Below are 68421 nucleotides of genomic sequence, written 5' to 3'. Positions count from 1 at the left end.
ACTGTCCTACTATATCAATACACTGGCTGGAGACAATATACTGTCCTACTGATCTACACTGACTGGAGACAATATATACTGTCCTACTGATCATACACGGCTGGAGACAATAATATACTGTCCTACTGATCAATACACTGACTGGAGACAATAATATCTGTCTACTGATCAACACTGGCTGAGACAATAATCACTCCTACTGATCAATACACTGGCTGGAGACAATATATACTGTCCTACTGATCAACACACTGGCTGGAGACAATAATATACTGTCCTACTGATCAATACACTGGCTGGAGACATAATATACTGTCCTACTGATCAATACACTGACTGGAGACATAATTATGTCCTCTCAATACACTGGCTGGAGACAATAAAACTGTCCCTGATCAATACACTGACTTGAGACAATAATAACTGTCCTACTGATCAATACACTGACTGGAGACAATATATACTTTCACTGATCAATACACTGCTGGAGACAATAATATACTGTCCTACTGATCAAACACTGGCTGGAGACAATAATATACTGTCCTACTGATCAATACACTGGCCGAGACAATAATATACGTCCTACTGATCATACACTGACCGGAGACAATACTATACTGTCCTACTGATCAATACACTGGCTGGAGACAATATATACTGTCCTAACTGATCAATACACTGCTGGAGACATAATATACTGTCCTACTGATCAATACACTGGCTGGAGACAGTATATACTGTCCTACTGATCAATACACTGGCTGGAGACAATAATATACTGTCCTACTGATCAATACACTGACTGGAGACAATAATATATGTCCTACTGATCAATACACTGACTGGAGACAATAATATACTGTCCTACTGATCAAGACTGACTGGAGCAATAATATACTGTCCTACTGATCAATACACTGGCTGGAGACATAATATACTGTCCTCATCATACACTGACTGGAGACAATATATCTGTCTACTGATCAATACACTGACTGGAGACAATAATATACTGTCCTACTGATCAATACACTGGCTGGAGACAATAATATACTGTCCTACTGATCAATACACTGATGTAGACAATAATATACTGTCCTACTGATCAATACACTGACTGAGACAATAATATACTGTCCTACTGATCAATACACTGGCTGGAGACAATAATATACTGTCCTACTGATCAATACACACTGGCTGGAGACAATAATATACTTCCTACTGATCAATACACTGGCTGGAGACAATAATATACTGTCTACTGATCAATACACTGGCTGGAGACAATAATATACTGTCCTACTGATCAAACACACTGACTGGAGACAATAATATACTGTCCTACTGATCAATACACTGTCTGGAGACAATAATATACTGTCCTCATCAATACACTGCTGGAGACAATAATATACTGTCCTCATCAATACACTGGCTGGAGACAATAATATATTGTCCTACTGATCAACACTGGCTGGAGACAATATACTGTCCTACTGATCAATACACTGACTGGAGACAATAATATACTGTCCTACTGATCAATACACTGGCTGGAGACAATAATATACTGTCTACTGATCAATACACTGGCTGGAGACAATACATATACTGTCCTACTGATCAATACACTGGCCGGAGACATAATATACTGTCCTACTGATCAATACACTGGCCGGAGAAATAATATACCGTCCTACTGATCAATACACTGGCCGGAGAAATAAAATACTGTCCTACTGATCAATACACTGACTGGAGACAATAAATATACTGTCCTACTGATCATACACTGGCCGGAGACAATATAATACTGTCCTAACTGATCAATACATACGCGGAGACAATAATATACTGTCCTACTGATCAGATACACTGCTGGAGACAATAATATACTGTCCTACTGATCAATACACTGGCTGGAGACAATAATTACTGTCCTACTGATCAATCACTGGCTGGAGACAATATTATACTGTCCTACTGATCAATACACTGGTGTAGACAATAATATACTGTCCTACTGATCAATACACTGACTGGAGACAATAATATACTGTCCTATTGATCAATACACTGACTGGAGCAATAATATACTGTCCTACTGATCAATACACTGACTGGAGACAATAATATACTGTCCCCTACTGATCAATACACTGGCTGGAGACAATATCATTAAACTGCCTACTGATCAATAACCTGGCTGGAGACATAATATACTGGTCCTACTGATCAATACACTGACTGGAGACAATAATATACTGTCCTACTGATCAATACACTGGCTGGAGACAATAATATACTGTCCTACTGATCAATACACTGACTGGAGACAATAATATACTGTCCTACTGATCAATACACTGACTGGAGACAATAATATACTGTCCTACTGATCAATACACTGGCTGGAGACAATAATATACTGTCCTACTGATCAATACACTGGCTTTAGACAATAATATACTGTCCTACTGATCAATACACTGGCTGGAGACAATAATTTACTGTCCTACTGATCAATACACTGGCTGGAGACAATAATATACTGTCCTACTGATCAACACACTGACTGGAGACAATAATATACTGTCCTACTGATCAATACACTGACTGGAGACAATAATATACTGTCCTACTGATCAATACACTGGCTGGAGACAATAAAATACTGTCCTCATCAATACACTGACTGGAGACAATAATATACTGTCCTACTGATCAATACACTGGCTGGAGACAATATTATACCGTCCTACTGATCAATACACTGGCTGGAGACAATAATATACTGTCCTACTGATCAATACACTGACAGGAGACAATAATATACTGTCCTACTGATCAATACACTGGCTGGAGACAATAATATACTGTCCTACTGATCAATACACTGACTGGAGACAATAATATACTGTCCTACTGATCAATACACTGACTGGAGACAATAATATACTGTCCTACTGATCATTACACTGGCTGGAGACAATATAATACTGTCCTACTGATCAATACACTGGCTGGGAGACAATAATATACTGTTCCTACTGATCAATGCACTGGCTGGAGACAATAATATACTGTCCTACTGATCAATACACTGGCTGGAGACAATAATATACTGTCCTACTGATCAACACACTGACTGGAGACAATAATATACTGTCCTACTGATCAATACACTGTCTGGAGACAATAATATACTGTCCTACTGATCAATACACTGGCTGGAGACAATAATATACTGTCCTCATCAATACACTGGCTGGAGACAATAATATACTGTCCTACTGATCAATACACTGACTGGAGACAATAATATACTGTCCTACTGATCAATACACTGACTGGAGACAATAATATACTGTCCTACTGATCAATACACTGGCTGGAGACAATAATATACTGTCCTACTGATCAATACACTGACTGGAGACAATAATATACTGTCCTACTGATCAATACACTGGCTGGAGACAATAATATACTGTCCTCATCAATACACTGACTGGAGACAATAATATACTGTCCTACTGATCAATACACTGGCTGGAGACAATAATATACTGTCCTACTGATCAATACACTGGCTGGAGACAATAATATACTGTCCTACTGATCAACACACTGGCTGGAGACAATAATACACTGTCCTACTGATCAATACACTGGCTGGAGACAATAATATACTGTCCTACTGATCAACACACTGGCTGGAGACAATAATATACTGTCCTACTGATCAATACACTGGCTGGAGACAATAATATACTGTCCTACTGATCAATACACTGACTGGAGACAATAATATACTGTCCTCATCAATACACTGGCTGGAGACAATAAAATACTGTCCTACTGATCAATACACTGACTGGAGACAATAATATACTGTCCTGCTGATCAATACACTGGCTGGAGACAATAATATACTGTCCTACTGATCAATACACTGACTGGAGACAATAATATACTTTCCTACTGATCAATACACTGGCTGGAGACAATAATATACTGTCCTACTGATCAATACACTGGCTGGAGACAATAATATACTGTCCTACTGATCAATACACTGGCCGGAGACAATAATATACTGTCCTACTGATCAATACACTGACCGGAGACAATAATATACTGTCCTACTGATCAATACACTGGCTGGAGACAATAATATACTGTCCTACTGATCAATACACTGGCTGGAGACAGTAATATACTGTCCTACTGATCAATACACTGGCTGGAGACAATATTATACTGTCCTACTGATCAATACACTGGCTGGAGACAATATTATACTGTCCTACTGATCAATACACTGGCTGGAGACAATAATATACTGTCCTACTGATCAATACACTGACTGGAGACAATAATATACTGTCCTACTGATCAATACACTGACTGGAGACAATAATATACTGTCCTACTGATCAATACACTGACTGGAGACAATAATATACTGTCCTACTGATCAACACACTGGCTGGAGACAATAATACACTGTCCTACTGATCAATACACTGGCTGGAGACAATAATATACTGTCCTACTGATCAACACACTGGCTGGAGACAATAATATACTGTCCTACTGATCAATACACTGGCTGGAGACAATAATATACTGTCCTACTGATCAATACACTGACTGGAGACAATAATATACTGTCCTCATCAATACACTGGCTGGAGACAATAAAATACTGTCCTACTGATCAATACACTGACTTGAGACAATAATATACTGTCCTACTGATCAATACACTGACTGGAGACAATAATATACTTTCCTACTGATCAATACACTGGCTGGAGACAATAATATACTGTCCTACTGATCAATACACTGGCTGGAGACAATAATATACTGTCCTACTGATCAATACACTGGCCGGAGACAATAATATACTGTCCTACTGATCAATACACTGACCGGAGACAATAATATACTGTCCTACTGATCAATACACTGGCTGGAGACAATAATATACTGTCCTACTGATCAATACACTGGCTGGAGACAATAATATACTGTCCTACTGATCAATACACTGGCTGGAGACAGTATTATACTGTCCTACTGATCAATACACTGGCTGGAGACAATAATATACTGTCCTACTGATCAATACACTGACTGGAGACAATAATATACTGTCCTACTGATCAATACACTGACTGGAGACAATAATATACTGTCCTACTGATCAATAGACTGACTGGAGACAATAATATACTGTCCTACTGATCAATACACTGGCTGGAGACAATAATATACTGTCCTCATCAATACACTGACTGGAGACAATAATATACTGTCCTACTGATCATTACACTGGCTGGAGACAATATTATACTGTCCTACTGATCAATACACTGGCTGGAGACAATATTATACTGTCCTACTGATCAATACACTGGCTGGAGACAATAATATACTGTCCTACTGATCAATACACTGACTGGAGACAATAATATACTGTCCTACTGATCAATACACTGACTGGAGACAATAATATACTGTCCTACTGATCAATACACTGACTGGAGACAATAATATACTGTCCTACTGATCAACACACTGGCTGGAGACAATAATACACTGTCCTACTGATCAATACACTGGCTGGAGACAATAATATACTGTCCTACTGATCAACACACTGGCTGGAGACAATAATATACTGTCCTACTGACCAATACACTGGCTGGAGACAATAATATACTGTCCTACTGATCAATACACTGACTGGAGACAATAATATACTGTCCTCATCAATACACTGGCTGGAGACAATAAAATACTGTCCTACTGATCAATACACTGACTTGAGACAATAATATACTGTCCTGCTGATCAATACACTGGCTGGAGACAATAATATACTGTCCTACTGATCAATACACTGACTGGAGACAATAATATACTTTCCTACTGATCAATACACTGGCTGGAGACAATAATATACTGTCCTACTGATCAATACACTGGCTGGAGACAATAATATACTGTCCTACTGATCAATACACTGGCCGGAGACAATAATATACTGTCCTACTGATCAATACACTGACCGGAGACAATAATATACTGTCCTACTGATCAATACACTGGCTGGAGACAATAATATACTGTCCTACTGATCAATACACTGGCTGGAGACAATAATATACTGTCCTACTGATCAATACACTGGCTGGAGACAGTATTATACTGTCCTACTGATCAATACACTGGCTGGAGACAATAATATACTGTCCTACTGATCAATACACTGACTGGAGACAATAATATACTGTCCTACTGATCAATACACTGACTGGAGACAATAATATACTGTCCTACTGATCAATACACTGACTGGAGACAATAATATACTGTCCTACTGATCAATACACTGGCTGGAGACAATAATATACTGTCCTCATCAATACACTGACTGGAGACAATAATATACTGTCCTACTGATCATTACACTGGCTGGAGACAATAATATACTGTCCTACTGATCAATACACTGGCTGGAGACAATAATATACTGTCCTACTGATCAATACACTGACTGGAGACAATAATATACTGTCCTACTGATCAATACACTGGCTGGAGACAATAATATACTGTCCTACTGATCAATACACTGACTGGAGACAATAATATACTGTCCTACTGATCAATACACTGACTGGAGACAATAATATACTGTCCTACTGATCAATACACTGGCTGGAGACAATAATATACTGTCCTACTGATCAATACACTGGCTTTAGACAATAATATACTGTCCTACTGATCAATACACTGGCTGGAGACAATAATTTACTGTCCTACTGATCAATACACTGGCTGGAGACAATAATATACTGTCCTACTGATCAACACACTGACTGGAGACAATAATATACTGTCCTACTGATCAATACACTGACTGTAGACAATAATATACTGTCCTACTGATCAATACACTGGCTGGAGACAATAATATACTGTCCTCATCAATACACTGACTGGAGACAATAATATACTGTCCTACTGATCAATACACTGGCTGGAGACAATACAATACTGTCCTACTGATCAATACACTGGCTGGAGACAATAATATACTGTCCTACTGATCAACACACTGGCTGGAGACAATAATATACTGTCCTACTGATCAATACACTGACCGGAGACAATAATATACTGTCCTACTGATCAATACACTGGCTGGAGACAATAATATACTGTCCTACTGATCAATACACTGACCGGAGACAATAATATACTGTCCTACTGATCAATACACTGGCTGGAGACAATAATATACTGTCCTACTGATCAATACACTGACCGGAGACAATAATATACTGTCCTACTGATCAATACACTGGCTGGAGACAATAATATACTGTCCTACTGATCAATACACTGGCTGGAGACAATAATATACTGTCCTACTGATCAATACACTGGCCGGAGACAATAATATACTGTCCTACTGATCAATACACTGGCCGGAGACAATAAAATACTGTCCTACTGATCAATACACTGACTGGAGACAATAATATACTGTCCTACTGATCAATACACTGGCCGGAGACAATAATATACTGTCCTACTGATCAATACACTGACCGGAGACAATAATATACTGTCCTACTGATCAATACACTGGCTGGAGACAATAATATACTGTCCTACTGATCAATACACTGGCTGGAGACAATAATATACTGTCCTACTGATCAATACACTGGCTGGAGACAATATTATACTGTCCTACTGATCAATACACTGGCTGGAGACAATAATATACTGTCCTACTGATCAATACACTGACTGGAGACAATAATATACTGTCCTACTGATCAATACACTGACTGGAGACAATAATATACTGTCCTACTGATCAATACACTGACTGGAGACAATATAATACTGTCCTACTGATCAATACACTGGCTGGAGACAATAATATACTGTCCTCATCAATACACTGACCGGAGACAATAATATACTGTCCTACTGATCAATACACTGGCTGGAGACAATAATATACTGTCCTACTGATCAATACACTGGCTGGAGACAATAATATACTGTCCTCATCAATACACTGACTGGAGACAATAATATACTGTCCTACTGATCATTACACTGGCTGGAGACAATAATATACTGTCCTACTGATCAATACACTGGCTGGAGACAATAATATACTGTCCTACTGATCAATACACTGACTGGAGACAATAATATACTGTCCTACTGATCAATACACTGGCTGGAGACAATAATATACTGTCCTACTGATCAATACACTGACTGGAGACAATAATATACTGTCCTACTGATCAATACACTGACTGGAGACAATAATATACTGTCCTACTGATCAATACACTGGCTGGAGACAATAATATACTATCCTACTGATCAATACACTGGCTTTAGACAATAATATACTGTCCTACTGATCAATACACTGGCTGGAGACAATAATTTACTGTCCTACTGATCAATACACTGGCTGGAGACAATAATATACTGTCCTACTGATCAACACACTGACTGGAGACAATAATATACTGTCCTACTGATCAATACACTGACTGTAGACAATAATATACTGTCCTACTGATCAATACACTGGCTGGAGACAATAATATACTGTCCTCATCAATACACTGACTGGAGACAATAATATACTGTCCTACTGATCAATACACTGGCTGGAGACAATAATATACTGTCCTACTGATCAATACACTGGCTGGAGACAATAATATACTGTCCTACTGATCAACACACTGGCTGGAGACAATAATATACTGTCCTACTGATCAATACACTGACCGGAGACAATAATATACTGTCCTACTGATCAATACACTGGCTGGAGACAATAATATACTGTCCTACTGATCAATACACTGACTGGAGACAATAATATACTGTCCTCATCAATACACTGGCTGGAGACAATAATATACTGTCCTACTGATCAATACACTGACTGGAGACAGTAATATACTGTCCTGCTGATCAATACACTGGCTGGAGACAATAATATACTGTCCTACTGATCAATACACTGACTGGAGACAATAATATACTGTCCTACTGATCAATACACTGGCTGGAGACAATAATATACTGTCCTACTGATCAATACACTGGCTGGAGACAATAATATACTGTCCTACTGATCAATACACTGGCCGGAGACAATAATATACTGTCCTACTGATCAATACACTGGCCGGAGACAATAAAATACTGTCCTACTGATCAATACACTGACTGGAGACAATAATATACTGTCCTACTGATCAATACACTGGCCGGAGACAATAATATACTGTCCTACTGATCAATACACTGACCGGAGACAATAATATACTGTCCTACTGATCAATACACTGGCTGGAGACAATAATATACTGTCCTACTGATCAATACACTGGCTGGAGACAATAATATACTGTCCTACTGATCAATACACTGGCTGGAGACAATATTATACTGTCCTACTGATCAATACACTGGCTGGAGACAATAATATACTGTCCTACTGATCAATACACTGACTGGAGACAATAATATACTGTTCTACTGATCAATACACTGACTGGAGACAATAATATACTGTCCTACTGATCAATACACTGACTGGAGACAATATAATACTGTCCTACTGATCAATACACTGGCTGGAGACAATAATATACTGTCCTCATCAATACACTGACCGGAGACAATAATATACTGTCCTACTGATCAATACACTGGCTGGAGACAATAATATACTGTCCTACTGATCAATACACTGGCTGGAGACAATAATATACTGTCCTACTGATCAATACACTGACTGGAGACAATAATATACTGTCCTACTGATCAATACACTGGCTGGAGACGATAATATACTGTCCTACTGATCAATACACTGACTGGAGACAATAATATACTGTCCTACTGATCAATACACTGACTGGAGACAATAATATACTGTCCTACTGATCAATACACTGGCTGGAGACAATAATATACTGTCCTACTGATCAATACACTGGCTGGAGACAATAAAATACTGTCCTACTGATCAATACACTGGCTGGAGACAATAATATACTGTCCTACTGATCAATACACTGGCTGGAGACAATATTATACTGTCCTACTGATCAATACACTGGCTGGAGACAATAATATACTGTCCTACTGATCAATACACTGACTGGAGACAATAATATACTGTCCTACTGATCAATACACTGACTGGAGACAATAATATACTGTCCTACTGATCAATACACTGACTGGAGACAATAATATACTGCCCTACTGATCAATACACTGGCTGGAGACAATAATATACTGTCCTCATCAATACACTGACCGGAGACAATAATATACTGTCCTACTGATCAATACACTGGCTGGAGACAATAATATACTGTCCTACTGATCAATACACTGGCTGGAGACAATAATATACTGTCCTACTGATCAATACACTGACTGGAGACAATAATATACTGTCCTACTGATCAATACACTGGCTGGAGACGATAATATACTGTCCTACTGATCAATACACTGACTGGAGACAATAATATACTGTCCTACTGATCAATACACTGACTGGAGACAATAATATACTGTCCTACTGATCAATACACTGGCTGGAGACAATAATATACTGTCCTACTGATCAATACACTGGCTGGAGACAATAAAATACTGTCCTACTGATCAATACACTGGCTGGAGACAATAATATACTGTCCTACTGATCAATACACTGGCTGGAGACAATAATATACTGTCCTACTGATCAACACACTGACTGGAGACAATAATATACTGTCCTACTGATCAATACACTGTCTGGAGACAATAATATACTGTCCTACTGATCAATACACTGGCTGGAGACAATAATATACTGTCCTCATCAATACACTGGCTGGAGACAATAATATACTGTCCTACTGATCAATACACTGACTGGAGACAATAATATACTGTCCTACTGATCAATACACTGGCTGGAGACAATAATATACTGTCCTACTGATCAATACACTGACTGGAGACAATAATATACTGTCCTCATCAATACACTGGCTGGAGACAATAATATACTGTCCTACTGATCAATACACTGACTGGAGACAGTAATATACTGTCCTGCTGATCAATACACTGGCTGGAGACAATAATATACTGTCCTACTGATCAATACACTGACTGGAGACAATAATATACTGTCCTACTGATCAATACACTGGCTGGAGACAATAATATACTGTCCTACTGATCAATACACTGGCTGGAGACAATAATATACTGTCCTACTGATCAATACACTGGCCGGAGACAATAATATACTGTCCTACTGATCAATACACTGGCCGGAGACAATAAAATACTGTCCTACTGATCAATACACTGACTGGAGACAATAATATACTGTCCTACTGATCAATACACTGGCCGGAGACAATAATATACTGTCCTACTGATCAATACACTGACCGGAGACAATAATATACTGTCCTACTGATCAATACACTGGCTGGAGACAATAATATACTGTCCTACTGATCAATACACTGGCTGGAGACAATAATATACTGTCCTACTGATCAATACACTGGCTGGAGACAATATTATACTGTCCTACTGATCAATACACTGGCTGGAGACAATAATATACTGTCCTACTGATCAATACACTGACTGGAGACAATAATATACTGTTCTACTGATCAATACACTGACTGGAGACAATAATATACTGTCCTACTGATCAATACACTGACTGGAGACAATATAATACTGTCCTACTGATCAATACACTGGCTGGAGACAATAATATACTGTCCTCATCAATACACTGACCGGAGACAATAATATACTGTCCTACTGATCAATACACTGGCTGGAGACAATAATATACTGTCCTACTGATCAATACACTGGCTGGAGACAATAATATACTGTCCTACTGATCAATACACTGACTGGAGACAATAATATACTGTCCTACTGATCAATACACTGGCTGGAGACGATAATATACTGTCCTACTGATCAATACACTGACTGGAGACAATAATATACTGTCCTACTGATCAATACACTGACTGGAGACAATAATATACTGTCCTACTGATCAATACACTGGCTGGAGACAATAATATACTGTCCTACTGATCAATACACTGGCTGGAGACAATAAAATACTGTCCTACTGATCAATACACTGGCTGGAGACAATAATATACTGTCCTACTGATCAATACACTGGCTGGAGACAATATTATACTGTCCTACTGATCAATACACTGGCTGGAGACAATAATATACTGTCCTACTGATCAATACACTGACTGGAGACAATAATATACTGTCCTACTGATCAATACACTGACTGGAGACAATAATATACTGTCCTACTGATCAATACACTGACTGGAGACAATAATATACTGCCCTACTGATCAATACACTGGCTGGAGACAATAATATACTGTCCTCATCAATACACTGACCGGAGACAATAATATACTGTCCTACTGATCAATACACTGGCTGGAGACAATAATATACTGTCCTACTGATCAATACACTGGCTGGAGACAATAATATACTGTCCTACTGATCAATACACTGACTGGAGACAATAATATACTGTCCTACTGATCAATACACTGGCTGGAGACGATAATATACTGTCCTACTGATCAATACACTGACTGGAGACAATAATATACTGTCCTACTGATCAATACACTGACTGGAGACAATAATATACTGTCCTACTGATCAATACACTGGCTGGAGACAATAATATACTGTCCTACTGATCAATACACTGGCTGGAGACAATAAAATACTGTCCTACTGATCAATACACTGGCTGGAGACAATAATATACTGTCCTACTGATCAATACACTGGCTGGAGACAATAATATACTGTCCTACTGATCAACACACTGACTGGAGACAATAATATACTGTCCTACTGATCAATACACTGTCTGGAGACAATAATATACTGTCCTACTGATCAATACACTGGCTGGAGACAATAATATACTGTCCTCATCAATACACTGGCTGGAGACAATAATATACTGTCCTACTGATCAATACACTGACTGGAGACAATAATATACTGTCCTACTGATCAATACACTGACTGGAGACAATAATATACTGTCCTCATCAATACACTGGCTGGAGACAATAATATACTGTCCTACTGATCAATACACTGGCTGGAGACAATAATATACTGTCCATATGTAGTCCTATATAATATACAGTATCTAAGATGTAGTCCTATATAATATCATATACGGTATCCCATAGTGCACTAAGATGTAGTCCTATATAATATACAGTATCCCATAGTGCACTAGGATGTAGTCCTATATAATCTACAGTATCCCATAGTGCACTAGGATGTAGTCCTATATAATATACAGTATCCCATAGTGCACTAGGATGTAGTCCTGTATAATATAATATACAGTATCCCATAGTGCACTAGGATGTAGTCCTATTTAATATACAGTATCCCATAGTGCACTAGGATGTAGTCCTATATAATATAATATACAGTATTCCATAGTGCACTAGGATGTAGTCTTATATAATTTACAGTATCCCATAGTGCACTATGATGTAGCCCTATGGGCCCTTGTCAAGATGGTTCATCACCAGGTCGTCTGGAATCAACTGGATGAAAAGCAGAGATGTAGAATCTAGATTTTATTTCTATGAGTGTACCCATGATTTTACCAGTCAGATTGACAGGGTTAGATGCTCTAAGCCCCTTCCTCCAGAGATTCCTGTCTTCCATTGGGGACATAATCTCCTCCTCCAGTTGCTCCTTAGCTGGTGCACATACAGGATCTCTGGGCTCACATCCACAGAGCCTCTCAGAGTTGGAGTGCTGATCTTGGATCATCAGTGGTGTAAAGTACTTAAGTAAAAATACTTTAAAGTAGAACTTAAATTGTTATTTGGGGTATCTGTACTCTACTATTTATAACTTTTACTTTACTACATTCCTAAAGAAAATGTACTTTTTACTCCATACATTTTTCCTGACACCCAAAAGTTACATTTTGTATGCTTAACAGGACAGGAAAATGGTCCAATTCACTCCCTTATCAAGAGAACGTCCCTGGTCATCACTACTGCCTCTGATCTGGAGGACTCACTAAACAGAGAACATCCCTGGTCATCCCTACTGCCTCTGATCTGGAGGACTCACTAAACAGAGAACATCCCTGGTCATCCCTACTGCCTCTGATCTGGAGGACTCACTAAACACACATGCTTCGTTTGTAAATTATGTCTGAGTGTTGGTGTGGCCTTGGCTATCTGTAAATTAAAAACCACAATAATATGGAGCCATATGGTTTTGCTTAAAATAAGCTATTTAATATTTTACAATTACACTGAACAAAAACAACATGTAAAGTTTGGTCCCATGTTTCATGAGCTGAAATAAAAGATTTGCATAGAATGCTTCTCTCAAATTTTGTGCACAAATTTGTTTACATCCCTGTTAATAATCATTTCTCCTTGACAAGATAATCCATCCACCTGACAGGTGTGGCATACCAAGAAGCTGATTAAACAGCGTGACCATTACACAGGTGCACCTTGTGCTGGGGACAATAAAAGGTCACTCTAAAAAATGTGCAGTTTTGTCACAACACAATGCCACTGATGTCTCAAGTTTTGAGTGAGCGTGCAATTGGAATGTTGACTGCCGGAATGTCCACCAAATCAAATCAAAGTTTGTCACGTGCGCCGAATACAACAGGTGTAGTAGACCTCACAGTGAAATGCTGAATACAACAGGTGTAGTAGACCTTACAGTGAAATGCTGAATACAGCAGGTGTAGTAGACCTCACAGTGAAATGCTGAATACAACAGGTGTAGTAGACCTCACAGTGAAATGCTGAATACAACAGGTGTAGTAGACCTTACAGTGAAATGCTGAATACAACAGGTGTAGTAGACCTTACAGTGAAATGCTGAATACAACAGGTGTAGTAGACCTCACAGTGAAATGCTGAATACAACAGGTGTAGTAGACCTCACAGTGAAATGCTGAATACAACAGGTGTTGTAGACCTCACAGTGAAATGCTGAATACAACAGGTGTAGTAGACCTCACAGTGAAATGCTGAATACAACAGGTGTAGTAGACCTTACAGTGAAATGCTGAATACAACAGGTGTAGTAGACCTCACAGTGAAATGCTGAATACAACAGGTGTAGTAGACCTCACAGTGAAATGCTGAATACAACAGGTGTAGTAGACCCTACAGTGAAATGCTGAATACAACAGGTGTAGTAGACCTTACAATGAAATGCTTACTTACAGGCCCAATTCCATCTAGACACCGTTGCCCTACAGCACACAAAAAACTACACATACCTCGGCCTAAACATCAGCGCCACAGGTAACTTCCACAAAGCTGTGAACGATCTGAGAGACAAGGCAAGCAGGGCCTTCTATGCCATCAAAAGGAACATAACATTAGACATACCAATTAGGATCTGACTAAAAATACTCGAATCAGCTATAGAACCCATTGCCCTTTATGGTTGTGAGGTTTGGGGTTTGCTCACCAAACACAAATTCATAAAAAATGTAAAACACCAAATAATGCAGAGCAGAATTAGGCTGATACCCGCTAATTATCAACATCCGTAAAAGAGACGTTACATTCTACAACCACCCAACAGGAAGCGATTCCCAAACCTTCCATCACCTACAGAGAGATGAACCTGGAGAAGAGTCCCCTAAGCAAGCTGGTCCTGGGGCTCTGTTCACAAACACAAACAGACCCCACAGAGCCCCAGGACAGCAACACAATTAGACCCAACCAAATCATGAGAAAACAAAAAGAGCCCCAGGAGATGTGTATAATCCTACGTCTAATGGTCTCTGTATCCAACTCAACTCATGACGCACATTAGGGCAGTACCACTATAATCCACTAGGTGTCAGCCTTCTCCACACTGACCATGCTGTCCGGTGTAAATAACAGAAGACATGTATTTCACTGTCATCTAGTCTGTACAGTGTTCTTATATTTGATTATCAGAGCATATCGGTATGAATTAGCCTGTTTTCAAACTGATTCAGTGTTATTTATTTAGTTAATCAAAATGAGCTGGACTGAATTGTTCTTGACAGACAGTAAACAGCGTCAGGAAATACCCTGGTTAATTAGGTTAATTTCTCCATTTAACCAGGCACTGATGGCCTACCGGGGAACAGTGGGTTAACTGCCTTGTTCAGCGGCAGAACGACACATTTTTACCTTGTCAGCTCAGGGGATTCAATCCAGCAACCTTTTGGTTACTAGTCCAACGCTACCTGCCGTCCCAGGTGGCCTAGTGGATTGATTAAACAAGTGGAAGACTGACCGACAGGACGCAGAACAGAAGGAAACCCAAACTACTGTAATTTCTGGACTATAAGCCGCTACTTTTTTCCCCAGGCTTTGAACCTCGCGGCTTAAACAATGACGCTGCTAATATATGGATTTTTCCCGCTTTCAATTTTTTTTTGAAAGATGTCTTCAGTGGTTTCAGTGCACAGGAGGAGGAAGATAGTGACCAATGACTTTCTTGGTAGGCTACTGTTTACCGATAATTTTTAATTTTTTGTTACAAGCCGTGTTTCGTTAAAGCCTGTGTAAAGTTCATTTGTTTCAATGTACCGGTAGGCACCTGCGGCTTATTTATGTTCAAAATAATATATATTTTTTAAATTCAGTGGGTGCGGCTTATATTCAGGTGCGCTTAATAGTCTGGAAATTACGGTAATTAAACTCAAACCGGATGGAAACATCATCAACTGTACCTTTGCCACAGAGTGAATGTCTAGAAACTTACCCAGCAGAATCATGGTTATTGACACCATGGAGATATTGGTCAGAAAACGTAGCTCAATGCAGGGATGGGGTATGCTACTGTACTCCACATTTTTGCAGTATTTCAATCTTTTCGATATATCAGTGTGGATAAAGGTCAAGAGTACAGTTGCATATCACACGCCTGCATCGAAGTACATTTTCTGAACAATTTGTTGGGCCAGTAACCAAAAAAAATCTCATTCTGCCCGAGCAAGGCAGTTAACCTGTTGTTCCCCGGGAGCAGAAGACGTGGATGTCATTAAGGCAGTCCTCCGCAAATCTCCGATTCTCCGAAAGAAATACAAGTCCAAATGGATGATTGTTTTTCTATACATTTTATTTGAAACCATCTCTGAACCCTGTCTGTTAGAAGAGACAAGCTGCTTTATGCCTTTGCTGGGGCTGCCTTTGCTGGGGCCTTTTTTGACAGCTTCTTCTTAGGCTTCAGCATCTTGGCCTTGATCTGGGAAGAAAGAGCGGGAAGGTAATGTTTAGTATCATTTATATTGTGTATTATCTACTTCACTTGCTTTGGCCATGTTAACCTCTCTGGGGTAGGGGGCAGTATTTTGACATCTGGATGAAAAGCATGCACAAAGTAAACTGCCAGTTACTCAGGCCCAGAAGCTAGGATTTGGATAGAAAACACTAAAGTTTCTAAAACAGTTAAAATAATGTCTGCGTATAACATAACTAATTTGGCAGGCGAAACCCCGAGGACAAACCATCCAGGGGGAAAATAATTGAGGTCATAGGATTGTCCAATGGTTTTCTATGGGAGACCTGATTTATTAGGGCCCAGATTGCAGTTCCTATGGCTTCCACTAGATGTCAACAGTCTTTAGAAATTGTTTGATGTTTTTCTTTTGAGAAATGAAGTAGTCGTCCTATTCATTGTAAGTGTCACTCCAGGTGGACTCTACTGTTTTGGTGCACATAGACTGGAGCGCGCTTCACGTTGTTTATATCCGGTATTAGAAACAGTTTATTCCGTCTTAAATTATCGATTATTTACGTTTTAGGGTACCTGAGGTTGGATTAGGAGAGTTGTTTGGACCAAGTTTACAGGTAACTTATTAGATACTTTGTAGTCATGTTGGGCGAGTTGAAACCGGTGCATTTCTGAATCTAACGCGCCAAATAAATGGACATTTTTGGGACATAAAGGACATTATCGAACAAAAGGACCATTTGTGATGTTTCTGGGACATTTTGGAGTGCTAACAGAAGATCAAAAGGTAAGGCATTAATTATATAGCCATTTCTGACTTCTGTGGCGCACATGTTTTTCATGTGTTTGTATGCGGGGCACTGTCCTCAGATAATCACATGGTCTGCTTTCGCCGTAACGCCTTTTTGAAATCTGACAGTGGCTGGATTAACAAGAAGTTAAGCTTTATTTTGATGTATAACATTTTCAAGAATGTTAAATATTTGAATTTGCGCTCTGCAATTACACCGGATGTTGGCCAGGTGGGACGCTGCCGTCCCACCTGCCCGTATGAAGTTTCCCCATGGCCCTGTCCGGGGGTATCATCGGATGGGGCCACAGTGTCTTCTGACCCCTCCTGTCTCAGCCTCCAGTATTTATGCTGCAGTAGTTTATGTGTCGGGGGGCTAGGGTCAGTCTGTTACATCTGGAGTATTCTCGTCTTATCCGGTGTCCTGTGTGAATTTAAATATGCTCTATCTAATTCTCTCTTTCTCGGAGGACCTGAGCCCTAGGACCATGCCTCGGGACTACCTGGCATGATGACTCCTTGCTGTCCCCAGTCCACCTGGCCATGTTGCTGCTCCAGTTTCAACTGTTCTGCCTGCGGCTACGGAACCCTGACCTGTTCACCGGACGTGCTTGTTGCACCCTCGACAACTACAATGATTATTATTATTTGACCATGCTGGTCATTTATGAACATTTTAACATCTTGACCATGTTCTGTTATAATATCCACCCGGCACAGCCAGAAGAGGACTGGCCACCCCTCATAGCCTGGTTCCTCTCTAGGTTTCTTCCTAGGTTTTTGGCCTTTCTAGGGAGTTTTTCCTAGGGAGTTTTTCCTAGCCACCGTGCTTCTTTCACATGCATTGCTTGCTGTTTGGGGTTTTAGGCTGGGTTTCTGTACAGCACTTTGAGATTTCAGCTGATATACGAAGGGCTATATAAATTGATTTGATTTGAATAAAGCTCTTAAATTGAACTGAGAGAGTGCGGGGGCCGTGGAGAGAGACTTGTCATTAGGACAATATAGGATAGATGTAGGGTTGGGTCAATTTCAATGTATGAATAGAGGTGATAGATTTGTATTTATTTAACTAGGCAAGTCAGAAGCAGGGATTTCTGATGATACAGAAGGTTGTTCTACTACGTCACATTGTTTAGGTGCAATGGGGAGGGAGTATTTCACAGGCTTTAATCAGAACTTTGTTAGATATCAGGAAACAGGGACAAAAGTGGAAGCTCCGTGTAGAATTAAATTGCTCATTCTGTTACTCACCACTCCCTGCACTACAGACATTTATAATTTGGGGGTTGTTTCGCCAGACAGATTAAGCCCAGTCCTAGACTAAAACTCCAGGACTAGGCCTACTGGTTAACCAGTTTCCCTATTATACAGGCCTTCATATGCAACTGAGAGCCCTAGTCGGCCATTTTGGTGGTCTACTCACAGCCGGGTCATGCAGCAGGATGGCTTGACGTCTGGCTGTCTTGGCGTAGGGGTTCAGCTTCATCATTATTCTCAGGTTCTTCAGAGGGTTCTTCTTCAGGACTCTGCGCCTGATCTTCTTGCTGTGAGGAGACCAGACAGGTTCAGGAGGTGGGTCAAATCTAGCAGCATTGTGTGAACCTTCATGTTGATGGTAGCATCCCAAATGGAACACTTCGCTACATAGTGCACTACTTTAGACCTGAGCCCAATTGGCCCCGATCAACAGTAGTGCATTATGGGGAATAGGGCCATTCGGGATGCAACCTATTGGAATGGCTCAGGACTTCCTTTCAAAATCAGGATTCAGAAACACGGACCTGAAGTGGAACCTCATCATGGCATCATGTCACAGTGGAGGACAATGCAGCACATCCTACTACAGTACCCATAATGCTTTGTACAATATAAAGTGAGCAGGGCTTACTTTGGTGCACGAAGTGCTTTCTGGATCTCCTCACTCTTCAGAATCCTGCTCAGATCTGTGTTGGTCATCTTGTGCATGGGTAGACTGGAGGAGGGAGAGACGGAGACAGGACATAGATCAGACAGGACAGAGACAGGACAGAATACAACTGGCAGTACCTCAGATTGTTAGGGAGCAGCATGTGGTTTAGCAACAGACCATTTGAGCATTTAATTAAAACTCAGAACTTCTGGTAGATATCAGGATTCAGAAACACGGACCGAAGTGGAAGCTCATCACTGTAGAAATTAAATAGCTCTCAAAATCTGTTACTAACCAATACACTAAAGGCCAGTCCTTGAGCACCTCCAACACACTGTTGTTGCCCCGGACAAGCACACCTGATTCAGCTGGCCAAGTAACCAAGCCCTCAGAGTTGAATCGGGCAAGTTTGTTCAGGGATACAAAAAAAAAAAGTGCTTTGTTGGGGGTTCTGGAGGACTGAGCTGGGGTAACACTACATGATGCCCAACTGGTTAACGTTACTAACTAGTTGAAATGACAAACTTCAATTTCAACCAGTTAACACCAACTAGGAAGAAAAGGCCCAATAGTAAGTACTCTCTATACACTGGTGGAGATCTGAGGACACGTCCCAAGTCAGAACCGCCGATGTGCCAACATCTGTTTGTAGCCCAAACCGTTCAGAAGCTGCCAAACTAACTGGACCCCACTGAAGAAAGGGGATGTTCTACGAACACCACGAGACTCGTCTGAAGGTACCGGATTTAAAAAAAACAAATGAGGTATGAAGGTAGTTTACCTACCCCAAAAAGGCATTGTGCAAATAAATAAGAACGGTTATTCCACTATCCCAACAAACAATATTCTATTACCTGGGAGAGTATTCTTGAGACAAAGTAGGTTTATTTGAACAAAAACTACATTCAACATGTTTATAAAAACAGTTTTATGAGTGCGCCTCATTAAAGTGTACAGTAGCTGGTTGTTATTGTCAGTCAAAGCTTTGTTAGTCAGAAAGTGTGTGTGAAGTGGGAGACCTCTAATCAATACTAATTAAAATGACTGAATTAGGTTGGCTAAATGAGGAGGCTGCAATGATCAACCAACACGTAGGCTGTTTCATATGTAGTTGATGTAGACAAGGACGGAGAGCGCAGTGAAATAGCCTCGATACTGTAGCTCGCTTTAGAACGATTTGATGCCGTCAAGACGGGCACTAGCAGATGGTTCGGCAGAAAAACTAGACTGACTCGACAACCTGCGGCAGCAACTAGGGCCCCTGCTCCTCTCGCCTCTCCCGATCCTTCTGCTGAAACCAGCCGCACCCCCTATGTAAACAGAGCGCCGGCCAGCCGCACCCCCTATGTAAACAGAGCACCGCCCACAACGCCATACACAGGGTCTGCAGTTGTAAGGCTGTACTGACAAATTATCAAACAACGGAAGTTGGCTTATGGTAGAGGAATGAACATTCAATTCTCTGGCAACAGCTCTGGCGGACATTCCTGCAGTCAACATGCCAATTGCACGCGCCCTCAACTTAACTTCGTGGCATTGTGTTGTGACAAAACCACACATTTTATAGCGGCTTTGTTGTCCCCAGCACAAGGTGCACCTGCGTAATGACCATGCTTTTTGATCAGCATCTTAATATGCCACACCTGTCAGGTGGATGGATTAGAAATGCTAATAGATTAGAAATGCTCGCTAACAGGGAAGTAAGCTACATTTTGCACAACATTGAGAAATAAGCTTTTTGTGATTATGGAACATTTCTGGGATCTTTTATTTCAGCTGATGAAACATTGGACCAATACTTTACATGTTGAGCTTATATTTTTGTTCAGTGTAGAAAACGATTCTCCACTGCGTATAGTTGGTAGCAGCCCTTCCCAGGCGCGCCACCTAGCCTGACCGACGCGGATCACAGCCACATTTTCTAAATATTTATATATTTTGACATTTCGTAAAACATTTGTTTAGTGTGTTCCTGTAGAATTCTGGCCTAGTGGACATTGTTTGTTGCGTCACCTAACACTAGTAACAACCACCTTGATAGGCTAGATTTGTTTAAGTAACATGGTCAAATTTCTATCAAATCAGAACTCCACAAGAGCATGGAGTCCATTTAGGATTAGGCCCATGTAACCCTCGTTTTACTGACTTGTAGTCCACCTTGAGAGAGGCAGATTTGCGCCAGGTTCCGTAGAGCTGGTCCAGTTTACGGAAGGCGGATTCGGTCCAGATACAGAAGCGGCCGACATGACCACCGGGGGCGAGCCTCAGCAGGTTCAGCTTGTTCACGTTCTGTAGGGTGATGCCTGGTAGAGGGATGGGAGGACATGTACATTTTAGTATTGACAAAAGGCACTTATTCAGTGAGTTATACTAAGAGACTCAAACTCAATTTTCTACACAGTTGCATCTACAGCCAGACTGTTTCCTTTGAAAAGAAGAGCATCTACATTGGGTCATTTAGAGTGGCAGATGCTCTTTAGTACAGAACGAGATTCACCATTATCCCTTTACACAAAACCCATCCATTATTCATGTTTGTATTGTTTTTGTTCCAATGCAAAACATTTTTTACAAATCATGGCAAAAAAAAATAACCGATAATGAGGGTTCAGAACTTCCACTGAAATCATTGTGTTTAGAAACACGGACCGGAAGTGGGAATCACAGCGACACTGAGGGAAGTACTGCCCCATATAGGGAACAGGGTGCCAAAGTAGGAGAGAACGGGAGATCTCTACATGTTCTCACCAGGGTAGACGAACCAGTACATACCAGGGATGTTTCTGAAGGCCTTGGTGACACCTTGGTCTTGGTTGTAGATGATGCACGGTCCTTTGCGTTGGATACGCCTGCGATTCCTCATCTTACCTTTACCAGCTCGCATGCGCTGTGACGCGTACACCTGCACACACACACACACCCAGAGGACACAGTTCTCAGCCACTAAGGACATCCAATTTCACGACCACGCAATGGCTCAGGACTTCCATTCAAATCAGGATTCAGAAACACGGACCTGAAGTGGAACCTCATCATGGCCCTCATTTCACTCATAAGACGAGGAAAATTTCACATCGACCAGTGAGACAGTATTAACTCTAGCTATATTAACCTTTTTGATGTCGTTCCAGGCTTTGAGTTTCTTCAGCAGTAGAACAGCCTCTTTAGTCTTCTTGTAACCCTCCACTTTATCATCGACTACCAGTGGAACCTCTGGGATCTCCTCAATACGGTGTCCTGAAGGAGGGGAGGCCCTCTAGTTAGAGATCTATAGCCATCTAGCTCCACAAGTATCATCTTGTACAGAGAGAGACATACACTGGAGACATGGACTTTTGATCTCCACCTCCAGCATCGTCACGTCCACTGGCCTAGTGGTTAGAGCGTTGGACTAGTAACCGAAAGGTTGCAAGTTCAAATCCCCGAGCCGACAAGATAAAAATCGTTCTGCCCCTGAACAAGGAAGTTAACCCACTGTTCCTAGGCAGTCATTGAAAATTAATTTGTTCTTAACCGACTTGCCTAGTTAAATAAAGGCATAATAAAACCCTACACCTCCAGTGCCAGCTTCGTCATGTCACCCAACACCTCCAGTGCCAGCTTTATTATATTGCAATGTCCAGTTTCTCTAGCAATTTCTACATTATATTAATATACAATATTGTGTCAGAATTGTTTAGTCAACCCACTGTGCCAGCTATAAGACAGTCAGTAAACCGTCACCGCACAGTCAAACTCAAGTCATCTTTAACGAATCAACATTTTCAAGGGACAGTTCTGTATTTTGGCAACGAGGACCTTCACTTCCCCAGAGTCAGATAGCATTTATGTCTGTGTCCAGTATGAAGGAAATAAGTAGTTTTGCGAGCGAATCCTATCTAGCGTTAACACAAACTCTACAGGAAGAGATGGCACGCTAGCTGTTCCAATAGACTTTCAGTCATTGCACAAAGGCTAGATAGCACCTTCCTTCAAACTGCACTCACCTGACTGACAAGGTCGTTCTGCCCCTGAACAAAGTGGTTAACTTCTGTGGGATAGGGGGCAGTATTTATCACGTCCGGATGAAAAGCGTGCCCAGAGTAAACTGCCTGTTACTCAGGCCCAGAAGCTAGGATATGCATATTATTAGTAGATTTGGATAGAAAACACTGAAATTTCTAAAACTGTTTGAATGATGTCTGAGTATAACAGAACTCATATGGCAGGCGAAAACATGAAAGATTTCCCACTTCCTGGTTGGATTTAAGGTTTTTCAAGTGATTGCCTATCCAATATACAGTGTAAATGGGTCAGATTTCACTTCCTAAGGCTTCCACTAGATGTCAAGTCTTTAGAACGTTGTTTCAGGCTTCTATTGTGAAAGGGGAGCGAATAAGACCAGTCACAGTAGATGGCTCAGCTGATAGCCTTTAGTTGTTGATCACGTGCAGCGGCCATGAGCACGAGCTCCGTTCCCTTTCTTTTCTAATGACAAAGGAATTGGCCGGTTGGAATATTATTGAACATTTATGATAAAAACATCCTGAAGATTGATTATATATACATTGTTTGACATGTTACTATGAACTGTAATGGAACATTTGACTTTGTCTGGACTTAGTGCTCGCGCTTTGTGCATTTGGATTGGAGGTATTTACATAAAGATTAACTTTACCGAACAAAACAAACATTTATTGTGGAACTGGGATTCCTGGGAGTGCATTCCGATGAAGATCAAAGGTAAGTGAATATTTATAACGCCATTTCTGGCTTTTCTTGACTCCACAACATGTCGGGTATCTGTATGGCTTGTTTTGGTGGCTGAGCGCTGTACTCAGATTATCGCATGGTGTGCTTTCGCCGTAAAGCTTTTTTGAAATCTGACACAGCGATTGCATTAAGGAGAAGTGTATCTTTAATTCTATGTATAACACTTGTATCTTTCATCAACGTTTATGATGAGTATTTCTGTAAATTGATGTGGCTCTCTGCAAAATCACCGGACGTTTTGGAAGCAAAAAATTACTGAACATAACGCACCAATGTAAACAGATTTTTGGATATAAATATGAACTTTATCGAACAAAACATACATGTATTGTGTAACATGAAGTCCTATGAGTGCCATCTGATGAAGATCAAAGGTTAGGGATTAATTTTATCTCCAGTTCTGCTTTTTGTGACTCCTCTCTTTGGCTGGAAAATGGCTGTATGTTTTTTTGTGACCAGGCGCTGTCCTCAGATAATCGCATGGTGTGCTTTCACCATAAAGCCTTTTTGAAATTGGACACTGGTTGGATTAACAAGAAGTTTCTTTAAAATTGTGTATAATACTTGTATGTTTGAGGATTTTGAATGATGAGATTTCTGTTTGAATTTGGTGCCCTGCAATTTCACTGGCTGTTGTGGAGGTGGGACGCTAGCGTCCCACATATCCCAGAGGTTAACCCACTGTTCCTAGGCTGTCATTGAAAATAAGAAATTGTTCTTAACTGACTTGCCTAGCTAAATAAAAATAATAAACTCTGGGGAAGCTGAAAAGGAGCCCCTTGCCAAAATCCTGAACTCTTAATAGCATGTGATTTCTTAAATACACAACAGGTATCTAGCAACAAGAGTCTTACCAAAAAATGAGAACTTGTATAAAAGGTTAAATAAATACATATTTACACTGGTAAGAAGACTAAGCTATGCAGTGAGTACAACAGAGCATGGTGGGCGGCATACCTTTTGACATGACAAGTGCGGGCAGGGCGGACGCAGCCAGGGCGGAGCAGATGGCGTAACGCTTCTGGGTAGTGTTGATCCTGCGGTGCCAGCGCCGCCACGTCTTGGTGGGGGCGAACATGCGGCCTCCACGACACATCTACAGTTACAGGCGTTAAGGAACGGCTAAACAACGCATTAACATCTTTATCTTTTTGGCCAGTTTACCTAACATTAAGTGGTCTTTAGTCTAGGACTAACCTTAATCGGTGTCTGGGAAACCAGCCTTAAATGCGTTTGAGTGCCTTGCTCAGACTTTAGATTCGTCAGCCACTTGTGCCAGCATACGACATCAGGCATAATGTCACTGTTCACAGTGTAGGACGCAAATTACACCATCACTGCAAGCCCCTTACATGTCTAGTCCACCTCAGCATGCCTTAACCACCAGGGCTTCGTTCATTACGCAAAAAACTGATCAACACTAAAACAGTATGGTGCCACCTGTACTTGTCCAATCAGAAACTAATTAACTCTGCAAAATGTTTAGTTACAATGAGCCATAATGAACACAACCCCGGTAGCACATTTGTACCCGTTACAGACATGGCAAGATTAATAGGAAATGTTTAATTTAATAATTCTGTCTGTCAGAGAAGGATACATTTCCGAAGGCTCCCTGGCCGGAGCGGTGGGTACCACCTCCTCTCACACGAGGAATACGAGCCACGGCTCGGCCTGTACCCCATGACTCCGCGCTCGTCTGATGACCTGGAACCCAGAGTGCATTAGAACCTGTCCTCTATACATATCAAAATAGCCTGCTCTAGGTTTTATGGTACAGATGAAAGCCCTTCAGAACTTCTAGTATAATCACTGCTTTCAGAAACACGGACCGAAGTGTAAACTCATCATTGAAGCTTGTAACCTGTCTCCAAAAAGTAATGTTTATTTGATTGAATACATGCTGAAACACTCACTCACCGGCCAGTTTGCTGACAGCATAGGGCTGACGGCTGTTCTTGCACATGTTGGTGTGTACAAAGTTGACAATGTCCGGGCGGATGGGAGCCTTGAACACCGCAGGCATGACGACATTTTGGCCTGAACTCTCTCCTTTCTCGGAGTAGATAGAGATTAAAGGCCGGGCACAAGCCTGAGGAAGACAAAGGTCAGGGAAATCTGATTAATCCTGCAGTAGGTTATAATGTACCTAATCGCATGTTGATAGTTATCTGAAATGTTTAATTTTAGCCAACATAGCTAGTTTATAATCTTGCTCAGACTCAGTCGTCGTCATTCACTTGCGCCAGCATGTGACAGTAGGCATCTGTCGACTGACCGCAAAGTAGGACGCAAATTACACCATCATAGCAAGGAAATGCAGTTAAGTACCGCAATATCAAAGTAAAATGACGACCTAGTGGCAGTATCTCTTGGCTAGCTGATTAGCCGCCATGTTAGTAGGTACCAACCAAATACTGTGAGCTTTGGATGCGTTATAAGTGGGTAACTAGCTAGATAGCAAAACTTTAACCGAGCTATGGTTTACTAAGAACATATTCACAACAGTTGCATGAAGAAAGGTATACTGGTTTACGAATCTCACCTATAATTGAGCAAACCCGGCCTGTGGTTGTAAGGACAGTACATGTGACCCGGCTAGAAACCATCCAAAATGTCTCCAGCTTCGTTCAGATCCGACATGGAATAAGTTAATCGGCATTGGAAAGCTTTTAACCAGACAACTGTTCGGGTTTGGGACTATAACTTGCTCACTAACGTTGACGCCAAATTGTATATGCAACTGAAATAAATTATCTAGGATTCTCACCATTTTATTATTTGTGTTTCGGCTCCCTGTGAACCACGCTGCTCACTCAACGGAAGTCACGGTAGAAAAGGAAGTTGGTACTACAACTCACACGATCTATGCTTCCGACGTCGTCACACTTCCGGTAACTTAAACGTTAAATAAATGCAATACTATAGAGGCAAATGTTTCTATTCTAAGTCAATATATATTCATTCAATAAAATATTGATATTGAAATACTATACAACGGCGAAAACAACTTTCATAAATGGGACAATCTAGGTCTCTACTGCGCAATACGGCGGAGGAAACAAAGGCGGTGACCGGACTACTTTCGTGATAGTAATTTATTTTTTATAATTAAATATAGTTACCACATGTCACAAAATACTTATTTTGTCTTACAAGTGAAATAGTTATTGATAAAAAAAATAAAAAATGTTTTATTCAAATACAGATCAACAATTTACATTCTTCATCATACAAAACTGAACGCAGGTATTAATGAGCGAATACTGGAACAAACAAAACATATTTTAAAAAAATGAACAATTCTAGTGCAATTGTAATCACTCTGAAAAAGTCTTATTGTAATGATTTAGGAAAATGTTATTCTTGTTATTGTTTACTAGGGTTAATGTTTTAATAAAACAGTTAAATTCAATCCAAAAAATAATTGTAATTTTGGTATAGAATTTTGGTTTGTGTATGAAGTATTTGGCAACAAGAATAAAAAAAATCACAATCATTTCAATGGTCTTGTTATCATTGCAATAGTAACATATTATATCTTTCATGTCAAAAACATAGCCAGTGTTCATAATGGTAAATAAGTAATAACAACTGCTGCTACAACTGGGTTACTGCGGCAACAACTGCTGCTACAACTGGGTTACTGCTGCTACAACTGGGTTACTGCTGCTACAACTGGGTTACTGCTGCTACAACTGGGTTACTGCGGCACCAACTGGGTTACTGCTGCTACAACTGGGTTACTGCTGCTACAACTGGGTTACTGCTGCTACAACTGGGTTACTGCTGCTACAACTGGGTTACTGCTGCTACAACTGGGTTACTGCTGCTACAACTGGGTTACTGCTGCTGCTACAACGGCTGCTACAACTGGGTTACTGCTGCTACAACTGGGTTACTGCGGCAACAACTGGGTTACTGCTGCTACAACTGGGTTACTGCGGCAACAACTGCTGCTACAACTGCTGCTACAACTGGGTTACTGCTGCTACAACTGCTGCTACAACTGGGTTACTGCTGCTACAACTGCTGCTACAACTGCTGCTACAACTGGGTTACTGCTGCTGCTACAACGGCTGCTACAACTGGGTTACAACTGCTACAACTGCTGCTACAACTGGGTTACTGCTGCTACAACTGGGTTACTGCTGCTACAACTGGGTTACTGCTGCTACAACTGGGTTACTGCGGCTACAACTGGGTTACTGCGGCAACAACTGGGTTACTGCGGCTACAACTGGGTTACTGCGGCAACAACTGGGTTACTGCTGCTACAACTGCTGCTACAACTGGGTTACTGCTGCTACAACTAGGTTACTGCTGCTACAACTGCTGCTACAACTGGGTTACTGCTGCTACAACTGCTGCTACAACTGGGTTACTGCTGCTACAACTGCTGCTACAACTGGGTTACTGCTGCTACAACTGGGTTACTGCGGTAACAACTGGGTTACTGCGGCAACAACTGCTGCTACAACTGGGTTACTGCTGCTACAACTGGGTTACTGCTGCTACAACTGGGTTACTGCGGTAACAACGGGGTTACTGCTGCTACAACTGGGTTACTGCGGTAACAACTGGGTTACTGCTGCTAATGTTAGACGCACAAATATCATACCCCCAAGACATGCTAACCTCTCACCATTACAATAACAGGGGAGGTTAGCATTTTATATCATACCCTCAAGACATGCTAACCTCTCACCATTACAATAACAGGGGAGGTTAGCATTTTATATCATACCCCCAAGACATGCTAACCTCTCACCATTACAATAACAGGGGAGGTTAGCATTTTATATCATACCCTCAAGACATGCTAACCTCTCACCATTACAATAACAGGGGAGGTTAGCATTTTATATCATACCCCCAAGACATGCTAACCTCTCACCATTACAATAACAGGGGAGGTTAGCATTTTATATCATACCCCCAAGACATGCTAACCTCTCACTATTACAATAACATGGGAGGTTATCATTTTATATCATACCCTCAAGACATGCTAACCTCTCACCATTACAATAACAGGGGAGGTTAGCATTTTATATCATACCCCCAAGACATGCTAACCTCTCACCATTACAATAACAGGGGAGGTTAGCATTTTATATCATACCCCCAAGACATGCTAACATCTCACCATTACAATAACAGGGGAGGTTAGCATTTTATATCATACCCCCAAGACATGCTAACCTCTCACCATTACAATAACAGGGGAGGTTAGCATTTTTTTGGGGGGGGGGGTATTTGTGCGTCTAACTTTCTCACTCATCATTATTCACGATTCATTCAGGATTATCCGTAACCATGGTAGCATCCACATTAATGTAGAAGTGTTTAGAAACATATTTTGTTCTTATTGACAATCAAAGTGACTCCAAAATGACACCATACATTATTCATCAGTCATTTCTATTTGGCACAACGATCTGAAACACAACCAAAACAAACAGCAAACGCAACCAACAACTTTGTAGAGTCACAAGCTTGATGTAGTCATTGTGTGCTATGAATATGGGACCAAATACAAAACTTTGACTATTTTAATACAGAAGTGAATTTGTCCCAATACTTTTGGTCCCCTAAAATGGGGGGACTATGTACAAAAAGTGCTGTAATTTCTAAACGGTTCACCTGATATGAAAATACCCTCAAATTAAAGCTGACAGTCTCTACTTTAACCCCATTGTATCATTTCAAATCCAAAGTGCTGGAGTACAGAGTCAAAACAACAAAAAATGTGTCACTGTCCCAATATTTTTGAAGCTCACTGTATATACAGTGCATTCGAAAAGTATTAATTTACATTTACATTTACATTTAAGTCATTTAGCAGACGCTCTTATCCAGAGCGACTTACAAATTGGTGCATTCACCTTAAGATATCCAGTGGAAAAACCACTTTACAATAGTGCATCTAAATCTTTTTTTTGGGGGGGGGGTAGAAGGATACTTTATCCTATCCCAGGTATTCCTTAAAGAGGTGGGGTTTCAGGTGTCTCCGGAAGGTGGTGATTGACTCCGCTGTCCTGGCGTCGTGAGGGAGCTTGTTCCACCATATTCAGACCCCTTTACTTTTCCCAAATTTTGTTACGTTACAGCCTTATTCTAAAATGTATTAAATCGTTTTTTCCCTCATCAATCTACACACAATACCCCATAATGACATCACAATAGCCCATGATGACATCACAATAGCCCATGATGACATCACAATAGCCCACGATGACATCACAATACCCCAAGACACATGCTTCCCACAGTTGTGTCCAGTTGGCTGGATGTCCTTTGTGTGGTGGACCAGTCTTGATACACACAGGAAACTGTTGATCATGTAAAACCCAGCAGCGTTGCCGTCCTTGACCTGGCCAAGGCTTACGACTGTGTGTCTGGCACCTACTACCATACCCCGTTCAAAGGCACTGAAATATCTTGTCTTGCCCATTCACCCTCTGAATGACACACACACACAATCCATGTCTCTATTGTCTCAAGGCTTTAAAATCCTTATTTTACCCGTCTCCTCCCCTTCATCTACATTGATTGAAGTGGATTTAACATGTAACATCAATAAGGGATCATAGCTTTCACCTGGATTCACCTGGTCAGTCTGTCATGGAAAGAGCAGGTGTTCTTAATGTTTTGTGCATTCAGTGTGTATATATAGAGACCTATGGGTCCTGTTCAAAAGTTCCTTATCCCCTATATAGTGACCAGGGCCCATAGTGCTCTATAAAGGGAATAGGGTTCCATTTGACCAGGGCCCATAGTGCTCTATATAGGGAATAGGGTTTCATTTGGCCAGGGCCCATAGTGCTCTATATAGGGAATAGGGTTCCATTTGACCAGGGCCCATAGTGCTCTATATAGGGAATAGGGTTCCATTTGACCAGGGCCCATAGTGCTCTATAAAGGGAATAGGGTTCCATTTGACCAGGGCCCATAGTGCTCTATATAGGGAATAGGGTTCCATTTGACCAGGGCCCATAGTGCTCTATATAGGGAATAGGGTTCCATTTGACCAGGGCCCATAGTGCTCTATATAGGGAATAGGGTCCCATTTGGCCAGGGCCCATAGTGCTCTATATAGGGAATAGGGTTCCATTTGACCAGGGCCCATAGTGCTCTATATAGGGAATAGGGTTCCATTTGACCAGGGCCCATAGTGCTCTATAAAGGGAATAGGGTTCCATTTGACCAGGGCCCATAGTGCTCTATATAGGGAATAGGGTTCCATTTGACCAGGGCCCATAGTGCTCTATATAGGGAATAGGGTCCCATTTGACCAGGGCCCATAGTGCTCTATATAGGGAATAGGGTCCCATTTGACCAGGGCCCATAGTGCTCTATATAGGGAATAGGGTTCCATTTGACCAGGGCCCATAGTGCTCTATATAGGGAATAGGGTTCCATTTGACCAGGGCCCATAGTGCTCTATAAAGGGAATAGGGTTCCATTTGACCAGGGCCCATAGTGCTCTATATAGGGAATAGGGTCCCATTTGACCAGGGCCCATAGTGCTCTATATAGGGAATAGGGTCCCATTTGACCAGGGCCCATAGTGCTCTATATATAGGGAATAGGGTTCCATTTGACCAGGGCCCATAGTGCTCTATATAGGGAATAGGGTTCCATTTGACCAGGGCCCATAGTGCTCTATATAGGGAATAGGGTCCCATTTGACCAGGGCCCATAGTGCTCTATATAGGGAATAGGGTCCCATTTGACCAGGGCCCATAGTGCTCTATATAGGGAATAGGGTTCCATTTGACCAGGGCCCATAGTGCTCTATATAGGGAATAGGGTTCCATTTGACCAGGGCCCATAGTGCTCTATAAAGGGAATAGGGTTCCATTTGACCAGGGCCCATAGTGCTCTATATAGGGAATAGGGTCCCATTTGACCAGGGCCCATAGTGCTCTATATAGGGAATAGGGTTCCATTTGACCAGGGCCCATAGTGCTCTATATAGGGAATAGGGTTCCATTTGACCAGGGCCCATAGTGCTCTATATAGGGAATAGGGTCCCATTTGACCAGGGCCCATAGTGCTCTATATAGGGAATAGGGTTCCATTTGGGACAGGCCCACTCAGTGCTAATATAAACTCAGTAATAATCTTCCTCTTCCTCCTCCTCCTCAGGCACTGCTTCAGGCTCATTGTGATCTACATCCTCTTCCTCCATGCAGTAGTCTTCAGGACCACTCATCCTCCTCCTCCTCCTCTTCCTCCTCCTCCATGTGGTAGTCTTCAGGACCACTCATCCTCCTCCTCCTCTTCCTCCTCCTCCTCTTCCTCCATGTGGTAGTCTTCAGGACCACTCATCCTCCTCCTCCTCCTCCTCTTCCTCCATGTGGTAGTCTTCAGGACCACTCCTCCTCTTCCTCCTCCTCCTCCTCTTCCTCCATGTGGTAGTCTTCAGGACCACTCCTCCTCTTCCTCCTCCTCTTCCTCCATGTGGTAGTCTTCAGGACCACTCCTCCTCTTCCTCCTCCTCCTCCTCTTCCTCCATGTGGTAGTCTTCAGGACCACTCCTCCTCTTCCTCCTCCTCATCCTCCTCTTCCTCCATGTGGTAGTCTTCAGGACCACTCCTCCTCTTCCTCCTCCTCCTCCTCCTCTTCCTCCATGTGGTAGTCTTCAGGACCCCTCATCCTCCTCCTCCTCTTCCTCCTCCTCTTCCTCCATGTGGTAGTCTTCAGGACCCCTCAGCAGCAGCTTGGTCTGGCTGATCACTACTTTATCATCCAGGTTCAGAACCTGCAGGGAACACAGTCAGGTTATTAGATGAAGGGGGTGAGACGTGTGTGTGTGTGTGTGTGTGTGTGTGTGTGTGTGTGTGCAGTACCTCAGGAGGACTGGCAGGTTGTGAAGGACCTTCCTCTGTCTGAGCGTTGATGATACACTTCAGGGCCCCTTCTTCAAACTAAAACAAAACAACATTAATACACTGAACAGACCACATGAATACACTGAACAGACCACATTAATACACTAAAGAGACCACATTAATACACTGAACAGACCACATTAATACACTGAACAGACCACATTAATACACTGAACAGACCACATGAATACACTGAACAGACCACATTAATACACTAAAGAGACCACATTAATACACTGAACAGACCACATTAATACACTGAACAGACCACATTAATACACTGAACAGACCACATTAATACACTGAACAGACCACACTAATACACTGAACAGACCACATGAATACACTGAACAGACCACATTAATACACTGAACAGACCACATTAATACACTGAACAGAACACATTAATACACTGAACAGACCACATTAATACACTGAACAGACCACATTAATACACTGAACAGACCACAGTAATACACTGAACAGACCACATTAATACACTGAACAGACCACACTAATAAACTGAACAGACCACATTAATACACTGAACAGACCACATTAATACACTGAACAGACCACATTAATACACTAAAGAGACCACATTAATACACTGAACAGACCACATTAATACACTGAACAGACCACATTAATACACTGAACAGACCACATTAATACACTGAACAGACCACAGTAATACACTGAACAGACCACATTAATACACTGAACAGACCACACTAATACACTGAACAGACCACATTAATACACTGAACAGACCACATTAATACACTGAACAGACCACATTAATACACTGAACAGACCACACTAATACACTGAACAGACCACATTAATACACTGAACAGACCATATTAATACACTGAACAGACCACATTAATACACTGAACAGATCACATTAATACACTGAACAGACCACATTAATACACTGAACAGACCACATTAATACACTGAACACTACATACTAACCCTAATACACAGAACAGACCACACTAATACACTGAACAGACCACATTAATACACTGAACAGACCACATTAATACACTGAACAGACCACATTAATACACTGAACAGATCACATTAATACACTGAACAGACCACATTAATACACTGAACAGACCACATTAATACACTGAACAGGCCACACTAATACACTGAACAGACCACATTAATACACTGAACAGACCACACTAATACACTGAACAGACCATATTAATACACTGAACAGACCACATTAATACACTGAACAGACCACACTAATACACTGAACAGAACACATTAATACACTGAACAGACCACATTAATACACTGAACAGACCACATTAATACACAGAACAGACCACATTAATACACTGAACAGACCACATTAATACACTGAACAGACCACATTAATACACTGAACACTACATACTAACCCTAATACACTGAACAGACCACATTAATACACTGAACAGACCACATTAATACACTGAACAGACCACACTAATACACTGAACAGACCACATTAATATACTGAACACTACATACTAACCCTAATACACTGAACAGACCACATTAATACACTGAACAGACCACACTAATACACTGAACAGACCACATCAATACACTGGACAGACAACATTAATACACTAAACAGACCACATTAATACACTGAACAGACCACATTAATACACTGAACAGACCACATTAATACACTGAACAGACCACACTAATACACTGAACAGACCGCATTAATACACTGAACAGACCACACTAATACACTGAACAGACCATATTAATACACTGAACAGACCACATTAATACACTGAACAGACCACACTAATACACTGAACAGACCACATTAATACACTAAAGAGACCACATTAATACACTGAACAGACCACCCTAATACACTGAACAGACCACCTTAATACACTGAACAGACCACATTAATACACTGAACAGACCACACTAATACACTGAACAGACCACATTAATACACTGAACAGACCACACTAATACACTGAACAGACCATATTAATACACTGAACAGACCACATTAATACACTGAACAGACCACACTAATACACTGAACAGACCACATTAATACACTGAACAGACCACATTAATACACTGAACAGACCACATTAATACACAGAACAGACCACATTAATACACTGAACAGACCACATTAATACACTGAACATACCACATTAATACACTGAACAGACCACATTAATACACTGAACACTACATACTAACCCTAATACACTGAACAGACCACATTAATACACTGAACAGACCACATTAGTACACTGAACAGACCACACTAATACACTGAACAGACCACATTAATATACTGAACACTACATACTAACCCTAATACACTGAACAGACCACATTAATACACTGAACAGACCACACTAATACACTGAACAGACCACATCAATACACTGGACAGACAACATTAATACACTAAACAGACCACATTAATACACTGAACAGACCACATTAATACACTGAACAGACCACATTAATACACTGAACAGACCACACTAATACACTGAACAGACCGCATTAATACACTGAACAGACCACACTAATACACTGAACAGACCATATTAATACACTGAACAGACCACATTAATACACTGAACAGACCACACTAATACACTGAACAGACCACATTAATACACTAAAGAGACCACATTAATACACTGAACAGACCACCCTAATACACTGAACAGACCACATTAATACACTGAACAGACCACATTAATACACTGAACAGACCACATTAATACACTGAACAGACCACATTAATACACTGAACAGACCACATTAATACACTGAACAGACCACATTAATACACTGAACAGACCACATTAATACACTGAACAGACCACACTAATACACTGAACAGACCATATTAATACACTGAACAGACCACATTAATACACTGAACAGACCACATTAATACACTGAACAGACCATATTAATACACTGAACAGACCACATTAATACACTGAACAGACCACATTAATACACTGAACAGACCATATTAATACACTGAACAGACCACATTAATACACTGAACAGACCACACTAATACACTGAACAGACCACATTAATACACTGAACAGACCACATTAATACACTGGAAAGGCGAGGTCAGTACAGGTGCATCAAAGCTGGGACCGAGAGACTGAAAAACAGCTTCTATCTCAAGGCCATCAGACTGGTAAACAGCCATCACTAACATTGAGTGGCTGCTGCCAACATACTGACTCAACTCTAGCCACTGTAATAATGGAAAAATGGATGTAATAAATGTATCACTAGCCACTTTAAACAATGCCACTTCATATAATGTTTACATACCCTACATTACTCATCTCATATGTATATACTGTACTCCATACCATCTACTGCATCTTGCCTTTGCCGTTCGGTCATCGCTCATCCATATATTTATATGTACATATTTTTATTCATTCCTTTACACTTGTGTGTATAAGGTAGTTATTGTGGAATTGTTAGGTTAGATTACTTGTTAGATATTACTGCATTGTCGGAACTAGAAGCACAAGCATTTCACTACACTCGCATTAACACCTGCTAACCATGTGTAAATGACAAATAAAATTTTATTTGATTTGACAACGAACACAATTGCATTTTATCAATGGCAATTTGAATGCACAGAGATACCGTGACGAGATCCTGAGGCCCATTGTCCAGCCATTCATCCACCACCATCGCCTCATGTTTCTGCATGATAATGCACGGCCCCATGTCACAAGGATCTGTACACAATTCCTGGAAGTTAAAAATGTGCCAATTCTGCCATGTCCTGCATACTAACCAGATATGGCACCCATTGAGCATGTTTGGGATGCTCTGTATCGACGTGTATGACAGCATGTTCCAGTCCAATATCCAGCAACTTTGCACAGCCATTGAAGAGGAGTGGGACAACATTCCACAGGCCACAATCAACAGTCTGATAAACTGTATGTGAAGGAGATGTGTCACGCTGCATGAATCAAATGGTGATCACACAAGATACTGCCTGGTTTTCTGATCCATGCTCCTACCTTTTCTTTAAGGTATCTGTGACCAACAGATGCATATCTGTATTCTCAGTCATGTGAAATCCATAGATTAGGGCTTAATGAATTGATTTAAATGGATTGATTTCCTCATATGAACTGTAACTCAGTAAAAAATGTAATTGTTGCATGTTGCATTTATATTTTTGTTCAGTGTAGGTGACATCAACCATCAGCCTCCAACAACAATCCTATTACTATTACAATCCACATATTATGGATGTTGGACCAGACAGTGGCCCTGTGTTGGACCAGACAGTGGCCCTGTGTTGGACCAGTGGCCCTGTGTTGGACCAGAGAGTGGCCCTGTGTTGGACCAGACAGTGTCCCTGTGGTGGACCAGACAGTGGACCTGTGTTGGACCAGTAGCCCTGCGTTGGACCAGTGGCCCTGTGTTGGACCAGTGGCCCTGTGTTGGACCAGTGGCCCTGCGTTGGACCAAACAGTGGCCCTGTGTTGGACCAGTGGCCCTGTGTTGGACCAGTGGCCCTGCGTTGGACCAGTGGCCCTGTGTTGGACCAGACAGTGGCCCTGTGTTGGACCAGACAGTGGCCCTGTGTTGGACCAGACAGTGGCCCTGTGTTGGACCAGACAGTGGCCCTGTGTTGGACCAGACAGTGGCCCTGTGTTGGACCAGACAGTGGCCCTGTATTGGACCAGACAGTGGCCCTGTGTTGGACCAGACAGTGGCCCTGCGTTGGACCAGACAGTGGCCCTGCGTTGGACCAGACAGTGGCCCTGCGTTGGACCAGACTGTGGCCCTGAGTTGGACCAGTGGCCCTGCGGTGGACCAGACAGTGGCCCTGTGTTGGACCAGTGGCCCTGTGTTGGACCAGTGGCCCTGCGGTGGACCAGACAGCGGCCCTGTGTTGGACCAGTGGCCCTGCGGTGGACCAGACAGTGGCCCTGTGTTGGACCAGACAGTGGCCCTGTGTTTGACCAGACAGTGGACCTGTGTTGGATCAGTGGCCCTGTGTTGGACCAGTGGCCCTGTGTTGGACAAGTGGCCCTGTTTTGGAGCAGACAGTGGCCCTGTGTTGGACCAAACAGTGGCCCTGTGTTGGACCAGACAGTGGCCCTGTGTTGGACCAGACAGTGGCCCTGTGTTGGACCAGACAGTGGCCCTGTGTTGGACCAGACAGCGACCCTGTGTTGGACCAGACAGTGGCCCTGTGTTGGACCAGACAGTGGCCCTGTGTTGGACCAGACAGTGGCCCTGCGGTGGACCAGACAGTGGCCCTGTGTTGGACCAGTGGCCCTGTGTTGGACCAGTGGCCCTGTGTTGGACCAGACAGTGGCCCTGTGTTGGACCAGTGGCCCTGTGTTGGACCAGACAGTGGCCCTGTGTTGGACCAGACAGTGGACCTGTGTTGGACCAGTTGCCCTGTGTTGGACCAGTGGCCCTGTGTTGGACAAGTGGACCAGACAGTGGCCCTGCGGTGGACCAGACAGTGGCCCTGTGGTGGACCAGACAGTGGACCTGTGTTGGACCAGTGGCCCTGTGTTGGACCAGACAGTGGCCTTCCCTCCCTCCCCTCCTTGGAGTAATTACTGATCTAACGTGATTGATTGGATGTATAAAAGCTTCCACTACATTGCTTTCACCCATCCAGCCTCATCAGATCGGTGAAGGGAGGCGATGCGTTTTCAAAGCGTTCAAACAGTTTAGACTAGTTTAAAGGTTTTATTTATTAGCACCAAAGAAAAGAAGTGAAAGACCGAGATAAAGTGGTAAAATCATGTGCAGGTGAGGTGCCATAATACTAATAAATACCATTGAGCTGACGCTTTTATCCAAAGCGACTTAGTCATGTGTGCATACATTTTATGTACTGGTGGTCCATCTATTCTAGCCTAACGTAGCAAGTGTAAAAGATACTCCTGAAACTAGCTCCCCTACACCAGTGTTTACCAAACTCGGTCCTTGTCCACGTTTTGTTTTTTACCCTAAAACTACACAGCTGATTAAAAATAATCAACAAATCATCAACCTTTGATCATTTGAATCAGCTGTGTAGCGTTTGGGGGGGGGGGGGGGGACAGAAGGTGGAGCCAGGACCGAGTTTAGGAAATGCTGCCCTACATACTAGTCTTGACAAGAAGATAACAAACTGTCAGTGGAGGTTCTCATCTGTTGAACCAATCCAGTAAATATAGAGGAGTTAAGATGGAACGTGGCCTCGTTAACCCCACAGGCTCTTTCCATTTCCCCTGAAAACCACAACAGGTAGTGTGGTTTGGGGGACTCGGCAGAGGCTAATCTATTCAGGAGGGATGAACTGTAGACAGTAGACGTACCTTGAGTCTGTTGAGTTGGTCCTGCAGCAGAACTTTAATCTTCAGGAGAGTCTCCTCTGCCTTCTTCAGCTCCTGTAGACGACTCAACATGGTGTCTGGTGGGGTTAAACCATTATTATAAACTGGTTGGTTCCAGCCCTGAATGCTGATTGGCTGACAGCCATGGTGTACCGTATACCACAGGTATGACAAAACATATTTTTACTGCTCTAATTACATTGGTAACCAGTTTATAGTAGCAATAAGGTACCTCCGGGGTTTGTGGTATATGGCCAATATACCACGGGTAAGGGCTGTATCCAGGGACTCCGCATTGTGTCGTGCCTAAGAAAAGCCCTTAGCCATGATAAATTGGCCCTAGGTTTTATTGTTTATCTATATACTGGTTGGTTCCATACTGAGAGGGAGAGACTTTCATATCACATCAAATTAATTTCAGAAATGCTAAATCCACCGATTGAATATTAACATATATATATATATATATAGAGAGAGAGATTTTTTTACCTTTATTCAACTAGGCAAGTCAGTTAAGAACAAATTCTTATTAAAGTTTGTTTTCCGTAAACGAGCGCTGTAACATGGAGATATGGCCGTGTGGGAACCCTGAATCTATAAAAGTGTGTATCAATTTAACCTTTTGTTTTTAGAAAATGATTTATCGTCGATATGAAAGATAAGGTCCTTATGCTTCCAAAGCCGAATATATTGATAAAAGTCACCTTTTAATTTATTTAACCAGGTAGGCCAGTTGAGAACAAGTTCTCATTTACAACTGCGACCTGACCAAGATAAAGCAAAGCAGTGCGACACAAACAACAATAGAGTTACACAAGGGATAAACAAACGTACAGTCAATAATACAGTAGAAAAATCTATGTACATTGTGTGCAAATGTAGAAGAGTAGGGAGTAAAAGCAATAAATAGGCCATGGAAGCGAAATAATTACGATTTAGCATTAAAACCTGTTGGGGCTAGGGGCAGTATTTGCACGGCCTGATAAAAAAACGTACCCGATTTAAACTGGTTACTACTCTTGCCCAGAAACGAGAATATGCATATAATTAGCAGATTTGGATAGAAAACACTCTAAAGTTTCTAAAACTGTTTGAATGGTGTCTGTGAGTATAACAGAACTCATATGGCAGGCCAAAACCTGAGAAGATTCCATACAGGAAGTGCCCTGTCTGACAATTTGTTCTCCTTCTGTGGCATCTCTATTGAAAATACAGCATTTCTGCTGTAACGTGACATTTTCTAAGGCTTCCATTGGCTCTCAGAAGGCGCCAGAAAGTGGAATGACGTCTCTCCTGTCTCTGGGCGAAAAACAGCAGGAGATTTTGTGAGTGGTCAGGCTGAGAACAGTGACACTGGAGATGCGCGTTCATGTGAATTCTCCATTTTTTTCTTTCAGCCTTTGAATGAATACAACGTCGCCCGGTTGGAATATTATCGCTATTTTACGAGAAAAATAGCATAAAAATTGATTTAAAATAGCGTTTGACATGCTTCGAAGTACGTTAATGGAATATTTTGAATTTTTTTGTCACGAAATGCGCTCGCGCGTCACCCTTCGGATACTGACCTGAACGCACGAACAAAACTGAGCTATTTGAATATAACTATAGATTATTTGGAACCAAAACAACATTTGTTGTTGAAGTAGAAGTCCTGGGAGTGCATCCAATTTTTCTTATAGTAAATCTGAGTTTGGTGAGGGCCAAACTTGGTGGGTGTCAAATTAGCTAGCCGTGATGGCCAGGCTATGTACTCAGAATATTGCAAAATGTGCTTTCGCCGAAAAGCTACTTTAAAATCTGACACCGCGATTGCATAAAGGAGTTCTGTATCTATAATTCTTAAAATAATTGTTATGTATTGTGTGTACCTAGCATAGACTTATAGATGACCTGGAGCCAGTGGGTTTGGCGACGAATATGTAGTGAGGGCCAGCAAACGAGAGCATACAGGTCGCAGTGGGGCTTTGGTGACAAAACGGATGGCACTATGATAGACTACATCCAATTTGCTGAGTAGAGTGTTGGAGGCTATTTCGTAAATGACATCGCCGAAGTCGAGGATCGGTAGGATAGTCAGTTTTACGAGAGTATGTTTGGCAGCATGAGTGAAGGAGGCTTTGTTGCGAAATAGGATGCCGATTCTAGATTACATTTTGGATTGGAGATGCTTAATGTGAGTCTGGAAGTAGAGTTTACAGTCTAGCCAAACACCTAGGTATTTGTAGTTGTCCACATATTCTAAGTCAGAACCGTCCAGAGTAGTGATGCTAGTCGGGCGGGAGGGTGCAGGCAGCAATCGGTTGAAGAGCATGCATTTAGTTTTACTAGCATTTAAAAGCAGTTGGAGGCCTCGGAAGGAGAGTTGTATGGCATTGAAGCTCATTTGGAGGTTTGTTAACACAGTGTCCAAAGAAGGGCCAGATGTATACAGAATGGTGTCGTCTGTGTAGAGGTGGATCAGAGAATCACCAGCAGCAAGGGCGACATCCTTGATAAAAACAGAGAAAAGAGTCGGTCCAAAAATTGAGCCCTGTGGCACCCCCATAGAGACTGCCAGAGGTCCGGACAACAGGCCCTCCGATTTGATACACTGAACTCTATCTGAGAAGTAGTTGGTGAAACAGGCGAGGCAATCATTTGAGAAGCCAAGGCTGTTGAGTCTGCCGATAAGAATGCGGTGATTGACAGAGTCGAAAGCCTTGGCCAGGTCGATGAAGACGGCTTCACAGTACTGTCTTTTATCGATGGCGGTTATGATATCGTTTAGAACCTTGAGTGTGGCTGAGGTGCAACCCATGACCAGCTCGGAAACCAGATTGCATAGCGGAGAAGGTATGGTGGGATTTGAAATGGTCGGTGATCTGTTTTTTAACTTGGCTTTCGAAGATTTTAGAAAGGCAGGGCAGGATGGATATAGGTCTATAACAGTTTGGGTCTAGATTGTCACCCCCTTTGAAGAGGGGGATGACCGCGGCAGCTTTCCAATCTTTGGGGATCTCAGACGATACGAAAAGAGGTTGAATAGGCTAGTAATAGGTGTCGCAACAATTTCGGCAGATAATTATAGAAAGCGAGGGTCCAGATTGTCTAGCCCGGCTGATTTGGGGGGGGGGGGGGGGGTTGGGCAAGTTGCTGCAGGGGCAGGGGGTGCTGAGATGTTGGCCAGGGTAGTGGTAGCCAGGTGGAAAGCATGGCCAACTGTGATAAAATGCTTATTGAAATGATCGATTATCGTAAATTTATTGGTGGTGACAGTGTTTCCTATCCTCAGTGCAGTGGGCAGCTGGGAGGAGGTGCTCTTATTCTCCATGGACTTTACAGTGTCCCAGAACATTTTTGTAATTAGTGCTACAGGATGCAAATTTCTGTTTGAAAAAGCTAGCCGTAGCTTTCCTGACTGACTGGGTATATTGGTTCCTGACCTTGTCTGAGAGAGATTAAGTTAAGCCTACAGGAAACACAGCCCTTATTTTAAGTGTTTCTAAAATCCCCAATGGGAAAATGAATAGTTATAAAACTATTGGAACCATTTCCCTGTTTGACCGCTAGGTTTTATGGGACGTCTCCACTTTGGGGCTCTAATGGAACTGGCGGTAATGACCAAGGGACTAGTTGAGTACAGTTAAAAAATAAATAAAGAGTAGATGACATAAGCTGTTATTGATGAGGGATGTGCTGAATGAGTCTAGTTAAGCAAAAAATTCTGCCAAAACAGAATTCAAAATCCCTCTGTTGAGTAAGTGCAGTTAATTCAATCAGGAAAAATAACCTTCTCTGAAGCTAGCTAGCTAATATGCTACCAACAACAACACCGGGTTTGTAAAATCATGCACAATGGTATTCTAAATAGTTCACAACAAATGCTTTACCGTCACAAAAAAATGCTCGTTTGTGTATCTCCTATTTGTAGCAGAAATAAATCAAGGCTACTTGTAGGCTAACTAGGTTGGTGCAGGTTTTGGTTGAATGGTGATGGCTAGCCAGCCAGCTAACATAAGCTAGCTAACTCATGTTAACTTAACGTTGTACTGTACCATACTGTTGGTTATAAACTGCTACTCGTAATGTTTGGTTCTAGTTTGGGATAAAACTAGGCTTTGTGCATTAAGCTGGTTAGCAATATTATCTAATGTTGTTGTAGCCTCCGTCATTCATTCATTCATTGATTGACGTGGGTTTCTTCCAGACATTTCCGGTTGTAGTCGCCGTCCACAACAGCTTGACATGATCCTTTGGTGATACCATGTGGTGTCCGACTTCATTACATTTATAACCTTGTGATTGAAAATACTGTACATACAGTCAGTACCAGTCAAAAGTTTGCACACACCGACTCATTCCAGGCTTTTTCTTTATTTTTACCTAGTGAAGACATCAAAACGATGACATAAAACATATGGAATCATCTAGTAACCAAAAAAGTGTTAAACATATCAACATTTATTTTATATTTAGATTCTTGAAAGTGGCCACCGTTTGCCTTGATGACAGCTTTTTCACGCTTGGCATTCTCTCAACCAGCTTCACCTGGAATGCTTTTCCAACAGTCTTGAAGGAGTTTCCATATATGCTGAGCACTTTTTTTTGTTGTTGAGCTGCTTTTCCTTCACTCTGCAGTTCAACTCATCCCAAACCATCTCAATTGGGATGAGGCCAAGTGATTGTGGACCCTTCTTGGTCAAATAGCCCTTACACAGCCTGGAGGTGTGTTGGGTCATTGTCTTGTTGAAAAACAAATGATAGTCCCACTAAGCACAAACCAGATGGGATGGCGTATCGCTGCAGAATGCTGTGGTTGCCATGCTGGTTAAGTGTGCCATGAATTCTAAATAAATCACTGAAAGTGTCACCAGCAAAGCACCATCACACCTCCTCCTCCATGCTTCACGGTGGGAACCACACATGCAGAGATCATCTGTTCACCTACTCTGTATCTCACAAAGAAATGGCGGTTGGAACCAAAAATGTCAAATTTGGACTCATCAGACCAAAGGACAGATTCCCACCGGTCTAATGTCCATTGCTCGTGTTTCTTGGCCCAAACAAGTCTCTTATTATTGGTGTCTTTTAGTAGTGGTTTCTTTGCAGTAATTTGACCATGAAGGCCTGATTCACGCAGTCTCCTCTGAACAGTTGATGTTGAGATGTGTCTGTTACTTGAACTCTGTGAAGCATTTATTTGGGCTGCAATTTCTGAGGCAGGTAACTCTAATGAACTTATCCTCTGCATCAGAGGTAACTCTGGGTCTTCCTTTCCAGTGGCGGTCCTCACTCAAGGGACTGTCATGGTGCCAGGTAACAGACTGGGACTGTCATGGTGCCAGGTAACAGACTGGGACTGTCATGGTAACAGACTGGGACTGTCATGGTAACAGACTGGGACTGTCATGGTGCCAGGTACCAGACTGGGACTGTCATGGTGTCAAGTAACAGACTGGGACTGTCATGGTGCCAAGTAACAGACTGGGACTGTCATGGTGCCAAGTAACAGACTGGGACTGTCATGGTGCCAAGTAACAGACTGGGACTGTCATGGTGTCAAGTAACAGACTGGGACTGTCATGGTGCCAGGTACCAGATTGGGACTGTCACGGTGGCAGGTAACATTAGACTGGGACTGTCATGGTGCCAGGTAACAGACTGGGACTGTCATGGTGCCAGGTAACAGGCTGGGACTGTCATGGTGCCAGGTAACAGGCTGGGACTGTCATGGTGCCAGGTAACAGACTGGGACTGTCATGGTGCCAGGTAACAGGCTGGGACTGTCATGGTGCCAGGTAACAGACTGGGACTGTCATGGTGCCAGGTAACAGACTGGGACTGTCATGGTGCCAGGTAACATCAGACTGGGACTGTCATGGTGCCAGGTAACAGACTAGGACTGTCATGGTGCCAGGTAACAGACTGGGACTGTCGTGGTGCCAGGTAACAGACTGGGACTGGCACGGTGCCAGGTACCAGACTGGGACTGTCGTGGTGCCAGGTATCAGACTGGGACTGTCATGGTGCCAGGTATCAGACTGGGACTGTCATGGTGTCAGGTAACAGGCTGGGACTGTCATGGTGCCAGGTAACAGACTGGGACTGTCATGGTGCCAGATAACATCAGACTGGGACTGTCATGGTGCCAGGTAACAGGCTGGGACTGTCATGGTGCCAGGTAACACACTGTCATGGTGCCAGGTAACAGACTGGGACTGTCATGGTGCCAGGTAACAGGCTGGGACTGTCATGGTGCCAGGTAACAGACTGGGACTGTCATGGTGCCAGGTAACACACTGTCATGGTGCCAGGTAACAGACTGGGACTGTCATGGTGCCAGGTAACATCAGACTGGGACTGTCATGGTGCCAGGTAACATCAGACTGGGACTGTCATGGTGCCAGGTAACATCAGACTGGGACTGTCATGGTGCCAGGTAACAGACTGGGACTGTCATGGTGCCAGGTAACATCAGACTGGGACTGTTATGGTGCCAGGTAACAGACTGGGACTGTCATGGTGCCAGGTAGAAGACTGGGACTGTCATGGTGCCAGGTAACATCAGACTGGGACTGTCATGGTGCCAGGTAACATCAGACTGGGACTGTCATGGTGCCAAGTAACAGACTGGGACTGTCATGGTGCCAGGTAACATCAGGCTGGGACTGTCATGGTGCCAGGTAACAGGCTGGGACTGTCATGGTGCCAGGTAACAGACTGGGACTGTCATGGTGCCAGGTAACAGGCTGGGACTGTCATGGTGCCAGGTAACAGGCTGGGAGTGTCATGGTGCCAGGTAACAGGCTGGGACTGTCATGGTGCCAGGTAACAGGCTGGGACTGTCATGGTGCCAGGTAACAACAGACTGGGACTGTCATGGTGCCAGGTAACAACAGACTGGGACTGTCATGGTGCCAGGTAACAACAGACTGGGACTGTCATGGTGCCAGGTAACAGACTGGGACTGTCATGGTGCCAGGTAACAGACTGGGACTGTCATGGTGCCAGGTAACAGACTGGGACTGTCACAGTGCCAGGTAACAGACTGGGACTGTCACGGTGCCAGGTAACAGACTGGGACTGTCATGGTGCCAGGTACCAGACTGGGACTGTCATGGTGCCAGGTAATAGACTGTTTAAAACAGACTTTCAGACCATTAGGAAACGCTTGTTCAGGAGAAGAGGTCTTTACCATATAAATATACTGTAGTCTAATTATTAGATCGGACATTCCCATTCAAGTCAATGTTCCTTCTAGTAATTCTCTATGCAGTTTATAAAGGGTGATAACAGTCACAAGGACTGGTTGGGCCTTCACTCATCACTGTGAAGAGTGGCTGTTATGATATCTGTTTTAATCTGGAGGTGGTCTGTTTTAATCTGGAGGTGGTCTGTTTTAATCTGGAGGTGGTCTGTTTTAATCTTGAGGTGGTCTGTTTCAATCTGGAGATGGTCTGTTTTAATCTGGAGGTGGTCTGTTTTAATCTGGAGGTGGTCTGTTTTAATCTAGAGGTGGTCTGTTTTAATCTGGAGGTGGTCTGTTTTAATCTGGAGGTGGTCTGTTTTAATCTGGAGGTGGTCTGTTTTAATCTGGAGGTGGTCTGTTTTAATATAAAAGAAGATGCTGGCAGCTCTAGAGGTGTACGTGTATTTTTGTGCAGATTGTCATTGGTATGTTTATGATAGGAAGTTCACAGGGGAGTCATTATGGCTACTGGGTCTTCTCCCTCTCTCCCTCCTAGTACAGGGGTGTTATTATGGTTACTGGGTCTTCTCCCTCCTAGTACAGGGGTGTTATTATGGTTACTGGGTCTTCTCCCTCCTCCTAGTTCAGGGGTGTCATTATGGTTACTGGGTCTTCTCCCTCTCTCCCTCCTAGTACAGGGGTGTTATTATGGTTACTGGGTCTTCTCCCTCTCTCCCTCCTAGTACAGGGGTGTTATTATGGTTACTGGGTCTTCTCCCTCTCTCCCTCCTAGTACAGGGGTGTTATTATGGTTACTGGGACTTCTCCCTCCTAGTACAGGGGTGTTATTATGGTTACTGGGTCTTCTCTCTCCTAGTACAGGGGTGTTATTATGGTTACTGGGTCTTCTCTCTCCGTACAGGGGTGTTATTATGGTTACTGGGTCTTCTCTCTCCTAGTACAGGGGTGTCATTATGGTTACTGGGTCTTCTCTCTCCTAGTACAGGGGTGTTATTATGGTTACTGGGTCTTCTCCCTCCTAGTACAGGGGTGTTATTATGGTTACTGGGTCTTCTCCCTCCTCCTAGTTCAGGGGTGTCATTATGGTTATTGGGTCTTCTCCCTCCTAGTACAGGGGTGTTATTATGGTTACTGGGTCTTCTCCCTCCTCCTAGTATAGGGGTGTTATTATGGTTACTGGGTCTTCTCCCTCCTAGTACAGGGGTGTTATTATGGTTACTGGGTCTTCTCCCTCCTCCTAGTTCAGGGGTGTCATTATGGTTATTGGGTCTTCTCCCTCCTAGTTCAGGGGTGTTATTATGGTTACTGGGTCTTCTCCCTCCTAGTTCAGGGGTGTTATTATGGTTACTGGGTCTTCTCTCTCCTTGTACAGGGGTGTCATTATGGTTACTGGGTCTTCTCCCTCTCTCCCTCCTAGTACAGGGGTGTTATTATGGTTACTGGGTCTTCTCCCTCCTCCTAGTTCAGGGGTGTCATTATGGTTATTGGGTCTTCTCCCTCCTAGTTCAGGGGTGTTATTATGGTTACTGGGTCTTCTCCCTCCTAGTACAGGGGTGTTATTATGGTTACTGGGACTTCTCCCTCCTAGTACAGGGGTGTTATTATGGTTACTGGGTCTTCTCTCTCCTAGTACAGGGGTGTTATTATGGTTACTGCGTCTTCTCCCTCCTAGTACATGGGTGTTATTATGGTTACTGGGTCTTCTCCCTCCTCCTAGTACAGGGGTGTTATTATGGTTACTGGGTCTTCTCCCTCCTAGTTCAGGGGTGTTATTATGGTTACTGGGTCTTCTCTCTCCTAGTACAGGGGTGTTATTTTGGTTACTGCGTCTTCTCCCTCCTAGTTCATGGGTGTTATTATGGTTACTGGGTCTTCTCCCTCCTAGTTCAGGGGTGTTTTTATGGTTACTGGGTCTTCTCCCTCCTAGTTCAGGGGTGTCATTATGGTTACTGGGTCTTCTCCCTCCTAGTACAAGGGTGTTATTATGGTTCCTGGTTTCTTAGTTCCAGATTTAGCCTGCTGGGTGAATTGTCCCCTATATACAGATTTCGGATCAGCTCTCCCTCCCACAATCCTAGTTATTAGTGGGGGAACTTCACCCTACTACAAATCAAATCTATTAATAAAGCCCTTTTTACATCAGCCGATGTCACAAAGTGCTATACAGAAACCCAGCCTACTCTCACATTCACCAAACATCCTGGAGGGTTTGACACCCTACTCTCACATTCACCAAACATCCTGGAGGGTTCGAGACCCTACTCTCACATTCACCAAACATCCTGGAGGGTTCGAGACCCTACTCTCACATTCACCAAACATCCTGGTGGGTTCGAGACCCTACTCTCACATTCACCAAACATCCTGGTGGGTTCGAGACCCTACTCTCACATTCACCAAACATCCTGGAGGGTTCGAGACCCTACTCTCACGTTCACCAAACATCCTGGAGGGTTCGAGACCCTACTCTCACATTCACCAAACATCCTGGAGGGTTCGAGACCCTACTCTCACATTCACCAAACATCCTGGTGGGTTCGAGACCCTACTCTCACATTCTTAGCATGTTAATGTCCTTATTTCTGTTTTGAACTGCATTTCAGACATTTAAATTGTTAATATGGACCTTTTTGTTAGACGTATTATTTATTAATCTTTGTTTATTATAGTGTGTATAGATTTCTCCTCTTTCACGCTTTGTGCACAACCTCCAGATGCTTCTTCAGGTTTGATGTGGTTTCCCAGAGATCAATGCTGCCTTTGCAGAGTTTGGATTGGACTGAAAAATGTTGTTCTCTTTCTCCTCGATATAACTCAAAAATAATGGGAGCATTTCTAGGAGGAAAATGTTTTAAGCGGGGTAAAAACCCAGCTGCCATCTTTCTCGGCTTTACGATAGCCTACAGCATAAATCCCATTAGCACGAGAGACAATGCTTTAAAAGAAATACACAAGACGTCGGTAGAGATATGCTTCTGAAAGTAATTTACAGGCTATCAAAAAGAAAGGAGGACCAAGGTACTCTCTGTGTTCATGTTCAATGGTGGTGTATAGAGACTCCACATCCATCCATGGTGACTAATAATGAAGAAGTAGCTATACAGGCTACATATATTACTCACAACACTGGTCCCAAGTTATTCTGTTAATTATTATTATTATTATTCTGTTGCAATTTGTCCATTTGTTCACATTAAAACTTGGAGATCTCTGTGTTGTCTTCTGTTTTGGTATAACTGGCATCATCATTGGGTTAAATGACACATGTAAGAAAGTACAGACGTGCTACTGAAAATATACACCTTTCTGAAATTGTGAGACTGTGTTTCTATCAGAAGCAACATGTTCATTCTACATGGTGTACTGTATGAATTCCAAAACCACCATAGAGTTCTCCTTCAGATGCTCAGCTAAAATACTACCAATTCCCATCTTTCAATGAGAAACTCATTTAATTTTGATCAGATAAGTGTAACTGTTGCCTAAAATAAATACATTTTAACATATATTGCTTAGAATGTGAGAGAAGGGTGTCGTTCCTACCGGGTCTCCAACCCAGGCCACGAGCGCCAATGACTGTCCCAATAAGGGATATCTCTATGACGTGCTTATTGGGCCAGTATAGTTAGGCCCTGTACCGAATAAAAAACGCAAATTAAATGGGTTTACATCACAGTTTCAACTCTATGTAAAATCTTTTATTTATCATAGTGATTCAGGAGTATCATTAAAACAGGTTAGTATGCCCCACCAACATTAGACAACTATACAGAAAACCCTTCAATTATTGAAATAGGTAAATCAAATCAATGATGAGAGAATAGTCCAATTAAGTGATAACCGACGAAGACATGGTGGCGTAGCAGGAAGATCTGAATGCCGTGAACCAAGAGGTCGTGAGTTCAAATCCCAGGTGTTGAATAATAATTACTATGAACATGCACAATGTGATCATGTTAAATATGTAAGTTGAAAGCACTGTGTGTGTTTCCCTAACCTTGCCAACAGACAGCGCTATGAATGGATCAGTGGTTCACCAATCAGGGCCTTGATGGGCTTGGTAACAGCAAATGTAATGATGACAAATGTTCTTATCAACATTCCCATGAAATGTGTCTAGAACATTAATCTTACATTGTAACCACATTCTAGGTAAGCAGAAATTAACATCAAGAGAAAGTTTTGACTTTATCACCAAAAGGTGCTAAATAGGTTCTTGCTAATATATACTCAACAAAAACATAAATGCAACATGTAAAGTGTTGGTCCCATGTTTCATGAGCTGAAATGTTCCATAGACACAAAAAGCTTATTTCTCTCAAATGTTGTGCACAAAAATAGTTTACATCCCTGTTAGTGAGCATTTCTCATTTGCCAAGAGAATCAATCCACCTGACAGGGGTGGCATATCAAGAAGCTGATTAAACAGCATGCTCATTACACAGGTGCACCTTGTGCTGGGGACAATAAAAGGTCACTCTAAAATGTGCAGTTTTGTCACACAACACAATGCCACTGATGTCTCAAGTTTTGAGGGACCTGTTGCCAGAGAGTTGAATATTCATTTCTCTAACCGCCTCCAATGTTGTTTCAGAGAATTTGGCAGTACGTCCAACCGGCCTCACAACCGCAGACCACGTGTAACCCCGCCAGCCCAGGACCTCCACATCCGGCTTCTTCACCTGCGGGATGGTCTGAGACCAGGTACTCGAACAGCAGATGAAACTGTGGGTTTGTACAACTGAAGAATTTCTGCACAAACTGTCAGAAACCGTCTGAGGGAAGCTCATCTGTGCTCGTCGTCCTCACCAGGGTCTTGGCCTGACTGCAGTTTGGCGTCGTAACCGACTTCAGTGGGCAAATGCTCACCTCCGATGGCCACTGGCACTCTGGAGAAGTCTGCTCTTCACGGATGAATCCCGGTTTCAACTGTACCGGGCAGATGGCAGACGACGTGTATGGCGTCGTGTGGGTGAGCGTTGTGTCAACGTTGTGTCAATGTGAATTAGGAGCATAGACACTGTGTGAATTGGGAGCATAAACACTGTGTGAATTGGGAGCGTAAACAGTGTGAATTGGGAGCGTAAACAGTGTGTGAATTGGGAGCGTAAACAGTCTGAATTGGGAGTGTAAACAGTGTCTGAATTGGGAGCGGAAACAGTGTCTGAATTGGGAGCGTAAACAGTGTGAATTGGGAGCGTAGACAGTGTGAATTGGGAGCATAGACAGTGTCTGAATTGGGAGCGCGAACAGTGTGTGAATTGGGAGCGCAAATAGTGTGAATTGGGAGCGTAAACAGTGTGTGAATTGGGAGCGTAAACAGTCTGAATTGGGAGTGTAAACAGTGTGTGAATTGGGAGCGTAAACAGTGCCTGAATTGGGAGCGCGAACAGTGTGTGAATTGGGAGCGTAAACAGTGTCTGAATTGGGAGCGGAAACAGTGTCTGAATTGGGAGCGTAAACAGTGTGAATTGGGAGCGTAGACAGTGTGAATTGGGAGCATAGACAGTGTCTGAATTGGGAGCGCGAACAGTGTGTGAATTGGGAGCGTAAACAGTGTGTGAATTGGGAGCGTAAACAGTCTGAATTGGGAGTGTAAACAGTGTGTGAATTGGGAGCGTAAACAGTGTCTGAATTGGGAGCGCGAACAGTGTGTGAATTGGGAGCGTAAACAGTGTCTGAATTGGAAGCGCAAACAGTGTGAATTGGGAGCGTAAACAGTGTGAATTGGGAGTGTAAACAGTGTGTGAATTGGGAGCGTAAACAGTGTCTGAATTGGGAGTGTAAACAGTGTGTGAATTGGGAGCGTAAACAGTGTCTGAATTGGGAGTGTAAACAGTGTGTGAATTGGGAGCGTAAACAGTGTCTGAATTGGGAGCGTAAACAGTGTGAATTGGGAGCGTAGACATTGTGAATTGGGAGCGTAGAGAGTGTCTGAATTGGGAGCGCGAACAGTGTGTGAATTGGGAGCGTAAACAGTGTGAATTGGGAGCGTAGACAGTGTCTGAATTGGGAGCGCGAACAGTGTCTGAATTGGGAGCGTAAACAGTGTGAATTGGGAGCGTAGACAGTGTCTGAATTGGGAGCGCGAACACTGTGAATTGGGAGCGTAAACAGTGTGTGAATTGGGAGCGTAGACAGTGTGTGAATTGGGAGCGCGAACACTGTGAATTGGGAGCGTAGACAGTGTCTGAATTGGGAGCGCGAACAGTGTGTGAATTGGGAGCGTAAACAGTGTCTGAATTGGGAGCGCGAACAGTGTCTGAATTGGGAGCGCGAACAGTGTGTGAATTGGGAGCGCGAACAGTGTGTGAATTGGGAGCGTAAACACTGTGAATTGGGAGCGTAAACAGTGTGTGAATTGGGAGCGTAGACAGTGTGTGAATTGGGAGCGTAAACAGTGTGAATTGGGAGCGTAAATAGTGTGTGAATTAGGAGTGTAAACAGTGTGTGAATTGGGAGCGCAAACAGTGTGTGAATTGGGAGCGTAAACAGTGTGTGAATTGGGAGCGTAAACAGTGTGTGAATTGGGAGCGTAAACAGTGTGAATTGGGAGCGTAAACAGTGTGAATTGGGAGCGTAAACAGTGTGTGAATTGGGAGCGTAGACAGTGTGAATTGGGAGCGTAGACAGTGTGTGAATTGGGAGTGTAAACAGTGTGAATTGGGAGTGTAAACAGTGTGAATTGGGAGCGTAAACAGTGTGTGAGCAGTTACTGTACGTTTTTACGGATGTGGTATGACCACAAACTCTTCTGCTTTCAGCCCATTGTGGCTCTATGGAAGTAATGTTGACAGGTTGAACCATTTGTAATTACAGCGTTTGGCTATTTAAACCGGAGCCTTTGCTCTGTGTAAACTAATTACACTCTAATCATTATGGGCTGCGTTCTCCAAACTCCAACCTCTTCCCCACACTTACCCCACACATACCCCACACATTACCCCACACATACCCCCCACATTACCCCACACATTACCCCACACATACCCCACACATTACCCCACACATACCCCCCCCACACACACACATACCCCACACATACCCCACACATACCCCACACATTACCCCACACATTACCCCACACATACCCCACACATTACCCCACACATACCCCCCCCACACACACACACATACCCCACACATACCCCACACATTACCCCACACATACCCCACACATATCCCACACATACCCCACACATACCCCCGCACACACACATACCCCACACATACCCCACACATTACCCCACACATTACCCCACACATACCCCCCCCACACACACACACACACACACACACACACACACACACACACACACACACACACACACACACACACACACACACACACACACTTCAAATACGCTGCTGCTACTTTATCTATCCTGATTGCAGTCACTTTTCCCCTACCTACATGTACATATTACCCCTCATAGCCTGGTTCCTCTCTAGGTTTCTTCCTAAGGTTCTGGCCTTTCTAGGGAGTTTTACCTAGCCACCATGCTTCTACACCTGCATTGCTTGCTGTTTGGGGTTTTAGGCTGGGTTTCTGTACAGCACTTTGAGATATCAGCTGATGTAAGAAGGGCTATTGTAACGGCTGTCGTCGGATTAAGACCAAAATGCAGCGAGGAAATGTGCACTCATCTTCTTTATTATAATCGGACAAGAAGGAGAACCAAAATAAACACGTACACAAAGAAACCACAACGACTATTCACAGGCTGGTCAGGCACCAGGCTATACACAGAACAAACTCCCACAAAGTACTCAACAAACACATACCTATATATAGGACTCTCAATCAGAGGCAACTAGAAAACACCTGCCTCTAATTGAGAGTCCAAACCCAATTAACAAAACAAAGAAATACAAAAGACTAGACAGAACATAGAAATACACTAACATAGAACAGTGCCCAAAAACCCCCGAACCACATAAAACAAATACCCTCTGCCACGTCCTGAAAAAACTATAATAACAAATAAACCCTATTACTGGTCAGGACGTGACAGTTATATAAATACATTTGATTTGATTACCTCAATTACCTCCACTACCTGGGACCTCCGCACATCGACTCGGTACCCTTGTATATAGCCTTGTTATTGTTATTTTATTGTGTTACTATTTCCTTTTTTTAAATTTTTTTTTGTAATTTTTAACTCTGCATTGTTGGGAATGGTCTCGTAAGTAAGCATTTCACAGTAAATGTGCATGTGACAAACTCCTCTAGTTCCTCCACGTGGAACTCCTCCAGTTCCTCCACATGGAACTCCTCTAGTTCCTCCACATGGAACACCTCCAGTTCCTCCACATGGAACTCCTCTAGTTCCTCCACATGAAACTCCTCTAGTTCCTCCACATGGAACTCCTCCAGTTCCTCCACATGGAACTCCTCCAGTTCCTCCACATGGAACTCCTCCAGTTCCTCCACATGGAACTGAGTTCCTCCACATGGAACTCCTCCAGTTCCTCCACATGGAACTCCTCCAGTTCCTCCACATGGAACTCCTCCAGTTCCTCCACATGGAACTCCTCCAGTTCCTCCACATGGAACTCCTCTAGTTCCTCCACATGGAACTCCTCTAGTTCCTCCACATGGACCTCCTCTAGTTCCTCCACATGGAACTCCTCTAGTTCCTCCACATGGAACTCCTCTAGTTCCTCCACATGGAACTCCTCTAGTTCCTCCACATGGAACTCCTCATATGACCAGACCCCGGGACCAGATATGCTCAAATTGAAAGGGAGCTGCTCAGCATTACATACAGTACCAGTCGAAAGTTTATACACACCTACTTATTCAAGGGTTTTTCTTTATTTTTACTATTTTCTACATTGTAGAATAATAGTGAAGACATCAACACTATGAAATAACGCATATGGAATCATATAGTAACCAAAAAGTGCTAAACAAATCAAAATATATTTTAGATTCTTCAAAGTAGCCACCCTTTGCCTTAATGACAGCTTTGTACACGCTTGGCATTCTCTCAACCAGCTTCACCTGGAACGCTTTTCTAACAGTCTTGAAGGAGTTCCCACATATGCTGAACACTTGTTGGCTACTTTTCCTTCACTCTGCGGTCCAACTCCTCCCAAACCATCTCAATTGGGTTGAGGTCGAGTGACTGTGGAGGACGGGTGATTGTGGAGGCCAGGTCATCTGATGCAGCACTCCATCACTCTCCTTCTTGAATGTGTCTTGAATTCTAAATATATCACAGACAGTTTCGCAAGCAAAGAACCCCCACACCATCACACCTCCTCCTCCATGCTTCACGGTGGGAACCACACATACGGAGATCATCCGTTCACCTACTCTGCGTCTCACAAAGACAAGGCGGTTGGAACCAAAAATCTCATCAGACCATAGGACAGATTTCCACTGGTCTAATGTCCATTGCTTGTGTTTCTTGTCCCAAGCAAGTCTCTTCTTATTATTGGTGTCCTTTAGTAGTGGTTTCTTTGCAGCAATTCGACCATGAAGGCCTGATTCACACAGTCTCCTCTGAACAGTTGATGTTGAGATATGTCTGTTACTTGAACTCTGTGAAGGATTTATTTGGGCTGTAATCTGAGGCTGGTAACTCTAATGAACTTATCCTCTGCAGCAGAGGTAACTCTGGGTCTTCCTTTCCTGTGGCGGTCCTCATGAGAGCCAGTTTCATCACAGCGTTTGATGGTTTTTGCGACTGAAGAAACTTTCTAAGTTGTTGATAAAGATTCACCTAGGAACCAAGATGTGACAGAAGAGAGTACGTAAAGTAATGTATTGGCCCAGAATTAACCGAGAAGTGGCAGACAAAGTTTCAAACTGTACTACATGTCTGAAATACCAAGCAAGCTACTGCAGAGCCATTAAAACCCCACCCTGCACCTGAGAGACACCTGAGAGACCTGCACCTGAGAGACCAGAACAAAAGGTAGGAGCTGACCTTTTCACATGTTATGAAATGGATTACCTTGTTGTCACAAACTCCTACACCCTGTATCCAGAGGTTTGTAGGCTGAACACCACCACCTCAGACGTTGTGATAACCTGTATGAAATCCATGTGAGGGACAAGAAACCTACCTGAACTCCAACCTGGGGACAACTGAGGGACAAAGACAAAACAAACACATGGACACAGAAAGGAACTGTGATCCCTTAAGTACAGTCAAGGTCATACAACATACAAACAGAAGATCTTCTTCTAAGCAACAAACCATCATCACACAGACACTGTTGAAGAGGCTCTGGCAGCAGCCCAGCTTGAAGAACAAACCATCATCACACAGACAATGTTAAAGAGGCTCTGGCAGCAGCCCAGCTTGAAGAACAAACCATCATCACACAGACATTGTTAAAGAGGCTCTGGCAGCAGCCCAGCTTGAAGAACAAACCATCATCACACAGACAATGTTAAAGAGGCTGAAAGCACAGCTCTGACAGCAGCCCAGCGTAAAGAACAAACCAGCAGAAGATCCACACGGCAGTGAAATACTTATTAAGTGTTGTTAAGGACTCTAAGGACAATTCAAATCAAATTGAATTAGTCACATGTGCCGAATACAACAGTGAAATGCTTACTTACGAGCCCCTAACCAACAATGAAGTTTAAAAAAAAATACGGATAAGAATAAGAGATTAAAGTAAGTACGGTAGCGGCAACATTATGTACAAAATAAGTTAAAAAATAAGTTACAAACAACACAAATAAATGAACAAAATGTCTGCCTTCTTCTCTGGCGCCATATTACAACAGAGAGTAAATTACTAATGTAGTATTTTCACTAATGGTCCTACTAAGCATATAGTTGATAACATTTTGGTTACACTGTTGAAATGCTGTTTACAATTCACTTTGAGTATAGAAAGAGATTGTTTATTTTGAAAAGTAAAATACTTTTATTTAAAGAAATGGAGATGTAATGATATAAGTAAATAGAGTTTGCTAGATTGATTACTATGCCTGAGCAGGATAAATAGTGTTTGCTAGATTGATTACAAGGCCTGAGCAGGATAAATAGTGTTTGCTAGATTGATTACAAGGCCTGAGCAGGATACATAGGGTTTGCTAGATTGATTACAAGACCTGAGCAGGATACATAGGGTTTGCTAGATTGATTACTATGCCTGAGCAGGATAAATAGTGTTTGCTATATTGATTACAAGGCCTGAGCAGGATAAATAGTGTTTGCTAGATTGATTACAAGGCCTGAGCAGGATACATGGGGTTTGCTAGATTGATTACTATGCCTGAGCAGGATAAATAGGGTTTGCTAGATTGATTACTATGCCTGAGCAGGATAAATAGTGTTTGCTATATTGATTACAAGGCCTGAGCAGGATAAATAGTGTTTGCTAGATTGATTACAAGGCCTGAGCAGGATAAATAGTGTTTGCTAGATTGATTACTATGCCTGAGCAGGATAAATAGTGTTTGCTAGATTGATTACTATGCCTGAGCAGGATAAATAGTGTTTGCTAGATTGATTACAAGGCCTGAGCAGGATAAATAGTGTTTGCTAGATTGATTACAAGGCCTGAGCAGGATAAATAGTGTTTGCTAGATTGATTACTATGCCTGAGCAGGATAAATAGGGTTTGCTAGATTGATTACAAGGCCTGAGCAGGATAAATAGTGTTTGCTAGATTGATTACTATGCCTGAGCAGGATAAATAGTGTTTGTTAGATTGATTACAAGGCCTGAGCAGGATAAATAGTGTTTGCTAGATTGATTACTATGCCTGAGCAGGATAAATAGTGTTTGTTAGATTGATTACTATGCCTGAGCAGGATAAATAGTGTTTGCTAGATTGATTACAAGGCCTGAGCAGGATAACACATGCGCAGGAGAGCTACTTGTGGACAGTTGAGCGTGACAGAGAAATGTGTGAATACGTACCTCCCAATGAGATGTAAAACTGTATTTTTTTCAGTAAACATACATTACGGTGTATTCATTGAACCCTAACAACACTACATTACGGTGTATTCATTGAACCCTGACACTCCTACAAGTGGCGCTCTATACACATACACCAACACAGACTAGACTGCATACATGGATCATTAGGCACAAGGGTGTTTAATAGCATCAACAGATAGAGTATTTTGTCTGTTCTGTTGTGTTGTCTGCAAACAGAGCTAAATGGCAAGATTAAATGGCAAGACACGGGTCACAATCACTATCATCACAAATATTACAAGTCTGTTTGTGTGTGAGGGGCAAGGAGCCTGTCGAGGACACGGGTCACAATCACTATCATCACAAATATTACAAGTCTGCTTGTGTGTGAGGGGCAAGGAGCCTGTCAAGGACATGGGTCACAAGGAGCCTGTCAGGGACACGGGTCACAAGGAGCCTGTCAGGGACACGGGTCACGGCCTCCCGAGTGGTGCGGTGGTCTAAGGGACTACTGTCATGACTCTCCTGTGAGGATCCAAAGGATTAGGTTACAGTGGATCATCTCTACAGAACTCTCTGTCTTCCGCACAGGCGGGAGAGGGATGGATGTGGGGGTTTTATGACTCAATCGTAAACCATAGGCAGCAGACGATTCCCTTTGTGGCCTAGTTTGGGTGATCGGAATGTCTGTGTGCCTTATGAAGAGTTTACCGCCCAAGAACTTCAACGTCAAACAACGGACACCGGGACAATATATTTCACCCTCTGAATATTGGTAAAGAAGAGAGATTGAATGTGGAAGATTAATGTCATTAAAAGTTGCATGAAGACGTTATAACAAAAACATTGTAATTTGAAGAGTTTTCATATGGTGTATATCGTGTTTACTTGACATTGTTTGGAAAATATCCAGGATAAAGTTTTGTTTTTGTGATGATAAGATTGTGATTTTAGTTCTCTAACAAGATCACAGTAAATTGTGATACCTTGCCTCGTGACTAGCTACGCCTCAGGGAACCCAGAGACTGTGTCAGCAAGACGTAAACGCCGCCTTTCTACCCGAGGGTATAAAGCATTTGAGATAAGAATTAACATTAGACTAGAATGACCACGAGCTGCAGCTGAGGTCTACGATTGGTCGCGACCCCGAAAACGCAACATGAGGTAGAAGAAGGCAAAGGAACCTCTTAACAATCAATGCTACAGTTGAGTAGCTGTTCTAAGTACTGTATCTAAGAAGGCAAATTTAAGCAGGACCATCCAGTTATTCTCTTCAAATCATCGTTTTGTCTACACGGCTTTCATCACCCCTCTGGGATCATCAATACAGCTGATTAGCCGTCCTCAGAAGACCACTCTTCCAGAATGATTGCAAGTAAACAGACAACTAAGAAGGACAGTGTGACATCTTGTGGACAATCAGAGACTTACACCCGAGAATGAAGGAGAAGGCCATCCAAAGAACAAAGTCTCCATCGAACCCTTCTCACCAAGCAGAACCCGGCCCACAAAGGCCTGGACCCAACAGAGATACCAGACGAAGACATTCAACACGTAAATACATATATTACTTCTTACCCATAAGAGTGGCAGTTCGAGGCAAGGTATTAGGGCTAAACTAAGCATGTTGCTTCTCTTTTTCTCTCTCGCTCTCTCTTTAAATCTCCATCTTTTGTAACAAGAGTCATATTGAGTTAGTCCGCTAGGGAATTGTTGTCATCGTATTAAGTTTCTAATCAATAACCTATAGCGTGTGTATGTATGTGTATCTTATGTTATCTTTTAGCTTGTTAGTAAATAAATAATACAATTAATTTGTGCGGTACGGAATAATCAGTGAGACCTGGGTTTGTGCAGATTTATGGAGTCTACGACATTCAGAATGAGACTTAAATGAGGAAATTATTAATTAATGACTGGTATGATATCTATATATTCTTGAGCTAATTCGGGAGACAGCAACTCACTAAACAAACATTTCCCATGGTGCCCCAAATTCCTAATGAGTTAATTGTTACATGATTAATTTAATAGAGTAATATTTAAACATAGTAGGTACAGTTGAAGTCGAAAGTTTACATACACTTAGGTTGGAGTCATTAAAACTCATTTTTCAACCACTCCACAAATTTCTTGTTATTAACAAACTATAGTTTTGGAAAGTCTGTTAGGACATCTACTTTGTGCATGACACAAGTAATTTTTCCAACAATTCTTTACAGAGATTATTTCACTTATAATTCACTGTATCACAATTCCAGTGGGTCAGAAGTTTACATACACTAAGTTGACTGTGCCTTTAAACAGCTTGGAAAATTCCAGAAAATGATGTCATGGCTTTAGAAGCTTCTGATAGGCTAATTGAAATAATTTGAGTCAATTGGAGGTGTACCTGTGGATGTATTTCAAGGCCTACCTTCAAACTCAGTGCCTCTTTGCTTGACATCATAGGAAAATCAAAATCAATCAGCCAAGACCTCAGAAAAAGAATTGTAGACCTCCACAAGTCTGACTCATCCTTGGGAGCAATTTCCAAACACCTGAAGGTACCACGTTCATCTGTACAAACAATAGAACGCAAGTATAAACACCATGGGACCACGCAGCCGTCATACCGCTCAGGAAGGAGACGCATTCTGTCTCCTAGAGATGAACGCACTTTGGTGCGAAAAGTACGAATCAATCCCAGAACAACAGCAAAGGACCTTGTGAAGATGCTGGAGGAAACAGGTACAAAAGTATCTATATCCACAGAAAAACGAGTCGTGTATCAACATAACCTGATTGGCCGATCAGCAAGGAATAGACCACTGCTCCAAAACCGCCAGGCTTGCAAGCCGAAGAACACAATCCCAACCGTGAAGCATGGGGGTGGCAGCATCATGTTGTGGGGGTGCTTTGCTGCAGGATGAACTGGTGCACTTCACAAAATGGCATCATGAGGATGGAAAATGATGTGGATATATTGAAGCAACATCTCAAAACATCAGTCAGGAAGTTAAAGCTTGGTCGCAAATGGGTCTTCCAAATGGACAATGACCCCAAGCATACTTCCAAAGTTGTGGCAAAATGGCTTTTAAGGACAACAAAGTCAAGGTATTGGAGTGGCCATCACAAAGCCTTGACCTCAATCTTATAGAAAATGTGAGGGCAGAACTGAAAAAGCGGGTGCGAGCAAGGAGGCCTACAAACCTGACTCAGTTACACTAGCTCTGTCAGGAGGAATGGGCCAAAATTCACCCAACTTATTGTTGGAAGGTTGTGGAAGGCTACCTGAAATGTTTGACCCAAGTAAAACAATTTAAAGGCAATGCTACCAAATACTAATTGAGTGTATGTAAACTTCTGACCCACTGGGAATGTGATGAAAGAAATAAAAGCTGAAATAAATCACTTCGTTGCAAGGTATTAGGGCTACTATTATTCTGACATTTCACATTTTTAAAATGAAGTGGTGATCCTTACTCACCTAAGACAGGGACTTATTACTAGGATTAAATGTCAGGAATTGTGAAAAACTGAGTTTAAATGATTTTGGCTAAGGTGTATGTAAACTTCCGACATCAACTGTAATTATTGGATAAATAGATGTCATCACATTAATGATAGTCATGTCACGACACTACATAGTGCGCGACCCACAAGACCCTGGTCAAAAGTAATGCTCTATATACTGTAGGTAAATAGGGTTCCGTTTGAGACAAAACCTGAGACTGCTCAGTGTCTAGTGACAGACTGGGACATGAGACATAACCTGAGACTGCTCAGTGTCTAGTGACAGACTGGGACATGAGACATAACCTGAGACTGCTCAGTGTCTAGTGACAGACTCAGAGGACATGAGACATAACCTGAGACTGCTCAGTGTCTAGTGACAGACTGGGACAAGAGACATAACCTGAGACTGCTCAGTGTCTAGTGACAGACTGGGACATGAGACATAACCTGAGACTGCTCAGTGTCTAGTGATAGACTGGGACATGAGACATAACCTGAGACTGCTCAGCGTCTAGTGACAGACTCAGAGGACATGAGACATAACCTGAGACTGCTCAGTGTCTAGTGACAGACTGGGACATGAGACATAACCTGAGACTGCTCAGTGTCTAGTGACAGACTGGGACATGAGACATAACCTGAGACTGCTCAGTGTGTAGTGACAGACTGGGACATGAGACATAACCTGAGACTGCTCAGTGTCTAGTGACAGACTCAGAGGACATGAGACATAACCTGAGACTGCTCAGTGTCTAGTGACAGACTGGGACATGAGACATAACCCGAGACTGCTCAGTGTCTAGTGACAGACTGGGACATGAGACATAACCTGAGACTGCTCAGTGTCTAGTGACAGACTCAGAGGACATGAGACATAACCTGAGACTGCTCAGTGTCTAGTGACAGACTGGGACATGAGACATAACCCGAGACTGCTCAGTGTCTAGTGACAGACTGGGACATGAGACATAACCTGAGACTGCTCAGTGTCTAGTGACAGACTGGGACATGAGACATAACCTGAGACTGCTCAGTGTCTAGTGATAGACTCAGAGGACATGAGACATAACCTGAGACTGCTCAGTGTCTAGTGACAGACTGGGACATGAGACATAACCTGAGACTGCTCAGTGTCTAGTGACAGACTCAGAGGACATGAGACATAACCTGAGACTGCTCAGTGTCTAGTGTCAGACTCAGAGGACATGAGACATAACCTGAGACTGCTCAGTGTCTAGTGACAGACTCAGAGGACATGAGACATAACCTGAGACTGCTCAGTGTCTAGTGACAGACTCAGAGGACATGAGACATAACCTGAGACTGCTCAGTGTCTAGTGACAGACTCAGAGGACATGAGACATAACCTGAGACTGCTCAGTGTCTAGTGACAGACTGGGACATGAGACATAACCTGAGACTGCTCAGTGTCTAGTGACAGACTCAGAGGACATGAGACATAACCTGAGACTGCTCAGTGTCTAGTGACAGACTGGGACAAGAGACATAACCTGAGACTGCTCAGTGTCTAGTGACAGACTCAGAGGACATGAGACATAACCTGAGACTGCTCAGTGTCTAGTGACAGACTGGGACATGAGACATAACCTGAGACTGCTCAGTGTCTAGTGACAGACTCAGAGGACATGAGACATAACCTGAGACTGCTCAGTGTCTAGTGACAGACTGGGACATGAGACATAACCCGAGACTGCTCAGTGTCTAGTGACAGACTGGGACATGAGACATAACCTGAGACTGCTCAGTGTCTAGTGACAGACTGGGACATGAGACATAACCTGAGACTGCTCAGTGTCTAGTGATAGACTCAGAGGACATGAGACATAACCTGAGACTGCTCAGTGTCTAGTGACAGACTGGGACATGAGACATAACCTGAGACTGCTCAGTGTCTAGTGACAGACTCAGAGGACATGAGACATAACCTGAGACTGCTCAGTGTCTAGTGACAGACTCAGAGGACATGAGACATAACCTGAGACTGCTCAGTGTCTAGTGACAGACTCAGAGGACATGAGACATAACCTGAGACTGCTCAGTGTCTAGTGACAGACTGGGACATGAGACATGACCTGAGACTGCTCAGTGTCTAGTGACAGACTCAGAGGACATGAGACATAACCTGAGACTGCTCAGTGTCTAGTGACAGACTGGGACAAGAGACATAACCTGAGACTGCTCAGTGTCTAGTGACAGACTCAGAGGACATGAGACATAACCTGAGACTGCTCAGTGTCTAGTGACAGACTGGGACATGAGACATAACCTGAGACTGCTCAGTGTCTAGTGATAGACTCAGAGGACATGAGACATAACCTGAGACTGCTCAGTGTCTAGTGACAGACTGGGACATGAGACGTTCCTCAGCTGTTTTAGTGCCTAATGGATCAAACATCAATCAAAGAGCTGAAGCACAGCCATACATAGATATACATATAGATACACATAGATATACACATAGATATACATATAGATACACATAGATATACATAGATATAGATATACATATATATATACATATAGATATACATATAGATACATATACATAGATATACATATACATATAGATACACATAGATACACACATAGATATACGCATAGATATACATATACATATACGTATAGATATACATATACATATAGATATACATATAGATATTCACATAGATATACATATAGATATTCATATACATATACATAGAGATATACACATAGATATATATATAGATATAGATATGCACATAGATATACATATAGATATAGATATACACATAGATATACATGTAGATATACACATAGATATAGATATACACATAGATATACACATAGATATACATATAGATATACAGATAGATATACACATAGATATAGATATACATATACATATACATATAGATATACATTTACATATAGATATACATATACATATAGATACATATAGATACACATAGATATACATATAGATACACATATATATATACACATAGATATACATATAGATATACACATAGATATACATATAGATACATATAGATATACATATAGATACACATATATATATACACATAGATATACATATATATATACACATAGATATACATATAGATATAGATATACATATAGATATACACATAGATATACATATAGATACATATATGTCTCTGTTCTGAAGTAGTAGCTATCTGTGTTATTTATGGCCAGATATCTCCACTTTATGTGGACACACAACCAAACAAAGGCTCTCACAGTGTGTAGCTCGAAGCTCCCTGTGTGAACTGCATTTATAGTCAAAGTCTCAGGATGAGGTCACTCTTCCGTTGAGAACTAACGACAAGCGTTCCCTTCCTTACATATTTTTGCAGCACCATTGTGTGCTTTATGGTGTGTGGTTGGGCGGAATTACCATGGCAGCCTGTTGTTGACCCTGGGATCTTACAGTGTACACACACACACACACACACACAGTTTTGGAATATGATGATGATGATGGCTTCCCCTGGCTGGCCCTGGCTTACCCCTGGATATCATAAGGTGAATGCACCAATTTGTAAGTCGCTCTGGATAAGAGCGTCTGCTAAATGACTTAAATGTAAATGTAGATGTAATGATGATGATGATGATGATGAAATATCAACATCAGACCTGGGTTGAAATACTTTTCTAAATAATTTAAGGGCAGGCTAGAGCAGGTCTGATATCCTAGTCTCTCTGCTACTGTCTGATGTCTCATGTCCACTCACAGTGGAACAGCGCTGCCCCTGGCTTGCCCTGGCTGGTTCTGGCTTCCCCTGGCTGGCCCTGGCTGGCCCTGGCTTGCCCTGATTGGTCCTGGCTTCCCCTGGCTGGTCCTGGCTTCCCCTGGTTGGCTCTGGCTTCCCCTGGCTGGCCCTGGCTGGCCCTGGTTGGCCCTGGCTTGCCCTGGCTGGTCCTGGCTTCCCCTGGCTTGCCCTGGCTGGTCCTGGCTTCCCCTGGCTGGCCCTGGCTGGGCCTGGCTTCCCCTGGTTGGCTGGCTTCCCCTGGTTGGCCCTGGCTTCCCCTGGCTGGCCCTGGCTTCCCCTGGCTGGCCCTGGCTTCCCCCGGTTGGCCCTGGCTTCCCCTGGTTTCCCTGGCTTACCCTGGTTGGCCCTGGCTTCCCCTGGCTGGTCCTGGCTTCCCCTGGTTGCCCTGGCTTCCCCTGGGTGGCCCTGGCTTCCCCTGGCTGGCCCTGGCTTCCCCTGGTTGCCCTGGCTTCCCCTGGCTGGCCCTGGCTTCCCCTGGCTGGCCCTGGCTTCCCCTGGCTGGCCCTGGCTTCCCCTGGCTGGCCCTGGCTTCCCCCGGTTGGCCCTGGCTTCCCCTGGTTTCCCTGGCTTCCCCTGGTTGGCCCTGGCTTCCCCTGGCTGGCCCTGGCTTCCCCTGGTTGCCCTGGCTTCCCCTGGGTGTCCCTGGCTTCCTCTGGTTGCCCTGGCTTCCCCTGGTTGGCCCTGGCTTCCCCTGGTTGGCCCTGGCTTCCTCTGGTTGCCCTGGCTTCCCCTGGTTTCCCTGGCTTCCTCTGGTTGGCCCTGGCTTCCCCTGGTTTCCCTGGCTTCCTCTGGTTGGCCCTGGCTTACCCTGGTTTCGCTGGCTTCCTCTGGTTGCCCTGGCTTCCCCTGGTTGGCCCTGGCTTCCCCTGGTTGCCCTGGCTTCCTCTGGTTGCCCTGGCTTCCTCTGGTTGCCCTGGCTTCCCCTGGGTGTCCCTGGCTTCCCCTGGTTGGCCCTGGCTTCCTCTGGTTGCCCTGGCTTCCCCTGGTTGACCTGGCTTCCTCTGGTTGCCCGGGCTTCCCCTGGTTGCCCTGGCTTCCTCTGGTTTCTCTGGCTTCCCCTGGCTGGCCCTGGCTTCCCCTGGTTGCCCTGGCTTCCTCTGGTTGCCCTGGCTTCCTCTGGTTGCCCTGGCTTCCCCTGGTTGCCCTGGCTTCCTCTGGCTGGCCCTGGCTTCCCCTGGTTGCCCTGGCTTCCCCTGGTTGCCCTGGCTTCCTCTGGTTTCTCTGGCTTCCCCTGGCTGGCCCTGGCTTCCCCTGGTTGCCCTGGCTTCCTCTGGTTGCCCTGGCTTCCTCTGGTTGCCCTGGCTTCCCCTGGTTGCCCTGGCTTCCTCTGGCTGGCCCTGGCTTCCCCTGGTTGCCCTGGCTTCCCCTGGTTGCCCTGGCTTCCTCTGGCTGGCCCTGGCTTCCCCTGGTTGCCCTGGCTTCCCCTGGTTGCCCTGGCTTCCTCTGGTTGGCCCTGGCTTCCCCTGGTTGCCCTGGCTTCCCCTGGTTGCCCTGGCTTCCCCTGGTTGCCCTGGCTGTTTGGTTGGAGTTAATAAAATAACCCTTTGATAAATATTCAAGAAAACAAAACAGAACACTTGCATTCTAGCCATAATGTTCTGCCATTAACTATAAACATTTTTATAGCACACTTTTAATGTTCATTATAAATATGTGCATTGTACTGGGAGACTATACAATTACAAGAACAATGAAGCTCTTTCTCATTCAAATACGTTTTATAATCCTGTTTACATGAGCATGAAATATACCTATAAACATTTTTATTTTCTTGTGAGCTAGTCAATTAAATTGCATATCAATGTGAAGGTATAAGCATTTATGTAGCAGT

The 68421-nt window shown here is 42.9% G+C and overlaps 2 protein-coding genes and 6 non-coding genes across 8 annotated transcripts; all 8 read right to left on the bottom strand.

Annotated features, from left to right (window-relative positions):
- Positions 1 to 17293: 17293 nt before the first annotated feature.
- Positions 17294 to 27793, bottom strand: LOC115197743 (60S ribosomal protein L4-B). The gene is made up of 10 exons (XM_029759543.1): positions 27652 to 27793; positions 26802 to 26973; positions 26482 to 26588; positions 25839 to 25977; positions 23242 to 23366; positions 22902 to 23031; positions 22276 to 22432; positions 20109 to 20192; positions 19644 to 19764; positions 17294 to 17439 (listed from the first exon to the last, which is right to left on the bottom strand). The coding sequence occupies exons 1-10, from the start codon at positions 27652 to 27654 to the stop codon at positions 17362 to 17364; spliced, it is 1116 nt and encodes a 371-aa protein (XP_029615403.1). The 5' UTR covers positions 27655 to 27793; the 3' UTR covers positions 17294 to 17361.
- Positions 19958 to 20026, bottom strand: LOC115197843 (small nucleolar RNA SNORD18). Its single transcript, XR_003879083.1, has one exon. It is a non-coding gene; the product is annotated as a small nucleolar RNA SNORD18 (small nucleolar RNA).
- On the bottom strand, positions 20325 to 20392 carry LOC115197844 (small nucleolar RNA SNORD18). The gene has a single exon (XR_003879084.1). It is a non-coding gene; the product is annotated as a small nucleolar RNA SNORD18 (small nucleolar RNA).
- LOC115197841 (small nucleolar RNA SNORD18) lies at positions 23103 to 23170 on the bottom strand. Its single transcript, XR_003879081.1, has one exon. It is a non-coding gene; the product is annotated as a small nucleolar RNA SNORD18 (small nucleolar RNA).
- On the bottom strand, positions 26125 to 26223 carry LOC115197847 (small nucleolar RNA SNORD16). The gene has a single exon (XR_003879087.1). It is a non-coding gene; the product is annotated as a small nucleolar RNA SNORD16 (small nucleolar RNA).
- On the bottom strand, positions 26669 to 26737 carry LOC115197842 (small nucleolar RNA SNORD18). The gene has a single exon (XR_003879082.1). It is a non-coding gene; the product is annotated as a small nucleolar RNA SNORD18 (small nucleolar RNA).
- LOC115197845 (small nucleolar RNA SNORD16) lies at positions 27095 to 27193 on the bottom strand. The gene has a single exon (XR_003879085.1). It is a non-coding gene; the product is annotated as a small nucleolar RNA SNORD16 (small nucleolar RNA).
- A 5738-nt stretch (positions 27794 to 33531) lies between the features above and the next one.
- On the bottom strand, positions 33532 to 40272 carry LOC115196658 (snRNA-activating protein complex subunit 5-like). Its single transcript, XM_029757502.1, has 3 exons — positions 40183 to 40272; positions 33740 to 33817; positions 33532 to 33651 (listed from the first exon to the last, which is right to left on the bottom strand). Exons 1-3 carry the CDS (start codon positions 40270 to 40272, stop codon positions 33532 to 33534), a joined length of 288 nt encoding a protein of 95 aa, XP_029613362.1.
- Positions 40273 to 68421: the final 28149 nt, after the last annotated feature.

This window comes from Salmo trutta, chromosome 7 (assembly GCF_901001165.1).
Source record: "Salmo trutta chromosome 7, fSalTru1.1, whole genome shotgun sequence".
NCBI lineage: Eukaryota > Metazoa > Chordata > Actinopteri > Salmoniformes > Salmonidae > Salmo > Salmo trutta.
This window is presented reverse-complemented; position numbering and strand designations above follow the sequence as displayed.

Excerpts from the sequence above, each read along its gene's own strand:
- LOC115197743 (XM_029759543.1), bottom strand. Across the intron at positions 25,978-26,481 it reads GCCAGGGAGCCTTCGGAAAT|ATGTGTCGTGGAGGCCGCAT; the intron begins GTATCCTTCTCT and ends CTGTAACTGTAG. Across the intron at positions 22,433-22,901 it reads GGCCTTCAGAAACATCCCTG|GCATCACCCTACAGAACGTG; the intron begins GTATGTACTGGT and ends TCCCTCTACCAG.
- LOC115196658 (XM_029757502.1), bottom strand. The coding sequence starts at position 40,272 with ATGTTGAGTCGTCTACAGGAGCTGAAGAAGGCAGAGGAGACTCTCCTG. Across the intron at positions 33,818-40,182 it reads ACCAACTCAACAGACTCAAG|TTTGAAGAAGGGGCCCTGAA; the intron begins GTACGTCTACTG and ends GTTTTGTTTTAG. Across the intron at positions 33,652-33,739 it reads AACCTGCCAGTCCTCCTGAG|GTTCTGAACCTGGATGATAA; the intron begins GTACTGCACACA and ends TGTTCCCTGCAG.